We start from the raw sequence: 60,948 nt of genomic DNA, 5'->3' as shown, positions 1-60,948 counted from the left end.
TACAGACTGATGCAGCACAAGTGTATGAAGGTGTAGTGCTTATTCTTGGAGGAAGCTTGTAATACATACCTGTGTCACAAGTGTAGCTCCTCATGTTTCTGAGCCTCGAGTCTTTTCAGAAGCCATTTTTCTAGTTAACACAGCAAATGCATCAGAATCTCTCTGAACAAACAGCAGTATATGCAACAAGTAATATGTTGAAATGTTTGAGCAACCAATCTAGCATTAATTATCATGTCTTAAGTGCACATATATACTGAAGACGTTCATATAACCAGTCGTGTCCCAGAGTGGAATTTGCTTCACAGAGTGACTGATCTTGCAAAACATTTAACGAAGAACAAAAGAACAGGACATCTTTGGAATATGTAAGTAAAAGGTAATTTTTTATATTTTTTTGGCTACTTTATGATTTTGTACCCCAGTTATAGTTGGCCCATGTTCACAATCCTGAACAATGCAAAAGCCTTAGGTGAACAAAGACTTTTTTGTGAATTCCCAGCAGTTTGTGTAATTGCATGAATGAAGTGGTACCCATCTTCTTAAAAACAAGATTTTTATTTTCATGACCTGAAAAGACAATTGCAAATTTAATTTGGCAAAAAGCAATGGTGCTTGCAAACCAGTACCTTTACAGAAAATGTACCGTCATGTTGGAAGTAAAAATCATGAATAAGAAGCCTATAACAAATTAACCCATGCTAGAAATTGGTCCAAGAAGTATTTTAACAAGAGCGCATTAATAGTACAGGAAACACAAGACTTTAAACAGTTTAATAAAGAGTCCATTAAGATATACTGAATTACAATCAATATCACTTTGTGTACATTACCCTATCTCACAGCTTACAGATACATTAGAGATGTGCTACCACAAATAGTAAACACGAAGCACTGTTAATATGTCCAACACTCCCCAACTCACACCCAAACCAAACCAGGGATGATCTCAAAAGTTTTAGGTTTAAAGACAACTTTCAGTCCTTGGTGAGGACTACAGACAAGCGCACAGTGAAGAGCTTACTTTTGTTTGTTTTTTTTTATATGGGAGGTGGCTGCTTTGTGTTAAAAAAAAGAAAAAGTCCCGAATTTAATTAAGGAAAAGTTTGAGGAGGATTGGCTGCAAACAGGGAAATTTGATTTTCTTTTTCTCAGATGTCTTGTTAATGAGAAAGGTGCCTTCATACCGTGTTAAGTCTGCAAATTAAAATCTCATCAGAGCCTACAGCATTCAAGTGGATTACACCTATTAAATCTAAGTACCTGCACTTAGATTTATATCATTAGTTAAACTTGACTAAAGCCAGTTACTCTGTAATTACTGTAGTCATTCTCAGTCTATCTGATTTCTCCTTTTTTTCCAACTTATTGAGTATTGGCCACTGTACAACCTTACAAAAATAGCTCCCAATATCACAGAGAAATGGCCTTCTTCTATTTTCAACAATATTAAAGGGCTCTTAGTGAAAAGCAAAAATTATTAACCCATTTATTGTTTTTCTCATAGAGGTCACCTTGCTGTACCTATAAAAAAAATCCATGTCTTGTATTTTAGAAGAAGCCCAGTCAGAAATAAGAGTTTACACTTTCGTGGAAAAGCCGATTCTGCAACCCGTGGAGCAGCCAGGAGCGGGTTAAGATTTCCTTGTTTTCCCAGGCTCTGGGTGAGAGAAGATCCCCAGAGGGAATCTCTCGCATTTAAAGGAATAGTCAGTCCCCTTGATCCTCCAATCAAGACAAGGCGTGACGCCAAAACAATCCCACCCTGAGAACACCATTCCTCACCTTCAGGGTGTGATCTTCCTTCCTAAACCCTTGTAAATGCGGCAGCTTCCTCCTTTTTAAAAGAGCATTTCAGTGGTTATTTCGTTCTAAGTTTTGGCAAATCTGAGATGCACCTTTCTTTGCTTTAAATAGGCGTTCCAGTGGCTGAATTCCATGACATTCGCTGTCCAGATGAATGGACCCAAAGACAAGTCCTCCTGCCGTTTTTACGTCTGCATTTTTCTGTTACAGCTACTTTCAGCCTCTTCAGGGCTTTTAGTGACTTCATACTTTATCAACTTTTGAGACAATCCCTTGAGAGTACCACTGTAAAAAACAAAATGTGGTATACAAAACGATGTAGGCATAGTGTGCTTACATTCACATTGGTACAGAGTTGACATCACTGATTCGGACAACCTTGAATACATCTTACCAAGCTCCTACCTGTACATGAAGAGGAATAACACTGCTTTTTTTTTCTCATTTTTCTTTTTTTTTTTAAATAGAACTAGAATACCTAATACACATACACTTCATTGGTTTGTTTCACAAGGAGTAAATGTATCGTCATAAAACACTGAACAAATCGTCATCTACAGCAAGGCTCTCAAACTCAGCTCCTGGGTGGCCCTGTGTCGTTTTGTTTCTGTTCCAACCTGGGCAGTTGATTAAACAAACCATTTTCAAAATGCGATATTTATGGGATTTTTCCTCAGGTCCTTCACTGTGGATTGCACAAGAGGTGTTCTGTGAGAAACGTATTTCCCCGATACGTCACCTCAAGGCCTAGTTAGAGCATTAGGCCAGCTGTGTCAAGGAGAATGTGGGTTGACCACAAACCAGAAGACACCAGGCTCTCCAGAACGTCTGAGTAACCTGATCTACAATGACGTGTCTTTGTTGCTGCACTTTCAGCCAGTGATCCCACTGAGAAAGAAAAATTCAAAGCGTACACCAAAATGCTCTTCGCTGAGGGAAGTGTCTCTCAGTCCTGGTTCTGGGCTATATACTCTGTACCTGCTGCCTTGTGTTCCCAGTTAGGCCCTTAAGCATTGGGGCAAAGGGTTCTGTACCAGACCGGATTGCCCAGTTAGACTCTTTTTTTCCTGCACTCCTTGGTTTCAAATACAGCCTGAAGTGCTTTATTTCCAGTACCTTCAGCCTAGACCTTCGTTGTGGTCTCTGTTCAGCTTGATAATGAAAAAGATCCTCCCTTATTTCTGGCTAAACAGCTCTTAATGAAAGATGAACAGGCACTCCCACAGTGGGTCAGTGTTTTTTTTTTCCTTCTGATTAAGTCCAGCTGCTAATATTTCTGCCTGCTCACCTGAAAGAGGACAATCCGGAAACTGGTAAGCATAGGGTTCATGCTAATTACACTTCTTATTTAGCTTTTTAAGAGCTAAATGTAAATTTAAAAAAAAATGGCCTGAAACAGGAGTTTAAAATAAATTAGCAGTGGTCCTTAAAGGCTCAGCTGGAACAAACCCCCAGCAGACGTATTACCCCAGGACTGAGAACTACTGGCTCAGGATCTTATTTTTTAATGCAGTCGGTCCTCTTGTCAGCTGTATAGTCAAACTTTTTAAACAGTGCCTTGAAGGAAAGCATCCTTCACAAAGCCCTGAACATTAATAACTCAAGTACCAATATAGAGCACAGATCGAACAGCTCATAATGTGAATACATTTTAATGTTTGTTACATTGATCATCCAGTTAAATGTGTGGATTGTAACCTTTAGGATGGTTAATTGAATGGATTACAACTTGTTATTGCGAAGTATTGGAGGATGAGCATTAACCAATCCATCAATTTCAAACATCCATCTGTAGCATATGGCACTGCGCACATTACTGCTTCTTCCAGAACAGAGCTTAGAAATCTAATTTTTGTGAAATTCCCACCCTATTTTTCTCTCTGAAATTTCAGTGGCGTTTTTGCTTACTTGTTGATAAAATTGCACAATTATGAAAAATAGCCCCTCTCAATTGGCATCTTTGGGATCTAGAACAGATTTGACTCCACTCTGCCTGGTCTTAGGTCAGTCTGATCTGATGTAATCGTGGTCAAGAAGGGTTTCTTTAGTTTTTAGATACTGGACACCCCAATTTTAACTGAATTCACTGCAGTCCACTGGTAAATTTTTATTTTTTATTTTATTTAAATGGAACCTCGTGGGAAAACTAGAGCACAGCTTGTAGGTGTAGCATGAAATCTGAATAAGTGGAGAGTCATTTGTTTTAATGAGAAAGGCGCCATTTATTCCAAAGTGTAGTCTGCGCTACAGAATGTGCAGCACTACCAGTCCCTAACACCGAGAGACCGTGTAAGCATGGGAGCAGCTGTTACTGCTACTGGGTCATTAAACGCGCCCATTAAGTAATATTCTTCGTGAATTCGCGCGGCGCAGAAGGGAATGGCTCTGATGGTTTTGCTTTAAGTTCAACGCTAAATAAGGTCAGCACTCGGAGAGAACACGGCAGGTTTTCAAAGTGGCACCACCTACCATAGAATCGCAAAGACCTACGTAGCTACCTACCTATCAGGACAAAGATGAAATTACAACCGACATACCGCTGCTGTACAGAGGCCACAGCACAACTACACTGGTGCGCCAGCCGTCGTTCGGAAGCACGTAAACAAAAACAAAAAAGTCATGGTTCACTTGCAGATACCCACCCAACGAGACATCACTGCACCATACCACGGATCAGACGCAAGTTTGTTTTCGGATTTACACCCGCTCCCCTCCCGCCCCCCATGGACACCCCCGCCATCTAGTAGGTGGGCACCTGGTAGCTCTTGGCGTTGGCGTCCAGGTTCTCAGTGAAAGGGGGGCTCTGGTAGGTGTCCGTCGTCTCGATGCCGCTGCCAGTGGGGTAGCCGGGGTACGGCTGGACAGTGGGGGTGCCGTCGACGTGATCCGTAGCGAACAGCGACATGTCTGTGCCTAGCCGGTATCTCTGTACCGCCTTCACAGTCAGGCCAGCCTTGAACAGGATTAATAGTGTTAGCATCCCGGGACTCCAGGTAAGAGCGGCCACACAGATGTGAAGTCCTGAATGTTGTATTTGTGGGCAGCAATCGCGGAATCGCCAGAACTACCTTGCGCTAGAACGCAACCTCTCTATTTGTTTATTGTTATTCGGTAATTCTGCTACAGTTGGTTAGATTTACTAATGTTACCGTTTTCTTTCATGAACTGGCAACGGTACTATTTGGTTTAATAGTTAAACTACTTTGTTTCCCTTTTACACAATTAAAAAAAAAACAACTGACAGGCAGCAGAGCTTGGTTCCGTCAGCCCCTATTGAAGAGTGCTGTCGTCAGCTGTGCCGCGGGGAGGAACAGGGGCTTTCAAGTTTGACTCCACCCTTTTAACTTCACTGCGTGGTTATTTGTATTTCTTGTTAAGCCTCCCGCCCAGCAGTAAGAAGGTTCTGTAAAGGGGCAGTTGGTGGTGTCTGGCTACTAATGGAGTCGGCAACAATACTGTACAGTATGTCTGCCTGCAGGCTGTTATTCAGTCTTCAACGTTAATAGAAGCATTTATCAGGACTTCAGCATCTATTCCAGTGACCGTCTTCATCTGTTTTTTTTTTTGTTAGTATGCCATGCGGTTTCAAAATTGAATCAAAAGAAAACAGTTGCTTTAAAAATAGAGGGAAATGCCTGTGGCAAATAAACAGTGGTCTTCACTGAGAACTGTTCATATAATACACAGAGCATATGAAACGTGTGCCTTTAAGAAATGAATATACAAGGTATATTCTAAAATGTTTGAGAAGGCCATTTGATTATGAAACGAAAATAGATTCCTAATTAATTCTAGAATATACAATATATTAAGCCCTTCTCTTGACATCTAAAGTATTTTCATTATTTCTTTAACTGAGTACTTTCCTCATTTCTTTATTCTTACATAGAATGTAAGTCTGAGGTCTTGAGTAGGATCGATACCCTGATATGTGGTGTGGTTTGTCTTTGAAGCACCATTCCAATTACAGAAACAGAGCACATTTTCTTCATTTAATTTTTTTTTACATTGGCTTCTGTACTTGAGATGTATTTTAGGTGTCTGAAATACAATTTTTTGGTCTTTTACAGAGGCTGTTGGGAGACTAAACGATTTGTATTTAGTGCTGGGCTCTGGTGACTCCCTGATTGACGTTTCATTGGCATGACCAACATGGTTTTCTCTCAGAGGCTGATTATTTTGAGTCAGAGTCTCAGCAGACTGTTCTGCCGGACTTTCACACTGACTCTGTGTGGCTCATCTGACAGCATGGTCAGAATTATTTTGAACTATTGTACAAGCCAGCCATTCAGACTGAAACCATTGGTGCTTCAGCCTGCATTGTGTATTGAGTCACGCTGAAGCAGAAAAATGCCGAATGAACCAGATGTGAGGTGAAATGAAGTGATGTGTCCTTCAATAGCAAAGGTGGGCCACTTTCAAAGATGTTCTAGCTAAATAAAAAGAATACTACTGCCCTCGAACAAAAAAAGAAATGAAACAAAAGGATGTAATAAATTATTAGTGAATTGATTTTTTCCAAGAAAATTTCTCTTCTAAAAAATACTGCATAGTCTGCCTTAGATCAGGGTTTACCCACACAATGTTATTACACCTGATGAGTCTTGACAGGCACAGTAAAAAAACAAAAGCTAATTCTATGTACAGTACCTCTAGGTTTTACATCCAGACTAATTTAAGTGGGGTGTTGGGGTTAAGACTGCTGCATGCATCTACAACAGAGCTCATGAAATCCTGCCTAATTCATTCATAATTAGACTGATCTGCAGTCAACATACATCTGTTCTGGCTTTTGCTGTAAAGCTGTTGTTAGTTCTGAAGAGGCAAGTCAAACTAGTCATTTATAAAGATCTGCACTCAAGTTATTGGCAGTGTTAGTCCTGGCTGGTTGCCTACACTGGTGATGAAGGGGGAGGAGGAGGGAAGAGTTTCTGGGTGTCTTCCACAAAGGCAACGTGCTTAAATCTGTCCAAGCTTAGGAGACAGAGGTATCCCTGAAATACAAATAGGCAGCCAGTGTTGAGACATATTTTAATAAAAAAAACCTTGTGTACACACATAGGGACAGCAGATTGTAGATGTCTATTTATACTGCATCTTGTTGGAACGATCAGCCTACTGCTTTCTGTGACGCACAACATGTTCTTTGTCATCCCTATAATGCTTGATCTCTTTGATACCGTTTACTCCAATTACTGGCATTATATACCAGTAATATATAATACCACGACTTGTAGCTGTGAACTGCGACTGGGAAAAACACAACTGGCGTTTCTGTAAAAATCAGGTAGATAAAACAAAAAAAAAAATCTAACCAGGAAGAAAATTCAGATGCTTCCTGCATTGCTGTGTCAAGGTGAAGGGCAGAGAACATCTTAAACTAGGTCATGCTAAGTCTACATTCTTTAATCAAACATTACATTAAGCCTATGGTCTTTCTCTAACGTTGATTAATCTTAGATGACTTCCTATAGGTCTCTTTACATTTTCCAGAACGAAACCATTTTTGCCATGCAGTTAATCATTATTTTTTACTTTGATTATTTACAGTTAAAAAATGTCTTTAAAAAAACAGATTCATACGTCAAGAACTTGTTACCAGTTAACGTTTCGGTTACAATGATTAACTTTAGAGCTTTCTTAACATTAGTCTTTGTTTTTTCTTGTAACTCATCACACGGACTGACTCGGCCATGACGCACAGGTGTTGTGGAGCATTTCAAACAAGTAAGTAGAGGTGCACTGTTCGTCGCAGTAGAGATACTGTGCGAAGACAGAAGAACTAGGCAGCTGAAGAATTTGCTTTTCGCTGATTGACGATCTGTTCTTAAAAAGAACTAAAGATGTTGAACAAACTGCTGTATCACCTACGGAGGCTGGGAGTTTTGTTTTTCTATTTCTTTCCTATCAGGTCCTTTCAAGTCCATGGCTGTATTCTAAGAAAGTTTAGTAAAACTGCATAATGCAACATTATGAACAACATGATGAAGTTCAGGAGGAGTCAAATTCTAATTTCTGAGCGAATCTTTCCTAGCTGCACTCCCTCCCTCCACCCCAACTTCACCCTTTCAGCTGCCTCACTGGTTCATTCCTCACATGCGAGAGGGGGCTGGGACGGCTCCAACTTTCCACTATCGTATTTTCCGCCAGGAGAGTTAGTGCCAAAGTTTGCTGTCTCTTTATATTCATTGCCTCGTTTCTTGTAGTCAGAACTGGACCGAACCGCTGAGTTAAACATGATGGCAGCAGTGCTCGGGAGACCTCTGGTTAACAGAGAAGAATACGCACCCAGGTGAGGATGGAGAAGAATGAGAAGGCCACTGCAGCTCTCGCAGCATCCGCTCCCTGGTTGAGAGGAAGCTCTTTGGGAGAAGTGCGTTGCCACTGGTTGGCCAGGAAGCAGAACCCCACGAACCACAGGAACGTCCAAAAACCTGACGGGGAAGCAAGCTGATCAAAATGCACAAGACTCCGTTTGCAAACTATTGACTTTCCCATGGAGATCTGCCTAAACCAGTAAGTGGTTCTGCATTCAAAGAATCTGTACTGTAGGTATGTTTGTCAAAAACTGTGCATGCATACCTGTGTGCCAATTCTGCGGACCACCACCCTGTGCAAAATGTATTATGAATGGTAAAAATAATAGTGACAGCCTTGTTTCAGCATAATCAATGCTCTAAATCAATCAACTCATATTGGGGCAGAAGCATTAGTAAAATAAAACAAAAAATAGAGACCTCTGTTTTAAAAAAGGATGCTTGGGCTGCTGTAGTAGCACATGTTTAATCACCTGTCAATGCATTAATACAAATCTGGGCTGGAGCATGTCCCCTCCTGATCAATACTCCTACCTCCTATGGTTTTTAACAACATCAAGCCAGTGGTGTCTCTCTTTACCACACAATTTGTCAAAAGCATGACTTTCCACAAAACATCTGTAATGTTGCTAATACCATGCATTTTAAATGCCAAAATAAATACTGCAGTAACAACAACTAAATAACAAGTAGAAACAAATGTGATCACTCAGCACAGCCTAAGATTAAAGGGTCTTTGAACAGCTTTACAACACAGCATACTTATGTTATCTATACTAATAAAATGAACAAGTTTTGTAAATATCTTGAAATGCTTTCTGTTTTAATCGGAGATGTTCTATGCAGGGACTATGAATTCAGATTTTCTGATGTGAACCATTTACGTGCAGAAAAAATGAGTTGTGTTTGCAAGTGTCTGTATTTATCACCTACTGGTAGATTTCTCATTTGTCTGCAACACTGACTATATGGGAACTTCACTCTAAGCTGGAATTCTGGAAAATGTACAGTATATAGCATGACAAAGGAGGAAATAATACAGTATAATCTGTCTGAATCAAGGGTATTTAGAACATAATCCTGTTTTGTTGCTCTTGATAAAAGAGTCATGGTTAACTGATGTGTGCTGCTTTGTTTTCCTATCTTCATTTTTAAAGCACAACGTGATCATGCTTTGTGACTCACAAAAGTCTTTGTAAATACTAATATTTTGTTATCATGTACCCCCCCCAATTTTAGTACTGCAATTAATCTTCTGGCACCTGTTCAATATTAAAATCTGTAAGCGAAAAATCTATTTGCACAAGAGATATTTTTTGTAATTAAAAGTTGCAGTGATAGTAGAGGAAGGAGCTATCCAAGCAACTCAACCCGGATTCCATCACGGAAGGCACAGGTTCAGCACATGGGTTGAACCCTGTAGTTTAGGCATCTCTATGTCATTAGGAAACTATGATGCATAGTTTACAGAGTGATGCTGCTGTGTAGGGCACTGTAGGGCACTGTGGGATGTGTAGCATACCACAGACTGAGCAGCTGAACTCCAGTTGACAGAGGAGAGTATTTTGAAAGTCTCTTTTCTTGCTACTGCAAGGGTGTGGGTAGCAAGCTAGTTAATTAACAGTTTGGCGAATACCAAATCAGGAGGGCGTAAGTAGAAAAAAAAAGAGAGAATACAGTTACAGTGGCTGTATACATGTAAACATAAACAGAGGCCTCAAGTTTTTCTTTACGAACTGCAACTAAAAGATGATTTAGTATGAAAGTCTTGTGTGTGTGGATTCCGTATTTTTAATCAACATTATAGATTAAGAAGCAAAGACTTGTGAAACTTTAAATATTGTTTGTATAAATTCAACATTCAATACTGTGAATTTTTAAATGTATGATACCAAACATAGGAGCCTTCCACGGCCGAAACGTTGTGTTCTCTTTCTTCTTTTTTTCAGCATGGAATAAACCTATTACTTGTTGCTTTGCAGCCTACGCATGCTGACGCAGCTACCCACCTGAACTACATCAAATGCTATAGTTTGTTAAGTGTGTGACTGAGGATTTCTCTCTTGAGCGTACCCACAAATTTGCTTTTCGGGGGGTGCTCATTTCCCATCTGGATACGAGGCGCCGCAGATGCATCCAGCTCAGCTGAATTTCAAGACCCTCTTTTCTACACAGTTTCGCACGGCAGCGCCTGTTACCTGAAAACCCCATCTCCAGGAGGACGGCCCGCTTCCGGTCCTTCACACTGCTGATCTGAGGGAAATAAATGTCCAAGACGAAGAAGAAGATGCTGGCGAAAAATGCCATGACCCCGATGGTAATCCCATAGCTACAGGCGTCGTCGTTCTTGTTGAAAATACAGTACAGTTTCTCGCTGCCGCTGTTGATGTAGCCCTCGTTCACTATGGAAGCAAACACCACAATGGAGAAAATCTGCAGGGAAAGAAAAGGATTGGTGCTCAGTGCCAGAAAGAATGAGGTTTCAATTGAACACTACAATCTTTTAATTAATAATAATAATAATAATAATAATAACTTACACTTATATAGCACTTTTCTGGACACTCCACTCAAAGCGCTTTACAGGTAATGGGGACTCCCCTCCACAACCACCAATGTGCAGCCCCACCTGGATGATGCGACGGCAGCCATAGTGCGCCAGTACGCTCCCCACACACCAGCTATCAGTGGGGAGGGGAGCAGAGTAATGAAGCCAGTTCATAGATGGGGATTATTAGGAGGCCATGATCGGTAAGGGCCAGTGGGAAATTTGGCCAGGACGCTGGGGTTACACCCCTACTCTTTTCGAGAAACGCCCTGGGATTTTTAATGACCACAGAGTCAGGACCTCGGTTTTACGTCTCATCCGAAGGACGGCGCCTGTTTACAGTATAGTGTCCCCGTCACTATACTGGGGCATTAGGACCCACACAGACTGCAGGGTGAGCGCCCCCTGCTGGCCCCACTAACACCTCTTACAGCAGCAACCTTAGTTTTTCCCAGGAGGTCTCCCATCCAGCTACTGACCAGGCTCCCACCTGCTGAGCTTCAGTGGGCTGCCAGTGGTGAGCTGCAATTCCAAAAATAAGTCCAACCATTGCCAGCCTTTCCCTACGCGTTGATGAGGCTGATCTCGTCTCTGTGCTGCACTGTACCATGCAAGTGTGGAATGTCTGACCTCATCTTCCCCTTTGACTAAATGTGAAGCTGAAGCTGATGTTGTCTTCATCTGTTTCCTTCACTGAAACCGTTTTGTTTGTTCTTGGTGTTCCGTTCGCTGAAAAGCGACGAGAAGTTTGCACTCCTTCCAGAACACTTTATGTTGGTATTCATTTTTCCTCTTTAGGGTAAGAGGAGTTCTAAAATGAACATCAAAGAACAAGAAGGCTGGAATTGGTGATATGCGTGAGCTCATCTAGGTCAATGCTAACTGCCTGCTCCTTAGGTCAAGAAATACATGCTGACAGGCACAGACTGTTACACACACACACATCAGTTCAGTGGATCAAGGCACTGGTATAATATCTACAATGTAACACCATATGTTTCCCTGCTAATGAACAGGTGCTCTTAATCCTTAGTGCTTTTCTCGAGGTTTTGCTCTTCTGAATGTGTAGGAGTTTCCCTGTTACTTAAAGTTTGTGCAAAGGAACAAACAGAGGTTAATGAGGAACAAGTAAAGGTTTCATTCCTGCTGAAAATGGAAGAAAAGAAACACAACGTTTCGGCTCCGGAGAAGGCTCCACAGGCGAAACGTTGTGTTTCTTTTCTTCCATTTTCAGCAGGAATGAAACCTTTACTTGTTCCTTTGCGGCCTACGCATGCTGATGCAGCTCCCTGCTTGAACTCCTAACAGAGGTTAACTGCACACTGGAAAAACAGAAGGGAAAAAAAAACACAGCATTTTTGGCTAGGGAGGCTTCTTCAAGTGTCAAATTGTTTGCACGCATACAGATAAGTGTGGGCTTTCCCTTTGGATTGTATTTGCACTGTTTTCCCAAAACCTTTATTTTTCTCTGAGTCATAATATTTCACAGGTTTACCTATCCATTATTCTGGCAGAATAAGGCCATTTTACTTCCACATGGCCTGACATATCTACCTCGCTTTCTCTCTCTTTGGAGGCTGGATCTCTGCCTCGAAATTCCTAAAGTGATTGAGTAACAGGAAGACTTTAAAACGTTTTAATTCACACCAGGCCATGAACGGTTTCGGAATGATGGTTACCGAAATGCCAGCTGCAGATTAAGACCATTTAGAATCTTTGTGACAAATCTGGAAAACCTAAGCAAGCCTAATCAACGAGCTCTGGGAAAGACGGTGCTTTGTTTGTAGTGCGTGTGTAAATATTTGCTTAAAACATCAAAAGGGATGTTAATTGGTTTTGCCTTCTCTGGCCTGCCATGCTCCCTGTTTGTACAAATAAGATTATCTGTTAAGACAGTTGCAAAATTAATAGAAATCTCAGAGCACCAACAAATCTGACATTTTTTCTTGAAATGTCACATAGTTGATTCTTATCTTATATAACACCTTGAATCGACACAGTTAAAATTCTTCCATGTTCTAAAACTGACATTTGTGATATCTGAAATCCCCATTAGTTGAAATGACAGTTTGGGGATCTAAAGCAAAGTATTTTTTTTTTCTTAAGGGCTCACAACTGAACTACATAAGACAGGGTCAGATTTAAAAGGAGTTTACACTGGGATGTAGTCATTTGCTTTAATTTATAGCATCAGTTGGAACTCCGGTAAGATCAAAAGTGCTATCATCAGTCTGTATGATGGAGGACAAATATTGAAGAGTTACCAGACAAATACTCAACTATTTTTAAATACTTTAACAGGATGATTTTGTAGTCTGCAACGAGCAAATTAAAGAACTGTAACAAATTGATGATCGGTGCAAATCTCGATATTGGATTTATGAATTCTATAGCACTGATGGAGACAAAACATTGGAACAATTGACAACTGAACTCAAGACCTGTAGCTTCTCCACTAATTGACAATTATACCTAATGGTTGCAGTGTATTTGCCAGTGATATCTTAGCTTGGCCTAATCCAAGCCTAGATCCGAGTACCCTCATGTTATTCCCAACTGACTGAGTGGATTCAAGTTTTCTTTTAACTCGGGCTTTAGTTCCAGTTAAGTGCATGAATGTTTTCAGACTGGGGGATTCTAGTGTTGATGTGTGAGCTCCATCTCACACCAACATGCTGCCTGTCTTAAGCAATTAGCAGGAGATCTACAGGACTAGAGCAATGGGCTCTCCTGACCACTGCTCTTGGCTGAGCTTTATCCTGTCTTCTGTTTGGTGAAGTAAAAGGTGCATCTCCAGGGCCAGACGTGCCACAGATCTTAATGATTACAGCTACGGGGCACGTACACTCTGATCTGTAGAGGGCCTAAACACATTAGATGATAAAAGAACTTCTGTGGGCTGATTAATTGTATGTTAATCCAGTAAATGGTTTACATTAGGTACAGTACATCAAAAAGGGCACTTGGGAAAATGCTTGCATTTACACAATACAGAAAAAAAATTGAGTTAAAACATTCTGGTAATATGTAACCAAAAATAAGGAAAAATCATGACCATTACCTCCTGAATTATTGATTGAGTTTAAATTAAAAGGGCATTCATTCAAGTATGCTTCTAGAACATCTTACTGGTGTTCAGGTTGATGGCATGAATTGTACAGAAGCATTAGGAAGCTGAAAGGAAATGAAACAACAGGCCACAACTTATTGCATTTGGGAACAGTATAATCAAATATTTTTATTAGTATGGCAATCTGAAATTGCCAGCTGTCTTTATGCGTTAAAGTCCAACCTTCCCGTCATTCATCTACTACCACTAAGAGGAAAGTGGTAAAAACTGAGAACAGGAGGCACTTTTTACACAAAGGGTGGTGGGAGTGGGGAACACTCAGCAGTGTCGTTGAAGCCAGTATCTTTGTATCAATTGACTATTTACTAACATATCATCTAGATGGGCCCAATGGCCTGCTCTTGCTTTTAATGTATTTATACATGGGGGTCTTCATGTCATTCAATTTTGGTGTAAAAAGACAACAGTTAATGTGGAAGCAGTATGCTACCGGATTATTAGACATAATACAAAAGGCAATTACGACTTTTGTTTCAAATTACGTAATTGGTGATACATTGTAAAATTTCCTTTAATCTTCCCAATGCTGATATATAATGTTTACCATCAAACAATACCAGTATGTAAGCAGGCACAGCTGAATATATTTAAATTTGGTAATTCAGTTAGTTGGTTTATATGTGGAGCTCAACTTAAGCTTGGCTGACCCAGCGAAGACACCCCAGAGATGGCATTTTTACAGCGATGACATATACTGTTATCACTGGTTTAATTTGATTTCGTTTTTTTCTTTTACTTGTAGTAAATTAAAACTGGGGGGGGGGAAAGTCACAAAAGGAGATCCGGGAAATGCTGTCTGAAGATGGCATCAAACAGGAAAGGTGCTATTTATAGGCGTGGAACTCCGTCAAATGACGTGACTGAGCTGGCATCTCGGTCGCCATGGAAACAGCAGGAAAGGCTGCGGCGATCAGAATGGTTTCCTGCAAAGATGGCGGGGGGGGGCAGATGAATGATCAGATCAGCAAAGTGCTTCATCAAGCTGTTCCATCTCACGCAAATCCTGGCACAACTCTCAGAGCCAAAGACTCAAAGAGGAAGAGGAACTAAGGCTGGGAATAAGAAATGTGTACCGTTACAAATCTTGTCCATTCCAGTCATATAACTGGGCCTTTGCGGTAGGAAACCCCTGTCTGGATGGAAGAATCCTACAACCCACTGAAGGCCCTGCAGGAGCCTCATTTGCTACCAGCTGCCCTGGGGGACAATTTGCATAATGATCAAAGTGACACAACGAGAGACGGGTTGTGCAGCTGTCTGCAATAAAACCTTTGTCAAATCCCCAGCCTGACTAGACGGCTGGACGTATGACTGGATGGCTTGCTCCCAGTTATTTCTCGCACCTCTGCCCCAGGAGAGGCCAGCTCTGCAATCTGCAAGCCTCCCGTCTTAAACCTGACCCTCCCGAACACTGCAGTGGAATTCCATTCCACATTATCTAGGTATTCGAAGCGTAAAAGTCATTCTGTCTTGTGCTATGGAACAATACAAAGTATCTCAGCTATTCTGATCACCCACATGGTCTGAGTGCTCGCCGCTATCTTCTACTAGCAATATCCAAAGGGCACCGTGTGCCCATTCCCACAGGGACTAAATGCCAATGAGTCTGTGCTCTTGGGGAAGACTGTTAGGCATGCCTTTATATTTCCAACATTACTATAATCAAGACTGTATTTCTGTTCTGAAGGCTTTCAGACCGCCAGTGGGAACAATATTCCTGGGGAATATCCAGGTGAATGGTTGGTCTACTACAGCCCTAATGCACTTATGGTTTAACAAAAAAAAATCTCACAAGAAAAGGATTAAACAAAAAGGTTGCCTTTTGCTGCATATTGTATTGTGTTTGTTACTAGACACGTTAAGTAAGATATAGGCCACAGGCATACTGCAGATATATTGTGCATGAAATTCTATTATTAAATAAATCCGACCATGTGTGATAGTGCAATTGGAAGCTTTGGTCTAAACCTCCTCCTGGAGTGAAAATTGGACACACCTGGCTTGATTGCCTAATTAGTGTCCTGTGGAATGAAATTCCACAAGTGAAAATGGGCTCATTTGATTGGCCCTGTGAGCAACTGAACATTCCACAGGATTAGCAAACAGGGTATATTAGCAGTCAGGTGGCTCCAGAGGAGGTCTTTGTCTTAGCTTCTGCAGTTCAGGGAAGGGGTGTGAGGGGGTAATGTGGGCTGGGGTGAGTTTAAATAGTACAGGAGTAGTCTCACTAGATAGGCTTGGTATTGGTTGAGAAGGTTATAGAAAAGCTTGCAAGGATTTTTCTGCTTAAGGCATTATCAATGAAAGAAGGATAAAGTGGAATAAAGCTGTTTTCCTGGGTGTATATATTGTGGAAACTAGTTTTGAAACTCTAATTTGGTTTAGGTATGCTGGAAAATCTCTGAGAAGACCTGGAACTTTTAATGGGAAGATTCATGCGGAGCCTGACTGTAAATGTATAAGCCAGGTTGGGTGTCTGTGTGTCCCAGAGCAGGAAAATGAAGGAACTTTTTTCTTTTTTTTTAGTGGAGTTTTGGAGTCTTGAAGAGGAATTCACCTGTTCTGTCCCTCCTGACAATCAAACTGGAGACTTCCTCAGCAGGAGAGGAAGGGGAACTGGGGCAACTCTGCAAATATAACCCCTGAGGAATGGACTGGTCTAGGATGGTGATGGGGCCACCTACATGTGCAAGTATAGCCTGGTGACATGGTGGCTCCTGACTACATGTGGTCTGGTGAAGGTCAGATCCCAGGCTACGCTATAGCTTCTTTCAGATGCTGGCTGTTTGCTTTTAAAGTGTGCTGCATGTCAGACTTGGTCATCTCAAAAACATCTGTTAGCTGAGGCTCAAACTCTGGCCTCTTGAAAGAAATCACTGGATGAAATTAGTTCCACACTTATACAGCTGGAGGGCCCAAATGGCCTCTTGTTTACAGTATTTTGTTCTTAGGATGTGCATTTATGTAGCTTGTCCTTCTTTAAAGTTTAAAGGGGAAAATAAGGGACGTTATCCATATAAATAGCCTTTCTCTTTGTTATTGATGTAGTTGTTGCCGTCTCATTAAGGAGAGGACTAGGGTCTCCCCATACAGGATCAGGTCCTGTTGACAATGGTAGCACCTGCGTTGCCTGTTCCAGGCTCTTGAAACAAGATGCCATGCCATTTTGAAGTCAATATCTTGGCTTCTCTCAATAAGTAACTGAGATCCTTAGATCAATAAGTAACTAACTACCAAACAGGCTAGAGGGCCAAAATGGCCTCCTGTTGTCTGTAACTGTCCTTGCTCTTTCAGGCAGAGAGAGACATTGATTTTCATGACTGGTCTTCCTCAAGAGCACTGCTGAAGAGGGCAATACAGTGTTCAGCCCCAGTGTGATTATTAAAGATTCACAACAGGAATAGTCTACCCTCAGTAACTCGTGCACACTCCTTAAAAGCCCAGGGGGTGGAAAGCACTAAGCCTTTGGCTGTTAAAAGTCAAGAGACTTGGCACAAATGCATTTAACAACATTTATCATTAGGCCTGCACAGTTCAGTTTTATATCTGCCACACAAACAATTATACATGCAGGACAATGGAAAATGCATATCCTAGATGTATATTGATGTCATCCATCGCTGATGGAAAGATCAAACATGGAACCATTAAGGACAAAATTCCAATCCAAACCCCACTATTATTGGTAGAACTTTTCTCCAACTCTCCTGAGTAACTGGTCCAAGTCTCCCCAGGTTACAAGATGGCTGCATAGACCATCTTGCTCCCCAGGGGAAGGCACTAGTACACAATGCTGAACAAAATCAGACATCCAAAAAGAGGAATCTGACCGCTTGCAGGAATCCTGGCGTTGACCAAGAGGAAGGACAGTTACAGGGAGCTGATTGGGGGGGCGGGGAATGGAAGAATGGTCAATACCAGGTGTTCTGACTCGGTAAAAATCTTTCTACTAAACACCAAATCTTAATCAATTGCACATTTAGTCTCGAAGCTGATACAGAGACACAGTAGTGTCAGGATTAAACCAAAAATGCAATGAACCCAACACAAAGGAGGACAATTAAAACTGGCCCTTCAAGGGTGGAGCTGTGGCTCTGTGGCTCAGGTTGCCGGTTCAAATCCTGTGGCCAGCAGATGAATCCTACTCCGTTGGGCTCCTGAGCAAGGCCCTTAACCCCAACTGCTCCAGGGGCACCGTATAAATGGCTGACCCTGCGCTCTTACCCCAGGCTTCTTCTCTCCTGTCTGTGTGTCTCATGGAGAGCAAGTTGGGGTATGCGAAAAGACAAATTCCTAATACAAGAAACTGTATATGGCCAATAAAGTGATCTTATCTTTAACCTAGAACCACCAGTTCCTGCTTTACAGTGGCAAATTGATACCAGGTTCCTTCTTCATCACAATCTATCCCAATACGCTGAGGTGGACAGAAGAAGAATTCACTTGAGGAAGCACATCCATTTTTTTTTTCTATGGAGATGCAAGCTTGAAGATAACTGGGGAAAATGCGGACATATGTTCAAATCAGCGTCTTCCTGTTCAGAAGAGCTTACGGTGAAGGCATGGAAAGAGGAGTAAAGCCCCATACCGGTGTATCTGAACTGCTTCACCAGTGGCGGGATGAGAGGTAGGCCCGTTTTCTCCGTTGTAAAAGTTAATGACCGTGAGGTACGTTTGGACCAATTCATTTAAATCCTGGATATGGTGCCAAAATAAAGTCTGCAGATGAGGCAGGGTTTGGGAGATGCTGCTTTTAACTGTCAAACATCAGCATGGAGCAACATGCATTCATTCTGAACTCTATTAATGGGTTTAATGAGTGGTCTGAGCAGCTCCAACGACCAGGCAAATGGCATACTGTAGGTGAAACTGGGCATCTCTGACAAGTGTCCTTAGGCAGAGCAAACTGTTTAGGAAACTTGTTACCAGTTATTACTGATACCAGTTCAAGTAGGTAGCTGCGTCAGCATGCGTAGGCTGCAGAGGAATAAGTAAAGGTTTATTCCATGCTGAGGAGGGGGGAAGACACCCGAAGAAGGCTCCACAGCCGAAAACGTTGTTTCTTCTCTTTTCAGCATGGAATAAACCTTTACTTGTTCCATTACTGACAGTACTAAAAGCTGATTGAAAAACGTTTGATTTTTGCTGTAATTTGGCACTAAAACAACACTTTTGCTAGAGATGTACAATGTTGTTCATGTATGAAAATGTACCTGAATGTATAGAAATTCTAAAGTTAAAAAGAAAACTGTTATATAGTGGATAGCTTTTTCTTTGTATCATTTAGCGTTCTGAATGTATGTGTGTGGGCATGTGTTACTATCAAAGCTGTAACAATCCAAGAACATGTCTCCAGAGATGGCCAACCCTGCCAAACAGTTGAGGATGTGGAGATCCCCATGATGCGCACAAACCAGATCTTATCTTCTCTTAAATCCAAACGTGTCACAAACCGGGGGTCTTTTCTCACCCTGTTTGGAGTTCAGAGTCCTGAACAGAAATAGTCACTGTGACACTTCACTAACATGGGAATACAAGCAAGCATGTGGCGAGATGACTTTTAGGAAACAGATTGCACAGAAGTCCTGTCATTTCCCAGTACAGTTCTATTACAGCATGTTTCTAATGCACAAACAACAAAACCTATGCAAATGTGTTGGAATTGTAAACTTTAAAAGTCCTACAAGCAAACCGCCAAGTAACCTGGACATCCCTCATACGAGTCAGTTCCTTAGCTTGTTGTCTCTCACACCGTGAAATTCAGTTTGGGGGCAATTTGTGCATTTATACAAGATGCATCTCTTAGTAGAATGTTTTGTTGGGTTACAAACATGATTTTGCCTCCGTCTCTGGGCCTCAGAAGGTGCTAGCGATTTCTAATTCAATAGCCCTCATTTTTCAGCACGTGACCATAAGGAGCGAGGGAGCTGAGGAGACGGTGATATTTTGTCTCAGCACCCGCAAAACCGACACGGAATCGCCTGAAACTACTTTAGAGGTAGCTGATATGATGGCAACAACATTGATCCTTTTCCGAAAACCGCCAGGACTCTATCGGTGCGGATATTAGATTTTGACCACGTCTTATTCACTCTTCCCGTTTGCACAGCATTTATGCAAGAGTTTCTAGTGTTTGAGCAGTGCCTTAATGCTTTTATTGTGCTGTTGAGCAGCTACTTAAAAACTGAAATGTACGTACTGTGTGCACGACCACTACATAGACAAAATTCTGGTTAAGCACTTGTGATTGAAGAAAATTCAACATTTGTAAATATGTACTATAATATCTGGAGCTTTTGTAGCTTATTTCTTATAATAAAATCTTCTGTTATAGCTGGAGCTTATTGTATCCTATTAACTTAATTGCGTTTCTTAGTCCGTTTTGGGGAAATAACTTCATGGTCCCATTTTTGTTTATGTACAGTAGTTGCTGCGTGGAACAAAACGGTCACTTGGGACTCTGCAAGCCCTAAATTTTGGCAGGTGAAGACTTGCCATGCCAGGAAGAGGAGACTAGGGGGGAAGTTAGCTTGATTTGTCCTTCTCTCTGATACAAAGGTTCACTGAGCTTTCAACACATGGATGCACACCACAAAGTCTTGAATTCAAAACCCCCCTCCGCCTTTCTTTCAGCAGTGTAGAGCAAAGAGCTACTGCACCACTAAATCGGCCTCAAAGCTCGAGCAGCATGAGAATGGTATCCATCCCTGCATCACGGTTCACAGTGAAATTCTCTTTCCATTAAGTAGGTTCCATCAGCAGTCTCCTCATTGCACAGGCTGTGCACTGTATCCTTGCTCAACTCAGAACTTGATTCTGAGAAGTGGTTGTTAGTGTGTACCATGCAGTATATACATGTATTTACTGTGCTTTCAGAAATGGCAGCGTGCCCGGAACCTTTAATTCACTTCACCTAACAGACAGAAATGGCAGATGAGGCTGAAGATGATTGCTGATGACCTCCAGACTAGATATTGCTGCTTTCTTTTTTTTTCCTCCCCATTCCCATCTTTATTTGCAAAACTAAATTAATCATTTACAGTTTGTGATGTACACACAGCTGCCTTTTATTGTTACTCTTTTAATTCATGTTTAGTCTTGGACCCAGGTGATGGATATTGAATATCTAAAGTTCTGCTTTAAGAACTTGGTTTGTTTTCTGTAATTTATTAATTTCAGAAGAATACAAAAACAGTATTTGGTGCTGCAGTTAAGCTCTGATATCTGTGTATTTGTTGCTAGGCAGAAAAATTTCAGTAACAAAAAAACACTGAATCTCTAGAAATGTGCATCAATTTTCTAACTGCTTTATTCAGGGTCATGAGAGAATCGGAGCCTGTCCTGGCAGGATACATCCTGGATGGGATGCCAGTCTATCACAGGGCACACAAAGATATGTATTAACATGCCCTAGGGACCATTTTCCAGGAAGCCCCTTAACCCACCAGTAGAGCACCCAGAGGAAACCCTCCTCTAACCTGGGAAGGACATACAAACTCCACACAGACCGCAACCCAGGTCCAGAATTGAACCCAGGGCCACAGTGCTGCAAGGCAGAAATACTAACCACTATGCCAGTGTGCTGCCCTCTCTAGAAATGCATACAACAGTAAAAAGGGAACGTGGGGAAGGGAAGTGGTTGAAACAGATTTTTAGTACAAAGAGGTTGTTTTTGAATGCACTGTTTGGAAAATCCTGAGGGCTAAAATGAATTGTCTCTTTATTCATGAGGTCAGAAAGTCTTTGCATGCCGGAAATGTCTAAGATGCATTTTTGAAAGCAGTTTTGTGCATGACTTCATGAGCGTGGCTCGTGGGTTTGTGCTGTGAAATGTCTAGCAGAATCAATTGCTATTTGTCGTGTCTGTAGATGTACTCTTATGTGGCATTTGATCACTGAGGGTGATAATTAATGGATGAAATGTTTTCTCAGTAAGGATACCATATGGGGGCTGGGCTTCAAATTTTAATATTGATGGTAAATCATTCATTGAGCTGAAAGAGTCCCACTTAATAAATTTGAATATTTACAAACTTGTCTATCAAAGATGCTACAACTGCTATCGCAGGCTCTTATAGGGAGTTAGTCCTTCTGATTGTAAAAGGTTCTAATTACAAAAATGTCTAAAATCAAAGTTTCATCAATCGGATGGACAGGCAAGCACAAGACTGTTTTATTACCTTGATTAATTGAAAGGGTCATTGGTGAAAATAAACCTGCTTTGAGCTTTGAAAAACTGATAAATTATCACCTGGAATGTTGAACCAATTGAAGGATCAAATCACAGCTTTCTTGTAGTTGCTTTTATATTCTCACCGAAGAAGGACAGCATTTCAATGGTCACAAATTGGATTTAAGACCATAAATCTGTTACAATCGATCACCTTTTCATTCAGACAGCAAAAGGCAGTTTTACGTTGTAATTAAATGAGCCAATGAAAACTCTCCTGCTCAATGTCGGTAATACAAGGGCAAAAATTCCCCACTTGTCATTCTCTTTCCAGATGCACCGTGTCTTCACTGACTTTTTGGTGAAAAAGTCTCTTGCTATTTCTATTTCCATAGCAATACTCTATGTACAGTAAAGACAACTTTGAGACGGTTTTAAAACGCCTCCAACATAAAATCAAATGTCAAAGCTTGCTTCCATCGTGCGGCTTTGAAAAGAGAAGAAACATTTACTCGCCCTAAATGTCAATGTGATTAGCCACAACACAAGAATCACACTGACAAAATCCTTCATATAGCAGAACTGAGAAGGTTTTTTTTTCTCCTTTGCTCCCCTGAGAGTGTACTTTCCCGCAAGAGGCATAGGGTATAGATGTTTATACTACAGTATAGCACCTTTGAGTGTAGTGAAAGAGCATTCCTAAAAAGCTTTCATCCATTCATTCAAAGAACAAGTGACATCTGTGGCCCTCTGTTGAACAACCATGATTTGCAAACAGTTACTGTTAATGGATTTTTACTGGAGTGCAACATTCCTACGCTTAAAAGTAAATCCCTTTATTGAAACTGAAATAAAAATCAACACAATAGAAAAACATTACATGTTCTTCCTACAACAGCTCGAGAACTGCCTGAACATCTCTTCAACTCTTCTTGACCGTTCATAGAGCTCTGCACCTGTCTAAGCAACAGTACTGGGGCTCTGAGTTCTACCAGGAATATACTGAGGACAGGAATTCTTGTAACAAAGTATAAGGGGAATTCCAGACCACAGATTATAAAACCCCATTCTGACTTTGTATGCACAGAACATCACAGACTGTACCATATAAACCCAAATGTCTAGACACTGTATGACAAATGTTACATGAAAAATGATCTGGAGTCCACTAGCCTGTTGCTGGAGTCCAGTATCCTCCAAACACCCCATCCTCCACTATGTCTTTAAAATAATTTTATATGAAATATTATTTCTGTGCGTACATTATACATTAAAGCTTACACAAGCTGTATTTTGAAGTAATTTAAAAAAAGACTACAAATTAAACATCTCATAAAAACACTGCATGGGGGGGACATGTGATGATTGTATTTGTGCCCACCTGCTAGAACTATTTTTACTGCCTTAAAGCTGTCTGCTTCTCAACAGTCAGCAGGCCAAGGAGACTGTTAGCAGCAGTAGTGATGGTCAGTAAGCTGTCCTGCCTTGGTAGTTTCTACCTATAATCGTGTCATGGCAAAGAAAAGCTCAACCGGAAAGTGGTTTTCACTGGGCTGGATCACGCAAGCGAAAATGTTCACTTTCAAAGATTTCTCCCCGTTCAAACACAATTCTGATAATGTCCTATACATGCGTGTTTGATGATGCTTATGTTTTAATTGTGCTTATTCATCAAGTTTTATTTTGCCCTGGGAGTTGCTCAGTAGGCTATCTAACCACTGAGAATGCCAAGAAGACCAAGGCAAGTCTGTGGCAGTGCAACACCCAATCAAACATCGTATATACTTGGTACTTCTGCATTGACTAGCTGAGTCTTGCTCTGCTGAGGCTCATATGTTGTGTGGCAATTTCTTCTGGTCCTATGGCAAATCATCATGGTTTCAGAGCTCATGTACCAATGGGCCAGATCCTGTTTTTTTTTCTGAGTTTAACTGAGTTACTTCCAGTTTCTAAGTGCCAGATCCTGAGGCCTTTTCTTAACTGTTCGACTCAAAATAAACGTGAGCTTTTGGTACGATTTCACTTGAGTATATGTTATGCGACATTCAAATGTACCTGATTATATGCTACAGTCCTGTACTTATTCTAAAGCTGTAAGGCAGAAATGAGGTAATTGTGTGCTTGGAGACATTAATTCATTAAATGTCAAATAAAAAAAAATGAAAGGGAAATTATACTTTTATTTTACGTTTTGCTTCCTAACTATGGGTAACCCGTGTCTGTCACGTTTTAAGAAAACTATTTATAAAAAACGACCAATAAAGATCACAAACGTTTGGAAGCTTTTATTTTTACTTGATCTTGCGGCTCAGGCCAAATGAAACGCCCACTTGTACTTACTCAGGTTTAAATATAGCCTGGAATGTATTTCATCTCGCATTCATGCGAAATCATGATGTTCATGAACGTAGAACTAAAAGTCTGGCAATTTAGGACTAAAACAAATAGCAGAAGTAGCCATGCAAAAACGTTACATGCACATATGAAAGGTAAATCGTGCTGGACATCGTTGGCCACATACAGTAGTAAACCCCCAACAACAGGCGTATCGACGAGGAAGGTGATCGTTAAAACAGCCAATCAAAATTGAAGGGGATGCCGGATTTTTTTTTGTATTAATAATTGGAGATTTTGTAAAAAGCTTGAAAAAAATTAAGATCAGTAAGATACGAATTATTCTCAAATTTTTACGTTTTAGAATGTTTTCAATCCTATTTTAGGTACAGAGGCATTTGCACTTTTAATGATCGGTTTCTTCTATGAAGAAGAGCTTTAATATTTAATGGAAAATAAACTTAATAAATAAAACCCACGAAACCCACCCTAAATCGTGCGTAACAAGAAATGACCTGTGTGTACTATATTTCCAACGAGAGAAAGCGGCGGATGTCGGCGCACAGGAACGGTTTATTAACATGAAAGGTTTTAAAGCGCCTGGTGCCAACAGAACATAGCCCAGGGAACAGTTCCATTTTAATCTGACCAGCAATATTTGGTTTTATTAAAAAAAAAGACATTTTTTTCCCCAAATACAGTAGCCTTCACTAAATGAGTAAGGTTAAACAGGTGCTCAATGGAAATTGCTTTTGCTTTCAGATTTGAGGAAATGAAAGGACATCAAATACCGATCACCAGAAAATAAAAAAACCCTTCCACTGAATGAAATCAAATACTGTTGCAAATATGCACAGCTATGAAATACAACCCCTTTCTTACCCAAATTAATTTTACTTTTATTCAACTGTTAGATTTTTTTTTTAAATTAGATTGACGGATCCTAATAACGGTTATTCATATACAACTGCATATGAAAAAAAAAACCGTGAAGGCTAAAAAGCTTGCTTGTATTTCAGTAGCTAAGGTGTTTCTTTGCTCTCATTCAAGCTGCTAGATGTTAAAGGGGACATTCAAGACAATGAAACCAACGAAAGACAAAACATATAGCCCTTACCCAGGACAGTATTCTAAGGATAGTCTGTGGCTGTTTGATGAAGGCGACAGGGTCGAAAGCTCCGCCAGCTCTCCCAGCTCCAAAAGACCCCACTCCTTCCATCTTTATTCTCACTGCACCCCAGCCTTATGATGTATGGATCTCAGGCTTCGCCTTCACACAGACGGGTAGGAGCTGCAAGCACACACCCACTGGCTATCAGCGGCGTGCACAAGCCTGGCGAGTCCGCGCACAGGGGGAGAGCCTGTTTAAGCGGCGTTCCTGACTGCAGCGGGTGCAGACTCAGCCTGGGGCTCAATAGCGCTCCTAAGGTAAACAAGCGAAGCCCTCATCCCCCCCCCGGGAACTGATTACTCGATGCTTTGCTCGTAGTGCTACTGGCCGCCGGCCTTTAATTAACTCCTAGCTTTCCAAGCGCCGCCCCGATTAACCTGAACGCGCAGGCAGTCACAAGCACACGCACCGGCGGCCGCACAGGGGGGGGACGGAGGAGCGTCTGCAGTCTCGCTCGCCTCCTCCTCCTCCTCCTCCCCCGAGTCCCGGGCTGGGAAGAGCATCTCAACGAGATGTCTCCCCTCCGTCATCCGTGGACCTGCCGGTCTGGTCCATTCGTAGGCGTACCCCCTGAAGGCGATTCTCTTCGCAGCGTTTCCAGCGCCAGCTAACATAATAAACGCCGTAAACGGGAACCAGGCAATTCCCTGGGCTGCTTCGGAACTAAAAAAAATGCCTACAAGAGTATTATCGGCCTAGCAACGTGTTGTGGGGGGGGACATCCGTTAGGCTTGTAGATAAGACGAGCTGTTATTGCACGGCAGAGCTCAATATATCGTTATACATAGACCCTGACTGAATGCCCGTGAGCAGCACGTTAGTCTGATTACTAAAACCTCTGTACAGTCTGAATGCCACTGCTTCCCGATCAGGATTACAGAGAGGGGGGCATTAGGTGGAGCCTCCTGCAGTACTACCACGAGAATACTGTACATCGAAACAAGAAAAGGGCGCTGCTGTTCATCTCGCGTCTCGCAGCCTTTAGAAGCATCATACTTCAGGAGGCGATGCGTGTGCGCTCCCAGATTGGAAATGTGTGCTCAAGGCCAGTTCTCTCTCGTGTGGCTCAAGGGAAGTCTTGAAATGAGGGCTGGAAGGATGGTCATAGCGGAATTGTGAAAGACGACCATTTGCTAAGCTCAATAGGAGTTACATTAAGTATGAGGCTGAAATTTCCAGTTACTAAATATAATTAAACAATATATTTACATATATTGTGCGTGGAGGGGTCTTCATCTTTTTCGCAGGATACTGGTTATATATTGACAGAAAATTGGATCAGTCTGTGACCTGCAATGCATTCCAAGGAAATGCTTGAACGTTTATTGACTGGTCGATTGATTTTCAGACACAGGGATTCCTGCTGTTAATACTGTAGCTGCGATTGCGTGGAGGTAATGCTTCATTATATATATATATGCCATTAATTACTTAATCATTGTTCATTATTATTGCATAAAAGCATTCATTCTGTAAACACTCGGTAATTCTGTTGTGAGAAAGTGACAATAATGTTGAATGAGATGCATATTATGCGCCGTTTTTGATGCATTTGGCTTATGTATGTTCGCATGCGTAATCTATATTTCCATCTCTTCAATGCAATGTGTAGGCATCATTATTGTAACCCTATAGGGCATTTGGCCTTGCAAACATGAGAATAGATAAGCAAAGGTTTATTCCATGCTGAAAAGAGCAGAAAAGAAACACGGTGTTTCCTTTCGGCCGAAACGTTGATTCCTTTCTTCTCTTTTCAGCATGGAATAAACCTTTACTTGTTCCTTTGCAGCCTATGCATGCTGACGCAGCTACTTACTTGAGGAGAGAGATCGTGATTATAAACAAGGTTCCTATCTGAGCTGAACAGTCTGCGATATAGCAAGAATTTTAAAACTGTCCTGAAAATAAACTAAATTTAACAGGCAAATTGAGCACTAAAACATTACTAAATTAATATTGCTCCACAATTTTAATTGTGGAGCCCAACAATTCCAGAGTTCTCAATTGATGTAATAAAACTGAAGCATGTATACATTTTTATTTTTACAGTTAGGGTTTCAAATGACGGGTAGATTCGGATGAAACCTTGTTTGCTTTCAAGATCAGGTTCCCTAAATAAGACTAATTTCTTCAACGTTTGTGCAACGTTTCCAGCTCATAGGTATCAAATTTAATTCACACCTGTAGTTTAAAGTTCTGGTTTTCACGAAGGACATAAGATAACTACACCCTCTATCGGTCAATGGAACTAATACTTCTTGAGTGATTTTTTTGTTTCACAAATTATTCAAAAAGTTCATTGTGTGATTTGGTTTAAAAGTGTATTTGTAACTCTTAAAGTATTTTGCTTTAGGATTTAAGAGAGCAAAAATACAGAGGACAATGTGACATTTTATTTAGTACCTTTAAGGACAGTTAGTTTCATTAACCACATCAATGCACATTACATATTAGGTTCACATCTAAACTGTACACTTTAAATACAAAACACACAAAAATGTCAATTTTATTTTTAAATACCAAACAGTATATTTCTGAGATGAGGGTATCTGCCATGCTGTAAAAAAATTCATAGTATATTACATAGATCATAGTTCTGTTATGATGCAATGAGGACGACACAGGGAGGGAGCAAAGGGCTTGTTTTAAATTGGACAAGGATATTTGGTGCTGTGTTTCAGAATTCAACATCGTTCATCTGCAAACATAAGGTGTATGTTATAGTTGAGAAAACAAATTGCCAACACTGGTGATGTTTCTAAAGCAAAAGAGGGACTTAAGATGTGCCTGTTGTGCATTTGAGATTTTTTTGTAATTGACAGGTTTTATCAGTATAATCACTCAAATTCCATGAACAGCATATCCTCAGCCATGAAGTCTGCTTCAGTGTTCAGTCTATGATCCTGCTGCTCAATCTGCCACAGTTGTTAATGTGCTTTTAAGTTTTCCTGAAGAAGGGCGCGGCTGTAATGAAATATAAGCTCTTATACTGATTACTGAACCCATCCACCCATTTTGTACACAGTTCGTCCAATTCTGGGTAGCAGAGCCTATCCCAGCAAGCAACAGGCACTGGGCAGGATACACCCTGGATGGGACACCAGTCCATCACAGGCCACACACTCATCCACCATGACCAATTTACCTCCCAGTATCTCTTTGGACTGTGGCAGTAACCACTGATTCAATACTGAAATACTGATTCACCTACTGGGATTCTGATGCATGATGAAAATATTTCAGCCCAAATTCTTCTCCGTTATGCAAAGATTTTTTTGTTGTTGTTGTTGTTCAGAGGAAGCTTCATCACAGAAGCTTGATAAAGGAGGGGGAATTCAGATGTTGCAGGGTGGGGCATTAGCACACCACAGCTGCTAGGGCTGATTAAGGACCCTTAAGACACACCGACTACCTCCCCGTGGGGACTGGGACGAGAGCGCAAGGTCGCGTTTTTCCTTCGTTTTATTTTGTCTTTCTTTTCGCCTGTCCCGCCGTGTACCTCCACCGGGACAAACCAGGTTGAGTTCTCTCGCGCTCCCTTTCCGCCCCCCCCAGGCCGGACCCCGTTAAGACAGGGTAAATCAGACCTGGACGCCCTCTTTTTGTGGGTTTTTTTTTTCGGTTTTCGCTAACCTCACAGCGGTGCCTCCGCCTCTTCAGAAGGGGCGTCGACTTTTACCGCCGCGGCTCCTCCCCCTCCATTGGAGACCCTTCCCTCAATGAAACTGCAGAGCTGTCGTCTACTACACACAACAGTGCTTCAAATCCACAGCCTCTTACAAAATGTCTCACATCCCTAAGATAATAATGGAAATAAAATCTCCCCCAGGTCCTGTTTAAGTCTTACCTTTTGTCAAGAGAAAATGTATAAAACATAACAGCTCCTGGGGGGATTTTATGTTCAGTGCAGAACTGTGAAGTTGGGAGTGGAACAAGGGACTTAAAATCACCTGAAAAGAAAAGAAACACAAGAACATGGCTAATACTTTGCAAACTCATACTTAAATTTATACGTCATCTATGACCAATATCAGTTTCACTACCTTGCAGTTGAAGAATGGGACTGGGTTCAAGTACAACCTGTAGTATCCGTGAAGCAGAGGTAGACTTGCACATTTCAAGTTAGTAACTCATTTTCTGAAGCGCACCTTTTGCAGGGAAGTTTATGAGCTGCCCCTGTTGGGTCATAGGGTATTTGCAACTATAAACAAAGATGGAAAATCATGTTATGTTACAGGAAGAAAGAATACTACATATATGTGTGTGTAAGTTGATCTCTTGATGTACTGTACTACCATAAGTGACTTGTGTTAAACAGAACAGAAAACCCTTCTATACGGCAGACTATTTGTCAGGAAATGGCTCTGTATCTGCAGAAACAATACCAGAAAACCAACGAAAACACAGCACAGCCATTTTGCACTTTCCACTGGTATTCACATACTTTGACATGATAAAGCTGCTGTGCTTTCTCTGGTTTTTAAGTTCTCTCAAGTATCATTGAAGATACTATTGCAGGGTGTTCCCCTGTTCTGTACAGTCACAATCCAGAACTGCTATAAGATTATAGGATTTAAAGACTTCTGTTGAGCCAAAGTAAGAGCATATTGCTATGCTACTACATTGTATGGTAAGTATTTGATCTGAAAACAAAGACACGTATTCAAATACTGGAATTACTTGTCCCAGGGATCAAAATCAGGCATTGAAGAGGTAACTGATTAGCTAAGGTTCATACGTAATTGCAGATGGTATTAGTGCTTTTTTTCCCCCCAATTAACAAGCTAGAACAATTGGTCGTTGCCTTATTTAGAGGAGAAATATTCACTCATTTGTCAAACGAATATCGCAGAGAGACGATGTCAATCGGAAACGGAGACCGTTTTTCTTTTCACAAGAGCCGGGTCAGCTCATAGGACAAAAACCGAAGGTCTCAGAGCTGAGGAAGGGAGGGGACCATCACGCGCTGGAATGCCTACTTCTGAAGGGCTGTGCACTTGCGGCAGCCTTCAGTCAAGGCTCAGGGTCTCCGTGCCCAACGGGGCTCGGTTCAGTCGCAGGATCCATCTTTCCAGCCATCTCGCCACCGTTCATCCACCTTCCCACAGTCAAACTCAGGCTTGCCCAAGCGGACGTTGATTTCGTTATGCAGGTGGCACATCCACTGAGACAGGTTGTGCCGGCTGCTCGTGTCCGGCTGATTAGATCTCAGTCTGCAATAGGAGGGAAGAATGACAGAGTAAGAATCACCCGTGTTTGTCAAAATATACCCTTGACTTAACAGTGCGAGGTGCTGCACACTTCTTAATCTCCCATCCTTGGTGCGTGTCTGATGAAATGTGTCATTCTTACAGTGCAACTTTTACATAATACCCCTGATCGTTTACATTAAGTAACACAGAGTCAATATTTTAAGTGACAAAAACAATCTAATATTTGTGTCGCAATATTACACGCCATCTTTCAAATCCTGTCTACAAACAGACGGCATCTGTTCCCAGATGTCAGCTATGCCAGGCGGAGGAGGCCATCCCGAACCTGGATCTCAAGTCCTCAGCGCACTCCTCGCAGGGGAAGAACTTGGAGAAGAGATTGACGAACTGCTTCATCTCCTGCTGCTGGCTGCTGCTGGGCGTGTCGGGGTAGTAGGCTGCCATGGTGTGAAGGAAGGACCAGGTGCTCCTGCCCAGCTCCTCCCGATCCAGGGGGCACTCCACAGGACGCTCCCTCTCCTCCTCCCCCCGGCTCTCCTGAAGAAAGACGACCGCATTAAAGGCATCATTTACATCGCCTGCCCTTTCTCCTCCTCCATTCCCTGGAGGTGTGATCAGTGCGGATTTCTTCAGTCTGAGAGTGTCAATATACCCTTCACCACACCAAGCCCATTACTGTGGATTCAGTATATGTGATAAACAGGGCAGATTGGTGGCACTGTGGCTAAGAGGTTGCCGGTTCGTATCCCGCGGCCGGCAGAGGAATCCTACTCCGATGGGCCCCTGAGCAAGGCTCTTAACCCCCAGCTGCTCCAGGGGTGCTGTATAAATGGCTGACCCTGCGCTCTGACCCCAAGCTTCTCTCCCTGTCTGTGTGTCTCATGGAGAGCAAGCTGGGGAAGCAAAAAGACAAATTCCTAATGCGAGAAATTGTATATGGCCAATAAAGTGATCTTATCTTTAACCTAGAACCACCAGTTCCTGCTTTACAGTGGCAAATTGATCATACTCTGTACAACAGCTCCACCTAGTGGGTGGGTTCCAACAGCCCCATATTAATGGCCTGGCTGCTATTCTGACTACTCATCTCAAAACCATCCACTTTCTAACCACTTTATCAATACTTTATCAGGGCTGCAGGGGAGCCAGACCCTATTCTGAGCTGAAGTGGCAGACTCAAAGGTCTATTCTCATTGTATACCACCTGCTCCTCAGAAGAATCAGCAGAATTTGTGTTAAGAACTGGACTGCAAGGACGAAAAATGCTTAAAATGATCTGGAGCTAGACTATTTTGTACCTTCCACGCGAGCAAGAAAACCTTAAACCTCAGAGTTTCCAGCTCTACATGTTGGAGGAAGACAGTGCAATTTAAAGGACAGTAATGTGCTCACGCAGAACACATCTGGTTAGGAGGTAAGGGGCTTTAGTACATCCAGTATTCACTAACCCATTTAGAGACAGCAGATATTCCAGTATGTAAACTTAATCCTGATGAAATAAAGGTAGGTAACAATATTTCAGCGTTTCAGACATAACTGCTCAAGCGTCCTAACCAAAGTTATGCACATGGGAGAAAGATTCCCTCGTGACGTTCCTAACCTGCAACACGTAAAAACTCCCGAGACCTAGAAGCAAAGGGCAAGCAGACGGCAGAAAAAAAGAAAGTCGTGAAACTTCAACATTTTCACGCGCCCCTGACAATGGGATTCAGTCTCCGTAGTGCAGAAAAATCTCAGCGACAACTCCATGTGCAAACCTGAAAACTGGTCGTGCTATTTTTATCGTAGGAAGTCCGCAATTCTGCAAAGACGCGTGAAAAGAAAACGTATTTTGCACAGAGTAAACTGTAAAGCTGATCAGTTTATCCCACAATGATACTAACACTGCAGTTAAGTAAGCAGATTTAAATAACACGATCCACGTGTATTATTAACTGACTTAAAAAAATTCTAAATCCAATGTCTTGACTCGGACAAGTGTAGCACTGAATTGAACCTCGTTTGCATCACCTGAAGCGTTGACTGTTTCCTCTGCTCTTTGATCCACGATTTAAAATCCATGCAAGCCCTGCAAGGTTTCTTTTTATGTTCACCCGTCTTTTCCGACGCTTTTTCAGAGGGGACAGCTGGAATCGCGAACGGGAAACCGGCGAGCCCGGCCACTGAAGGAGGGTCAGGCGCTCTCGGATCGCCGGTCGCAGCCATGTTCAAGGCGCAAAGGCTGCTGGGATGCGTTCTATCTTTGACATAATATGACAGACATGTCTCTTATATAACACATTATCTCTGGTCTGTACATATCCATTTAAAACAGAGACATTTCAACAAATACATTATTTTTATTTTATTTTAACTTTCCATCTTTTTATGTACATAAAATAGAATGTAACAACGTAATATTATTTGGTCATCTGAGTAAATTAAAAAAAATACTAACGCGAGCATGTTCTCTATTATTTCTCCAATATAGCTATATTTTCAAAAGATAATATATTGTGCTTTTAAAGGGGGTTCTATAACACGTTACCTGCCCTGAGAGTTGAAAGACTTTCAACTCAAAATACTCTGGAACTAAATTCTCTCGCTAGTGGGTTTGGTTGCACTCCGAACTATTCTACGGTGGCTCCCTTTTCCGGAGGGAGTAATTTTCTTGTGCATGCACTTTGTGTAGGGAAGTGTAGAAGTAATATTATTGTCTCCTTATTGACAGTTTTTCATTTATTTTCAAAATATATATTAAAAACCGTGTTTAATTATTCAGGCCGCTTTATGGCTTGCAAAATGTTGCAAATGCTAAACGTTCTTTTGTGAAATTCGAGCCTAGTTTTGCGGACAGGACACGTTGTGCGTGACACAGCTACATGTCTTTTTAATTTCCAAGTATTCTATAAAAGGACACCTCGGAGTTAAAAATGGGAATCCTCGAAAAAATATCAGACATCGAAAAAGAAATTGCACGAACCCAGAAAAACAAAGGTAAGTTAGGTGATTTATGTTAGCCTTTAATGCAGGGATAGCCATAAAAACGTGAGAAAAGATACAGACGAATACAGGCTAGCCATGCTGGCCGTTTAGTAGTTATTCGTGAATTGTTCCAGTCATTTCTCCCAGCTGTTTCCTGGAAGAATCCAGGTTATCCGTTTCAACAAGATGTCTGGGTAGCTTGTTCCATACTCCCACGACCCTTTGGGTAAAGCAGTGCCTTGTGTTCTCAGTTTTAAATGTACGTCTACGTAGTGTCCATTTGTGCTGTCTGATAAGAACATAATTAATAATTGTACATTATTAATAAGTCTTGCAGGATTGGTCCTTAATTGCTTCATGAACCAGGGTGCTGAAGAACATTGATAATTAAGGATGATCTACAGCAAAGACTTGTAATGGGATGGAAGTAACAAGTTGATAACCCCTGCTTTAGTGTTGCTTTTACAGTTTTAATGGGGGATTGGCATGACGCAGAGAAATCAACAAAAATATTATAGTAGAGGGTAATTGTGCAGCAACATCAAATGAGTTTGTTTTCTGCAACACCAGTTTCGAAACATGTTAGTTACTTTTTTTAGGATATAAGGTATAGATTTCCTTGACACTACGTTGTTGTTTTTTTGCGTTTGCAGCAACCGAGTACCATCTGGGTTTGCTGAAGGCTAAGTTGGCAAAGTACAGAGCCCAGCTGTTAGAACCTTCCAAGTCAGCTGGCGCTAAAGGCGAAGGCTTCGATGTGATGAAATCGGGCGATGCCAGGGTGGCACTGATTGGTTTCCCATCCGTGGGTAAGGTAAGGCACCTACTTTCTGCCAAAGTGCTAGTTTTTACTATGCCTATGTGAAGGAAAGGTTTATAATGCGTGTCGGAATTGGCGTACAAAGGTATTACGCCATAGGTTGTTTGGGGAACTTCCTAAACTTCTGATTGAGGCGATGTGATGTTTCTATTTCGTAGTCCACCTTCCTCAGCCTTATGACATCGACAGCGAGTGAGGCCGCCTCCTATGAATTCACGACCTTGACCTGTATCCCTGGAGTTATTGAGGTATGGTTGTCTTGCTTTCCTTCTTTGAAAAGAGTGCACATGCTTTCAGAAAAGGGGCTTTTAATTTGTTTGCCATCCAGGTCAATTCCATGGCAATATGAATCCACCAATATTTTTAGAAGTATTCTGTTTGGGTTTTTTTTCATTTGTTTTGTAAAAGGAAAAACCTCAAAAGGTTTTTTTTGCACGACACTGGTTAACAGGTGATGTGGATTTTTTCTTGCAGTATAAAGGTGCCAACATCCAGCTGTTGGATTTACCTGGGATCATTGAAGGGGCAGCACAAGGTAATTTAACTGGAAGTGATAGCTTTGTGGTGTCTTACAGTTTAGGAAGATTTTAATTAATAAGACATCTCATTCGCAACGTGATGACCCTGGTGTGTTTTCAGTGCTGAGCTAGCTTCTCAGTGAGCTGCCATTTTGCTGGGCTGTAGGTGTAACTGGTGCTAGCATGGCCTTTATCAGTGTGTGGGTGCTGGTCTTTGCAGGGAAGGGTAGAGGAAGACAAGTTATTGCTGTTGCCCGAACCGCAGATGTTGTCATAATGATGCTGGATGCCACAAAAGGGGATGTTCAGAGGTTAGTGATCTGCTTTTTAAATTTTATAAACAAGTAGAGTGCAATCAGCTTAAAGTAAACACTTCGTAATAGATTAAATTATTTATGCGTCATATGAAAAACCTCCAGTTTAGTTAAAAGCAAGTATGCTGTGTCCCTGAAAAACAGTTTATTTAAAATGTCTTCCTATGTTTAAATGCAGTCCTTGAATGTAATCTTTTATATTTTTTTTTACAGGGGGCTTCTGGAAAAGGAGTTGGAATCTGTTGGAATTAGGCTCAACATGTCAAAGCCTAATATATATTTCAAGGTATTATCTGGGGTTAACTTATTAACAGATCAGCAATAAAGCAAATGTTAGTGTAAATGAGAAATAGCCACAAAATGTTTAAAATGTATAACATGTTTGATTATAATAAGTTTAAATGAAGCCTTATATCTGAATTTTCTTGGAGCGATATTGATTTGTAATTTTTTTTTTTCAGCCCAAGAAGGGTGGAGGCATCTCCTACAACTCCACAGTCCCCCTTACCCACTGCTCTGAAAAACTAGTGCAACTTATTCTTCATGAATACAGTATCCTTTAATGTCAACCTAAAAAATCAGCTTGTTTTCGGGTTGTGATAGCGTGCTTTAATGTATCTTACCCTACCGGTGTGCTTTTTGCTCCAGAACAACAGGAACTATAAGGTACAGGGTGATTTACATGTCTTCTCTTTCAAGAGATCGTTTATAGAAACATTACACTGTTCATTAAACCTTTGCTTATCAATTTTTTTATTAATAGCGGTTGTTAGTTTATGGTCTCTTTTTAAAAGAAGATGTTTTTTTTTTATAATAGAACCAGAACAAATAGAATAAAGAATGACCATAACACCAGAGCCACCTTCAGCAATGCAGGAGTATAGACTAGGTATAGGAAAACAAAATGGTAGCCTGCGCATATTGTATCCCACTCTAGATACATTAAAACTGTGTAGTCATTTCATACAGGAGCATCAATAAGGTTTAAAATTGTTTTAGTGACATTTCGGAATGAGTATTATGACTTCCCAATGTCTGTGTTGTTTCCTCTCCTTTGGGAAAAAAACATTCACATTGCTTATAACCAATTTAGATTACCTAATATGGTGCAGTATGACAAACTGCCGTGTATAACACTGAGAAGTAACTTGTGTGTTTCATTGAAATAATCAAGATATTAAGATATCAATCTAAAAATATGAAATATGTTTATGCATGTTATAAACATTTTCTTTAAAAAACATCCTCACAGAAATCTTTAATGCAGAGGTTTTGTTTAGAGAAGACTGTACTTCAGATGAGTTCATCGATGTAATTGTGGGAAACAGAGTATATATGCCATGCTTATACGTAAGTATAAAACGGTGCTGAGTGGGTTTTTTTTATCTAAAGGGTGCAAACTGACAACAAAAAAATAAGTTGACTCTCATTTTTGGACTTTAGAGAAATTTCTTGTAAAAAAGTGTAGACCTTTGTTTTTGCAGGTGTACAATAAAATTGACCAAATCTCGATGGAAGAGGTAGACCGTTTGGCCAAACGACCCAATAGCGTGGTCATTAGGTAAATATCCTGTGGCCATTTTTCTTGTTTCAGAAAAGAACAGTGGCATTGTTGCCCTTTTTCATGTTTGCTGATAAGCCAATGTTTTTTTTCAGCTGTGGGATGAAGCTTAATCTAGATTACCTTCTTGAGACACTTTGGGAGTACCTGGCCCTCATCTGCATCTACACTAAGAAAAGAGGAGGTATTCTTAGCTCACTAAAACATCTGTTCAGTAGACACAGAAGTTAACAGTGAATGTCCTAACTATTTTGTCCACTGCAATAACTAATTTTGATTCTCTTACTGTGGTGGTTTTAGAAGGCATCAGTGTTTTCAGGCAATTATATAGGCTTCCCTTTCTCTACTAAAAATGTACTTTTTATATAATACGTTTATTCTGCCATGTTGAAGACTAAGAAGAAGATAAAATAGCCCGTTGCTCATTTAGATGACGAAACAGCATAGTTTTGTTGTATAAAATGTCGTTAGTGACCTATTCTTCATCAGAGATCGGGTTACTTAATGAATTGTCGGACGCTTCATTTTAAAAAAAAATTATAATTGCGGATTATTTTGTTGCAGACACCCGATTTTTGTTGTAGCCAATTGTGTGTTTTTAACGTATTGGCTTACAGCTATAAACCTGGCTACAACACACAGGGGAGAGGGGGGAAACATAGGCAGACTCCCCTGACTCTGCCCACCTACAGTCCCTCTCCCTTTTTACCACTTCGCACACAGCACTGCCCCAGCACTGCAGGAGGCTGAGCTCTGAATGGAGGAGAAATATACCCCTTGGACTGCAGGGGTCTCTCAAAGCCCTTATCTGACTAATCCCACCCCAGGGGGCTTTACCAGCTGTGCCTTGTTGCTTTTGGAATCCTGGACACAGTTTTCTAGGGAAAACCCAGTCTCGGCCTGTGCTTGGGTGGAACATCTTGAGGTTTCCGGTTTTAAAGAAAGCGTGGACTCTTTTGTTTGCCATGCTTGGAGAGTTTTTGTTTTGGCTGCTTCGTCCATTAAAACACCAGCAAATAAATTCCTAGATTTTCTTGTGTCCTCTTTCACAGTATGTGTGAAGTTTATATCCTTGTGAATTTTTACAGTGCAGCTTTAATGACATGTATTCCTGTGTCATTATACGTATCTATAATCAAAAGAAAAACCTGTCGGTGAATAGAGCTAGTGCTGGTGATGATGTAATCACCGTTGAACCTTTTTTGGCGTGGGTGCAGTCCGATATTAACCTTTCTCATGATTAAAAACCAAATCCATTCATGTGTTGTTTCTAGAGAGGCCAGATTTCACAGATGCAATTATCATGAGGAGAGGAGCTAGTGTCGAACATGTGGTAAGCAGATATTTCAAGTCTTTTTCCTTCTGCCTTGATGCATTTAAAATAAAAGTAAACAGTTTTATTTTTCCTTCAAGGAAAGCACAGGACCAAGGAGTAGTGTTTTCTGTTCTCACTGTTTGTTTTTTTGTTGTCACAAGTCCCTGGAAACGTGATTCCTTTTCCCAGTCAAAACTGAAAAACAACCGCTGTTTGCCAGAGAAAACAAGCTGCGTTTCACTTCACACTTCAGCCACTGTGTATTTTCCCAAATGAGTCTCTTGGGTATAGTTTACAGCCCTTATAGCTCAGTTTTCGGTGCCACAGTTTACCAGCTGATATATAATCTGGTTGTGCGTTTTTTAACCTGTTGTCGAGCAAGCTATCCAGGGAATATTCATTTTCAACTTAATGGAGATGTTTGTGGTGTATATTTACAACTACATTGTTTAAGATAATTGTGGTTAATAATAAAACGTTCTGTTTCCAGGGGACAATGGCTAATTATTGTTAAAGTGGGATGTAGTGAAGAGACAGTAGCTGATAATTGCCTCTTAATGGATGGTTTGTCACTGTGAAATAAACCTGGAAAAAGCAAAACCCTGAGCACAAAGTAGTATTTTGTGCCATCTCCCGGGTAGAATGAAGAATAATAGTCCTTTCAGTAGTGATCTGGCAAAATCATTGTGCGCCGACATAGTCTGTAGGTGGCCAGCGCTGTGGATTTCAAGCTGGTGTCCAGTACAGTTTAAAAGGTTTAATTCAGGGTTTCATATGAGCTCATGTGACTGGACTTATTGAAGAACTGAAATTGTTCTTGGGGTTAAGTAGCTCAATGAGTATATGTGCTTGCCTGAGTGCTTGTTGAGCTCTGTGATTGTGGGTTCAAGCCCGAGTCTTATCACTGGTTGTCTTGAGACAGAGATTCCCCAAACGGTAGCACACAATTGGCTGAACAACCCCAAGGGTAGGCTGCGATTAGTTGGCCAGGGTTGTCTCAGCTCTCAGCAGCACAGAGACCCCTGCAGCCTGCTGAGTTCTTGAGGGCTTGCAGCACTGTAGGGGAGTGGTGCATCTATCCTCATTGCAGAGCTGAGCCCTCGGTACAGGGCTATGCTGCCTGTGACGTGTCATGAATTGTCGGACGCTTAATTTAAAAGAAAATTATAATTGCGGATTATTTTGTTGCAGACACCCGATTTTTGTTGTAGCCTATTTTGCGTGTTTTTAACATATTGGCTTACAGCTATAAATCTGGCTACAACACACAGGGGAGAGGGGGGAAACGTAGGCAGACTCCCCTGACTCTGCCCACCTACACTCCCTCTCCCTTTTTACCACTTCGCACACAGCACTGCCCCAGCACTGCAGGAGGCTGAGCTCTGTCAAGGTCAAAGGTGTGGGTGTCAGAGGAGCATTTCTGGCCTTCAATACTCTCTCCTGTGGGACTTTGTAGAGATCGCAATTGAGAGCCGAGATAGACGGCTTTTTCAGAAGGAGTTGTTTTAACAGAACTTATTAGAGATTCTAATTTTCTAAAAAAGATTTTAAAAAATATGCATAACTTGAAGAGTACAGTTTAATTCCTTTTCTTATCTTTCAGTGCCATCGGATTCATAGAACACTAGCTAGCCAGTTCAAGTATGCGCTGGTGTGGGTAAGTATGTCAGCTTTGTAGGCACATTGATTCACGCCTGCTTTTTCAATAAGAAGTGGAGTAGCTGTTCGTCTTGATAATGTGAATGTTTTTTCTTCATGTCTTTAGGGAACAAGCACAAAGTACAGCCCTCAGAGAGTTGGGCTCACACATGTCATGGAACATGAAGATGTCATCCAGATTGTAAAGAAATAAAATATAACAGCCTGTGTTTTGAGCAATAACCATGTGGCCAGATGCAGCATAAAGAAACCTTGAAAAAATTATCCTTGGGACACTTCAGTGTCAGGAAATAAAGATGTGCATCTATTTACAGCATTTATAGAAAACCTACCTAGCAGGTTCTTATTTTGTGTAACCGTTAAAGATCATATACAATCATGCTCTCCGCAGAACAGGTCCTCCTTAGATCTTCAGTCAGGTGGTTCCAGTAATGTTATCTATGCTTATGCATCAAATGCAAATAAAACTCAAAAAGAACGTCGCCATGAAAAATGTTCACATCTTTTTAACTGCAGTTACTGAATTTTGCAGCTGTTTTTACTGGATGTAATGTCTGATTATTGACCTGGCAAGACATCTGGAACATGGAAGAATAAAAGATCAAATTTCTGCTTTGCTCAGTTCATGAAGTTCTGCTCACATTAACCCGCCTCTGTACATGGGAGCTGGCAGACATTCCTAAATTCACACTGGGGGAGGTCAGCAAGTCTAGAGCATGAGCTCTCCTTCTGTCAGGTGGGAGATTCAGGTGTCAACATGAACAAATACGGGCACAGCTGGCAACCAGACTAGAGGTGGCCAATGGGAATCCAGACCAGCTTCCCCAGGCCCCTTATGTTACCCCTTTGTCAGGTCAGGAGAGGTGTGGTAAAGGCAGCAAAGGACAAAGGGATCTTCTGCTTGCATTTTCCAGTCATTTGCGGTTGCGATCTTAAGAGGCAGCTCAACTTTCCAGAGGAAATAGTCAGCATTAGACTTAGGCCAGACACTGTCCTTTGGTCTAGAGGCACAAAGCCCTCATTGAATTGACAGTGCCCTGGGGGAAGAGGATCACACCCCTGTATTAGTTTATTGGAAATGCTCCTCTACACTACACTATAATTCTGATTACACTAACGGGATATCTCTCAATAGTGTACTGTGAGTTTGTGGCTTTTCTGAGAGGGGATGTGTGAACACTTTGGAGGAAGATGTCCATGGCCCTTTTCCCATCCCCAGACTTTTCCAAATGATAGAAGCAGGAAGAGCAGTTAAATAACAATGGGTTGTGCCTAAGAAGGCGAGGCCAGGAGGAAACAAAGATGGGGCCATATTTTGAGGGGAAGGAGGGATTTACAGAAATGGAGGGATGAAAATGAAAACTCACAGGTGATGAAGTTGTTTGAGTACATGAGGCAAAACCAAAACCATAAGTGGAAACCAATAAAATGTTATTTTGAATTCTACTGGCAATTCAAAAAAGTCACCCTGCTAGTTTAGTTAAATGCCTATTTCCCAAACAGGAGGCTGTTCAATAGAAAAGAGACAGTTTTAAGAAATCGTCAGCCAGTACAGGGCAGCAAAAATATTGGAAGCTAAATTCTATGTCTGAAAAGTAATGCCTCAATCTACTTTGTGAATTGAAATTGCAACACTCCCATCAATCAATTAAATATATAGGACTTACCAAATCATGATTTTATAATGGATCTGCAGCACTGACTCTCTTTTGCGATACATCAACTGAGAACACCATTCCAATCATAGCAGGCATTGACAACTGTTCTGATGCAGGAAGAGAAATAATATTGGGTGGTAAAGTGATTTAAGATTTAAATTTACAAGCCTTTATAGGTAAAAAGGAATATATTTTCCATACTCAAATCATTATCTTTCCTGTGATTATTGTACACCACTCATTTACAATGGTTCCCCAACGCTTTTTACTGTACAGTCTGTGTGTAAAGCGTATAACACTATACAGAATTTTGATGACTTTTTAACTTCATGAAAATGAATTAGCATCTCTCTCTAAGAGAGGACAATTATGAGTTCTAAAGCTCCTGAATACCTGTCGCACACTGCTTCCACTAGTTCAATGTCCGTAGTCTGATATTAACAGACAACATGTTTACCACCTGCACTCTTTGCACTTGACTACAGTACCTTTCTTATCAAATGGTATATTAAATAATAGCCTCTCTAATAATAATAAAAAGAGCGACATGAAACTCCATTGACTTTACTGAACATATAATGTAGTGACACCTAATGGTAAAAGGAACTAAAGGGAGACTCTGCCCAGACACCAGTTTAGATATAAAACATTTAGATGAAATTAATCGTTCATGCATTTTTTTTTAAAGAAAGCTGTCTTTAGAATCATTTGAGACATTTTGACATTCTTAACTTATTATTGCAACTATATAGTTGCTACTAAAATCTAGTTTTGACATGGGCTATTTCGATATCGGAGATTTATTTGGATATTAAGAAAATCTCGTAGCGTTAGTGAAGTAATTGGAAATTATATTTAACCCATTGATCGAAGTCCGGTAAAAGGAGACGATTCCGATAGTAGACCACCAGTCGGCAGTGGTGATACACGAGTCTATGAAAGGCTGTTTTGTAGCGCAAGAGTGAGGGTTTGGTGCGGTATTAAACACCCGGATCATGTGACTGGGGTCTAAACTCTCTTGTAGCCGAATGAGAGGATCTAGAGCCAATCAGATCACTGGGATTGAGGTCAGCAATGTCACGATTGGTTAGTAGAGAGTTACTTCTGATTGACAGTAAATGTCCCCAATTAAACGCGAGACTTGGTCCAGTTTGGCCAATAAACTCCGAGATTCGTGAGGAAGGCGGGAATTTTGAGACTGTTGTTGTTCCTCCGCACTTTAAAAAACAGGAAGGATTTATTTTTTTTTAGCAAGAAGAAATATTTAATCGTCTTCGCCTTTAATTGATAAAAATCTAAGGCGGCCTTTTCTGCTGTAGCTGCTAAGTGTTGTTAGTCTGAACACATGACTTCACGGCGCTACGGCACACTAGCTGTGGACATTTTATTTCTGTTTCAGATACGTTATACCAAGATGATGGTGATGATAGTGATATTGTTAGAAAACTCATAGCTGTGAATCCTTCGTCTTCTGTTGCTGGAGAAACAAGATTGAAGCTGAAAAGCTTTCCAAAGGCTGAACATCTAAGCTGTGAAGATCATGAGGACCAGCTGGACAGTCTGTGACTCCGCCCACTTCACAACCTCGAGGAAGGAGGTAGGCAGGACAAGAGCTCATCTTTAACTGAAGCTTTGAGAATTGAGTGTATAGTTTACTTTATTTTTTTTCATGTTGTGTATTATGTTGTGTCTTTTACCTGCCTGCAAAGCAAATGTCCCATCTAGGACAATAAAGGAAATAAGTAGTGTCCTGTCTTGGGCCCAGTAGGGTGAGTGTCTCTGCAGGGGAGTCCAGTTCTGGTCCTGGAGAGCCAGTTGGTGTGTCTGCAGCAGGGGTGTCCAGTCTTGGTCCCAGTAGGTTGAGTGTTTCTGCAGGGGAGTCCAGTTCTGGTCCTGGAGAGCCAGTTGGTGTGTCTGCAGCAGGGGTGTCCAGTCTTGGTCCCAGTAGGTTGAGTGTTTCTGCAGGGGTGTCCAGTTCTGGTCCTGGAGAGCCAGTCGGTGTGTCTGCAGCAGGGGTGTCCAGTCTTGGTCCTGGAGGGGTCAGTGTGTCTGTAGATGAGGTCTCTTTAAATCAGCAGCACCTGAAGAGCTGGGTAAAGGTGTTTGATCTAACTGGATCAAACAGTAACCTGGTTTAGCTCCAGTCTTTCTCTCTCTGTTGCTCTGTACTGTTTATGTGACAGATCTAGAAGACCAAAAGAGATTACATGTTGACCAGTGTGTTGAAAATGTAGTCATTACATTATTAATACTTATTTTTGCAAGTCCAGCATTAGATAAAGAGAGAATACAGATGCTGGTTTAATCTTTATTTAAAAAGTTATTGCCTAAGCATCATCATTTAAACATTATTTGTTCCTGACAGCTCTGTGAATATTTCTGGACAGATATAATGGTCTGAATATCTATTAAATACATATTGCTTTATATATATATACCTGTACAGATACTCTGTCTCAAGCGTATCACTGTATTTTATGTTTGTATTGTCTCCAACTGTTCATTCTTATCATTGCTAATGTGATGTGGAATATTGTTGTAAGTTGTTGTTTTGGAAAGATGATCTCTGTTGTAGTAAACTGTGTTGTGCTCTTTGATCCCTCTGATTTGCTCCTACACTGCTGTGGGTATTTTCTCAGGGACGGCTTCTGGAGAATCTGTACCCAGCCTCAGGAATGGACAGTGACATCAGCTGACTGCTCCTTCACTCCTTTCTAATTATTTATTAAACTAATGTACTATTTTTCTACATAATAAAACACTATTGATCAGACTCATAGAGACTTATGTTTCAACCCATGTGTGTGCGATATTTATCAGTTTGTGAACACCTCTCCCATGCACTTTACTACTTTATTTGGACTTTATTTCCTGTGGCTGTGGAGGAATCTATTTTTCATATTGATGAGATTTCTCCATTGATCAAATCCAAGAGACTCGGGGGAACTTCTGCCTTTTGAGAAGTGAGGTTATCATGGGGAACAGTGGAAAAGTAAAGCCTGATTGTCCACATTTATAATTCAAGTTAATTCCAGTCTACCAGCAAACGTAGAGCTGCTCAGTACAAACAGATGGAGTCATACGAACTCATAACAGCGTTTGCAGTGAGGCCGAGTTCTGTGCAATATGCAGGACCGACGACCCCACTGAACAGTGTGCAGCATCACAGCACCTACAGCTCACAGTAGGATTCAGTGCAGCTAAAAGTACTTGTAATATTCAGTTACATCATATATGAAATTGAAAAGTTTTAAATTTACTACACCGATGCTGCAGATCTGTAGTGGCTCCTGCTCCCAGGCAGCAGAGCTGTCTCTCCCTTTATCTGCCAGGAGGAAGGAATCAGTTTTAATGCTTTCAGGATTGACAGCGCTTAATCTTTTTCCTGGGAGCGCTGTGGTTCATCATGAAAGACACTGGCCTGTAGTCAGTAAGGATCCAGGTTCAAATCCATCTGTCCCTATAAACTACAGCCCATTTTATAAAATACCGAAAAAGTAGATGAGAAATGCTTAGGAGTTACAAACTTCTAAAAGAGGAGGACTTTTCAAATGTTTGTTTTGGCAAATGATATTTGTTTGAACAAATATTTCCAGCGAGTCATGCCGGATTTAGCAGGAAATATAGCTCAATCGGCTAAACCCCTGACTTTCCTGCATCTCTACCCCTGTGAGCCGGGTTCGAGTCCCGCATGTCTCTGCAGTTATTTTTCCTCTCGGGCTCAGCGCGTCCTCTCGTGATCTGGGCTTACACCCTCCTCTTCAAGGCGCTGATTGGATAATACTGAACCCCGCCCCTAAAACCGTCACGCCCCCTAGTTACCATGGTAACTAAAAGCGTTCTCTCAGGAGCGTGGAGCGTCATCCTTCCCATACCGAGGGGCGAGTGTCCTCAGGCCCGCAGAGGTCGGGGACAGAGGCTGTAGGCTAGGCCGCAGTCCCCTGGCTCCCACCTCCCCTGACCGGGACAACGCCAGTGCCCGGAGGCTGTAGCGCTGCGAGCCCCGTGGTGGGACCGTTTAAAAGGGGGGGGACCCGCTTCACGGTTCTCTACACCCCAGTACCCCCCCACCCAAACCCTGTCAGAATAATCAATCCAATTAACACATTCACAGCAGTTTATTACAGCAGAAGGAAATAGAGCATAAGAAACAATTACAATATACAGCGGTGTTATTACACCGATATCCAGAGTCTCATCTCCGTCCCCGGTGTCTTAATTAGCTACCTTCATCGTCCTTTTCGCGCTCAGCAGGACTCAGGTTATAAATACGGGGCGGTTCTGTGCAGGCCGGCGTCCCGGCCAGAGGATGGCGGTGGTGGGGAAGGCCGGCTGATACCTCGCTGCTCTCCTGGTACAGGTGCTTTGCTCGGTTGCTGGAAAAAAAAATGCATTTGTTCTTACATGTTTTGCGAAAACCAGCCACGATTTCTACGATGGATTGGTTTTTAAGCCAAATTTAAATCTCATTATAAACTTCACAGCAGGACAAGAGCAGAAGGTGTTTCGAGAGCAAGGTAAGCGGTTTCTCCCTCTTCTCCTACCGGGGGTCTCAGTCTTCACAGCGGGTCTCACACGGCTGGGTGCAGTTTCCTGCGGTCTGGTACCGGTAAGGCACGAGTTTGCCCCCAGTTGAAGCTCAACAAAGCGGTTGGTGCGACTTCCAGCAAACCGCTTCGGGAGAAGGAAAACCCAGCCGAGCCTGCAACTTCACCGTGAGAAGATACAAGTCAAACGGAACCACAGGGCCCGGTACCGATTTGAAAATCCGCCATCCCAGTACAAGTGATGAAGCGCCTGTGAAAGTGGTTTTCTGTCCTGAGCTGACCGGGGCTCTAGGAAGAAGAGACTCGGACTCACCTGTGAATCCGCCGCGGAGCTCCGGTCACTCGCTACACGGGTCTGCAGGTGGTGAAGGACCCGACTGCTGCCGGTTAAAGTCCAGAGACTCACCAAGATACAGCAGAAGCCTGGAATACAAAAAAGCATATCGTGCAGGTAGAACTAGCAGTGTAAATAAAGTTGTAAATACAGTTTTAATACCACGTTCCTCTTCGCAGAGTCCAAGCCACAAAACGTAGCCCACCCAGTAGCTCCGACAAAGCAAGTTTCGATATTTTTACGTTCAAACCCCGTTTTATTACGTCTTCCACCCGGTTCGAGAAACACCGACAGGCTTAGCCCAGAATCCCGCAGCTCCAGTTAAACGGTAAATTTGAGAAACTTTCCTTGCTTCCAAACTCGCTATTTAAAGGCTTTGAAGCGACCCGGTCCCAGAAGCGCTATAAATGAGCGAATTGAAGTCTAATTGCAGACCGACAGCACCTGCCTTCTCAATCACACTCGGCCAATAGGGGCAGCGGATCCCGGAGCTGCTCGTCTCTGCTGTTAAACAGCCGCGTTTTCAAACAGCCAGTCCGCACAAATCCCACTGCAGTCGAGACAATTGAGATTCCAAACATCTAACAGGGACAATTAAGTTCAAAGTAAAACCTTATTTGGGGGGGGGAAGGTTTTAGTCGGACGTACCTAGTTTTCAGCTTTTCCAGTCCACTCCACTGCCGTAATCTGACACAACCAGATCCTTATTTGCCGCTGATCCTACTACAATTATTAATTTAACAGCGCTGGGTGTCGCTACACTGTAATGCAGTAAATTGGAGAGGCTGCAAGTAGCTCCGATTCCAGTATTAAGGTCCCACCTTCACACTGCAATGCCCGGAGACAGGGAACACACTGACTTTACTCCGCCAGCTAAGTGAAGTTGTCCCCCCTATCAGCAGCACAAACGATGAACAGCTTTCGTCAGTGCTGAGGTTCGGTGCGGTTTTCGTTTCCTGGACGTAACGCCTTTTGTCTTGTCTTTGTGACGTCACTCTGCCCCCCTATAGCGGCTCAGGAGAACCGAACCGGTCTGATTCGTTTGTGCCGTTGAAAGTAGCTTCCCAGCTGCTCTTGTTCCCGAGATATAACATTAGCAAACAATTGCGTGTTCTTGAAGTCTTGAGCACGTTTTTAATACTCCGTAGCTGTGTTAATATACATTTTCTTTAATCTGAAGAACTAATCAGTTTCTCACTGTGTCTGATCTTATATTTGTTGATGGAAGAAGGATTGGTTTTCCAATGATTTCGGATTGTATTTCTAAACTCTCAACAGTGCTGATGATCACAGCCCTTTCCCCTGAGTCCCTGAGCTGGGAGGATCATGAGGACCACCTGGACACTCAACACAGTCTGCTGCTGCTTACATCGTTAAGAGGGAGTTATGAGGCAGGGTTTTCTCTTTCAGGGGATTAAAAATAGTACATTCCTAATTTCTAGAACACATGTTGATATGAAAAAGACTGGATTGTTAGGAAAACAATACAATGATCACTTTATCACCTGATACACATTCTCCGTTTCAGTAACATACTGTAGCTCTGCACCTGGAGTAACAAATATTGAACCTTGAATCTCTTTACATCTCTTGAACTAATGTCAAAGAATCAGTAGTAGTCAGAATCATAGTTCAGTGTTTCATGGTTCATGCTATGGGGAAAAAAAGGAACATAAACTGGCTTAGTAAGCAAATTAAGAATGGTTTTCTTTATGAAATGTCTTTTTCGGAGTAAAATTCCAGTTTCTTCCTTGTGTCTATGGGTAGAATACAGATCTCTTGGAGAACGGAATAGAGATTAATGTTGATTTACATTGACATATGTTTGTCCTACAGTAGTGAACAGTATATATTGTTTTGAGGAAGAGCTTTTGAGTTGGATTCTGTTTAATATACATTGAAAGTTAATTTCTTGAATTGTAAAAACGGTTATAATACTCGGTCAAATGTTTGAAGACTGCCTGCGTGCTTCTTCCTGGCAGAATATATCTCTTACTCTTTAAATGTTGAATGCTTCAATTCTTGAGTCTGTCCTCAAAATGCCTACTTCAATGTAGAATGGTGTTCAGAGATGTAGATGTATTACAAGGCGGATTGTGGAGGTGGGTGTTACAGCACAACATAGGCTCATTATTAACCACAAAATGCTCTTTCAAAGGAGAGTCTGATTTGCTCACAGAGTGCTGTGATCATTTTTCACAAGTGGAGTTCAGCCACACGAAATCACACTAACCACCTCTGACTTGTTTGGATTCTCTCAATTTCTTGTTAATTGCCAAGTGCTTTGTATAGAAATATTTAATGGGAGACTCTTGTCCTTCCCACGTTTACAGTTCTCAGGAGTCAAGCTGCAATCAGGACTGGAGATGCTCTTCCAGATCCTTGTTATCAGCAGCACCAGTTTGGCTACGAGTGATATTTACTAGGAGGTTGCTGCGATATTAAGATTATACTATATCAAATTTATTGTACAAGTTCATTGTGCTACCAAGCAGTTGCTTGCTCGCAGACCGCTTCCCTTCGTATACGTACAGGCAACAGCTGTAGTTATATAGTCACATTGCAGGAATGAGGTTCATACAGCAGCTATCAGAGGGAGAATAAGCACCCTAAATTAATGTTCAACAGGCACCCTGGAAAGTCTACAGGGGTAAAGGAAACACGTATAGGCTCAAGAAACGAGAGGATTATCATGCGTGGAGTCTCGCTCGTTGTAGAAATGACCCCAATGTAGGTATCTAAATCCAACTGAAATCCACACAGCCTTTAAGAAACAATCCAAGGACATTCTCGTTTATTGGGGGGGGGAAAAAAACAATTGAACAAGAAACGGTATAATCGTAACCACCTGTTATTATCCAGTATTGAACATCGCTCGGGCGGCCCTCAGTCTGGAGCCCCGGGAGAGGAAACGCTCCTGTCAGGACAGCCGGCCGGAGAGACGGTGGGTCCCGGACCGCGAGGTGAGTCCGGCTGCTCTCCGGGATCAACTGCTGCTGGAACAGGGGAGAAAAAGCGTTTCGCATTTGTATACTTAGTCAGAAGTTTTGGCCTCTAGCCTATGCCTGTACAAAGATGACACCTCTTTTTGAAGGCAAAAATAAGCGGTTGGTTCGAAGGGAGGTGTAGCAAGAGGCTCGATAAGCAGAGTGCAGACAAGGTGGCTTCTCTCACCTTCGAGCTGACCGCTCATCTCTCCAGTTTCGCGCTACACGGGGGCTCTGCGCTTCGGCGTTCAGACGCTTGTAGAGGACAGGAAGACTGGGCACCTGGAGAGGAGAAACTGGATTAAATAAGAGACCTGCCGAAACACGACCAACAAAACTGACCAGGTATTCAAAATAAGTAGCAATGTTAAACCGTAACAAAAACGATACGTTGCATTTCGCCCGTTTAGAGGTAAGAAACTGATTGCTTAAGTTATAATTCAACGTTTTTTTTGAAAGCTCGAAGACATTTTCTAAAATCACGTCTAAGATCTAGTGGTCACGACAAAGTCATTTTCTTAATGACTCTGAAGTTCAACTTCCTCTCCTTTAGTTTTTAAACTGTTCCTCTCCTAATGCAAAGAAACCTTGTCCGGAGTTCTGCTACTCAAATTAAACGAAAATATCCCGGATTTTTTTTCCTCCAGCTGTAAAGCCGCTCTTTAAAAGACAAAGAGATAATACAGCCGCCAGAACCATTTTTAAAAGAGACCAGCTGAGGGCTGATACAAGATTGATCAAACCTGGCTTCTGATTTTTAATTACCTAGAAATGTGTAAAACACGGACTGGATCCTGGAGTTGGCCGTCTCCGCTTTGACAACACAGTCTTTCAGACCCAATTAATTTGGACATGAATCCAGATCCATACTTTCAACTGGGCCGCTGATGAATTCACCTTATTGAAACTTTGATTGAACATTTACGATTTGTTTTCAGTGCAAACGAATATGCTTTATTCATCTCCAGGAATTCGGGTCATAAATAGTAAAAGGTTAGAAATTAGCGTCAACCCTGCTCCAGGTTTCAGAGTTCCAGTTTGTGAAGTTTGGATTAAGCAGTAAGAATTATACTGTTAGTGTTTGATACTCAATCTCACCTGTGATTATTGTATATCACTCATTTACAATGGTTCCCCAACGCTTTTTACTGTACGGTCTGTGTGTAAAGCGTATAACACTATACAGAATTTTGATGACTTTTTTAACTTCTTGAAAATGAATTGGCATCTCTCTCTAAGAGAGGACAATTATGAGTTCTAAAGCTCCTGAATACCTGTCGCACACTGCTTCCACTAGTTCAAGGCCAGCAGTCTGATATTCACAGACAACATTTTTACCACCTGCACTCTTTGCACTTGACTACAGTACCTTTCTTATCAAATGGTATATTAAATAATAGCATCTCTAATAATAATAATAATAATAGCTACGTGAAACCCTATTGACTACAAAACGAGTTATCACATCCTTATCACTATTCGGTCATCATTGCAAAAAAACAGTTCACATTCTATTTACATGCATTGCTTTTGATTTTGTAATCTTTTATCTGAATGACTAAACTTCTATGTGGAACCTTGTCAAACGCCCGTGGGAATAAATATCGATATACCGCATAACGTAGTGACACCTACTGGTATAAAGCAACTAAAGAGAGACTCTGCCCAGACAGCAGCTTGGGTATAAAACATTTAGATGATATTAATCGTTCATGCATTTTTTTAAAAAAGCTGTCTTTAGAATCATTTGAGACATTTTGTTTAAAAAAAACACTAACAATTTAGTTAACACGTAACAAACAGGCTCCTCCAACTCTACTGCAAGTTTTGATACTTTATTTTTCACTGCCATTCGAAAAGTGAAACAAGTCATGTCCAGTCCCACAAAAAGACTACAAAAACGCATTACTAAGGCGTCTCGGAAGCATTAATGGTTGAAAAGCAGGCAAGCAGGGGGAACTGTCGTCTCGGAACTGTGATTTAGACTCAATAAGAGAGTTAGGTGCCCGGTGTGGCGTGTAGCCGGCCTGGTGGCTCCGCGGGCTAAACCATCGGACACTTCTAAAGTTCAGAAAGTAGATCGACCCGCAGAGAATCTCTTGAGTAGAAGTCGAGCCCCGAGCCTCCCCGTCAGTCTGAGATCTAAGCCCCGGGTGTAGCTCTCGTGCTGTCGGGGTGAGTTTGTGGAGGTGGCTGTTCTCTACCACGCTGGCCGTTTTGGGGGGTTCCATTTTCGGGGCCCTCCAAAACAGGGACAAATGGGGGGTTTAAGTCCTTTATAAATGCACAGTTCGGAATTCAATTCTAAAAAGCAGCCCCTTATACCACTGTGACACCTTCAGGACAGGTGTGGCGCTAGCAGTGAACGAGAGGTGCAGTCCTAACTAGGAGCGACAGGGGTCTCTCTCCAGCACGTTTCTCTTGATTCTAGAGATCAACCGGCCGCAAGCTGAACGTTCCCGACGAACAGCCAGGGCGATGTCACTGTATTCGGTTGTCTGAAAGTCCTCAGCCGTTATATACATTATATACGATTTGGTGAGTTAAGGCTTTTTTTATCTTCAGTACCGTCAGTGTTGAGCCCTTGTAACAGAGTGCACAGCTGTCATTCAGGAGCCGGGCCCGCCTCCAGAGTGACCTTCCTCAGCGGACACGCCCCGTCCACCTGTTCCACAGGTGCGCCCGGCAAGATGGCGGCGGGGCGAGTTTCTGCGGCTTGAGGTGCGTTTGCGTTTTATTTCTAATTTTCTTATTTTAAATGCAAAACATCAAATCTCACTTTGAGGAAAGTTAGACAAAACTGTATTGTTGTTGCTAGTTTTGTTCATTATATTTGTTTCGGTTTAATTTGCGTTTAGGAAGCCGAAATAAGTCTTTTGTCCGTTGGAGCGAGCGCTCGAAGTTTTAAAAGTCGGTATTTAGTGTTCTTATACTATCTTTCATTTAAGTGTGTTTTTTTAAGATGTGGTATCTCTTGGTCAGTTTCCTTTAACGATAAAAGGCTGAAGTTTACCTTCAAACATTTGCTTTATAAAGCCAGCAGCTGTGTAATCCCTGCTTTTCGGATTCGGGCTATAAAAACGCTTTCCGCTCCGAAATGATAAAATATTGTCAAGTTGATAGTTACTTATTCGTTTACTAAACTAAAGTTTGTTTTATTTTTCCAGGTGACAGAAGGATTTCAAGAACGGGACTCCAGTTTTGAATAAGTGTGTTTTCCAAGGTAAATTCTATTCCTACCGTCCGCTATCTGCGAATTCTCATGAAATTACCCGTTGGTATCTTCCTGAATTTGAGCGTGTTTGTATATTTCTTTATTCGTGCAGCTTATTTAAAAAGTAAAAAGATTCGATTCTGCAAGTTTGATATCTTGTTAACTTGATCCTTTTTCTTTTGCCTTCAGTTGCAACTTTTATCAATTGCCTTTGTTTCTCTTTAATTTGTGTTTTAGGACGCCGAAAAGAGTCTCCTGTCCGTTGGAGCGTGCTCTCGAAGTTTTAAAAGTCTGTATTCAGCGTTCTTATACTACCTTTCATGTAAGTATGTTTTTTAAAAGATATGGTATCTCTAACTCTGTTTCCTTAAACGAAAAAAAAGGCTGTAATTTATCTTCAAACATTTGCTGTATGAAGTCAGTAGCTGTGTAATCTCTGCTTTTCGGATTCGGGCTATAATAACGCTTACCGCTAAGAAATGATCAAATGTTGTAAAGATGAAATTGACTAATTCGTAAGTTTTTCTTTATTTCTCCAGGGGACAAAGGGATTTCAAGAACGGACGTTCACTGATGAAAGTGTATTTTCCAAGGTAAGTTCAATTGCTACCTTCTGCTACATTATTTGTGTAACTGGATAAAACAACACGTATTTCCTAGCATTTTAACACAAGAACAGTTTTATACTAACTCGATAACTGATTTTCGTTTCATTGTCATTTTGTGGAGTAAACTCTAAGGCGCTGGTTCTTTTTTATAATACCTTCATTCAGTTTTTGCATTCATTGGGTAAAGAAGGATAATACCAACACATTTTATCGATGGTTTTCAAAGCGGAGTTTATTCGAATAGTATACACGCTTTGTTACCTGGTCTTGTATTTACAAGTAGCATTGAATTTCTATGTGACCGAAAGTATTTTCTAAATATTGGAGTAGTGGTGATTTCACATGTTTTATTGTTCAATTTGAGTATTTTTACATTTCTCTATTCTGGCAAGGTATTTAAGAAGTTAAAAGACTTCAGAACTTCAAGTGAATCGTTTCTACAAATCCGATATCCTGTTAACTTGATCCTTTTTCTTTTGCTTTCAGTTCTGCGGCTCCTGGTTCTCTGCGCCCCGACGATCTCCTTCCCAGCTCCACTCCAGCAACTCGACGAGCGCGCTTTTTCTGACATTTGATTTTTGTTACCAGTGGCTTGATCTGTAATGTCCCGATCCAGTGCTGTATTTTATTCTTGACCTGCACGTTTTCTGTTGACTGCCGCTATTGTATGTGCTGTGAATTCTGCAATAAAAACTCTTGATTTCATTGTCTGCATTGTCCTGCATTTTTGAAGGTGCGAAGGGTTGTCTTGCAGTGTGCGCCAGCACATGGCGACACCCTATCGCACTTGTTTGACTTGGAAAAGTGCGAAGACTCCCGCCTTTTTAGATAGTCTCTGGGGGGGAAAGGGTCCCTAGGAGGGAGCGTGGGTATAGCCCCAGGGGGAGGAGAACTGAGGATAGCTCTAGCCAAGCCCCCTCACTCCCAGCGGGAGGGGAAGGCAGGCTGGAGATGGCCTCGGCCCGAGAGAGAGGAGGCACCCAGGGCGGACTCAGCCTATCAGTCACAGCTTTCTAAGTCCACACCCCAGGAGACCTGCCTCTCTGCAGGGACCAAAGCCACCACCAGCCTGCCTTCCCCTCCCGCCGGGAGTGAGGGGGCTTGGCTAGAGCTGCGGTCAATCAGCCAGCCCCCGCCTACCCCTCTCCAATGAGGGGGGGTGGGCGAGGCTCGGCTTGATTGCTACCACACCCCGAAGAAGACCCCAGATACTAAGTTTTTTGGCGGGAAAATCTGGACACGCTTAAAAAGGGGGTAGCCTTTGACCTTTTCAAGTCAAAAAGCGATAGGGCGTCCCCTTGCGGCCACAAACTGTTAGCAAAATCTCTCCGCCAAAAAACTCACCAACATCGGGGTTTTTCAGGGCCAAGGGGGAACAGAACTCTGCACAAGAAATGAGAGCACAAAATCAAGGTTCAATCAACAATTTATTGAGCGAAAATTGCATACAAAACGAAGCATTACAGTCCGTCGGATGCACAAGCTTCCAAGTGAAAATTAACATGCATTTCACTTACAAAGTGTCAAAGCACGGCAACATTAACGTTAAATACTGTTACAAGTCAACAGAGTAAGAAAACATTTGCAAGCAACTACCTGTTAAAACAGAAACATACAGCACGTTACTGTTTCTCCGAGGCTTCTGTCGAGGCAGCGACCGGAATGAAGACGAACTTCGTTGCAATTCCTGTAAAACAACAGAAATCAGTATTAGCTTTCGGTTACAAGCAGGATGTCGAAATTATACTAGCTAGTTCGATCGAGTTTCCGAACTGATTCACACGTTCAAAAGATACAGTAGCAATAAAGCGATTAGCCTGGTGCGACAGAGTGTTCCTGTTCAACAAGGTATAGAAGCAGTTGCATTTAAAATGTGAATACCTAAACACAATACAGCTACAGTGTGGCGGTTAGAGAAAAGCACATTCTTTTTTACTGAAACAAGTGTGTAAACGCACGAATAATTAATCCATATTTTAATAGGGTCCGTTATCTTAATTGTTGTGATGCATTTTCCAAACTTAAACGGCTTCTAATGAATCTGTATTATGCGCATTAAAAAAAGCGACAGTGATCGCCGTTTTAGCAGAAAAGGATTGCTCTAAATAGCAGGCCTACGGTGTTGTCGGGTCAAAACCATTTCTGTCCTGGTGAAATCTTGTGTCGCCTAGTTTGAGTCTTCTTCTGACAACAACTGTAGTGTACTTCAATACGATACGTGTGAACGAATAAAAAGGTTTATACTTACATAGATAATTTCAGCAGCTGAGCCAAGCATGTCCTGCCCGAAGACACCAAACTGGAAACACAAGAACACAAGTATTCAGATCATTTAACGATACTTTAAACTACGATTAAAGTCTACTTAGTAGAAAAATACATTTTCACCAGGGCAGAGAGCATAGAATATATCCCGATATGATAGGTGTAATGAAATGAATACAATGTTTGTACTTGCTTTTATTCTTCCATTAAGTGCGAGTCATGGCCAGCCCAAAGACACTAAACTGAAAACTCAAAAACAACACAATTTACAGACCACTGAAACTAAAAAGCATTAGTTGCAAAGGGAATGTTATACCAAGAGTATAAGAACAATCTCTAGACACACTCTGGAAAATAATGGGGGAAAAAAACACTTTAAATTCTAGGTAGGCTACTGTTTGTTTGGATAAATGCGCACGCTTGGTTTTGTGAACAAAGTTCACCAAGTGTTTGATAAAGATTAAAACACGGATAAGCGACGTTTTCATTCGGCTATAACAGTGTTTTTCTTCGATGTGAAAGGAATACACGCGTTGTCTGTGTACACAAGTGGCTTTTTAAAAATTAGTGAAGCGTTGCAAACTAAAAAAAATAAAACTTGCCGGTAAAATGCTATTTAGCTCCCGAGGAAAATACGTATTTTAGCCTTTTCATCTGCGACGTTAAGACAACATAATTACATGAATTTAAATTGAATACAAATTCAAATAAAGCAAAAAGAAAAAAGAATCATAAAAGACGCGGAACAAACTCACCCAGCTCCCCTCTCTCTCGCAGAACCCGGCGGACAGGGGAGCGGGGCGTGGCCTCCGAGGGATGTCATTCGAGTGGGCGTGGTTACCGACTGACGACGCAGGTAGCTTTTTTTTTTCCTCGGTTTATGAAATCGAGCATGTTTTCAGAAGCCCCCTGTGAGTTACAAGTGAGTTACAAAATCCTTTTTTTTCCCCATGGCCATCACGGTAATCCCAGATAATACATTTAATCCTCGTTAGTATTTGAGGTAATCCTTATTAGTCATTTCTAGTGTGCACTACTTTTTTCCAGTGTGCTCCTTTTTCAAGTGTGTGCTTTTGTGAAGGTGAAAAGTCTGTTCACTTTTTCTAGTGGGTGCTGTTTTTTCGTATTCGCTCCCATTTCCTAGTTTGCATTTCATTTTTCAAGTGTGCGCTGCTTTTTGAAGTGCGCGCTCCTTTTTCTAACGCGCATTCCCTTTATCTAGTGCGTATCCCCTTTATTCCAGCGAGAGTCTATTTCTCTGCTGTGGGTTCCCCTTTTCTATCATGCGCTCCTGTTTATAGTGTGCTCTCCTTTTTCAAGTGTGTTTCTTTTTCAAGTTTATGTTCCCTTTTTCGAGTGAGCGTCCATTTAACTAGTGTGTGGTTATTCCCTTATTTAGTGCGTGCTCTCTTTTTCAAGTGTGCACTCCTTTCACTAGTGTGTTCCTTTTTGTAGTGTGCGCTCCATTTTAAAGTGTGCGTTCTTTTTTCGAATGATCCTTCTTCAGGTGCGCTCTCTTTTCCCCGGTGTGCGTTCCCTCCTCTTAGTGTACGCTCCTTTTTCTAGTGTGCACTCCTTTTTGAGGTGCGTGCTCTGTATTTCTAGTGTGTGTACCCTTTTTCTAGAGAGCAGAGGAGTGGCTGCGGTTTAAGAAACTCTAATCAGGGGAGAGACATGAGAGGGACAGTCTGAGAGGAGACTGTGGAGAAGATTATCGAATGAATCCTGGGAAGGATCGGGTGAGAGCAGCTATTCCGAAGGGAATTATCCAGTGGGAAAGATGGGATTATTTCCATAGAGAGCAGCCCGTTGATCGTGAGGACAGGGCTGCGCGGTCAGTCCGCTGTGAATAAAGGTGAGAGAGAGTTAGAGTTCCCACACCTGCCAGAATCACAACGGGTCCCAATCCTACTGGGAGAGGGAGGAGGGAACTCAGTTGAACTGGCAGCCCAGTATGTGATCTCCTGTCACAAGCCTGAGGAACAGTGAGTCTGTCTCCCAATAATGCTCCCTCTGTCTACAGTATATGTAAATATTTTATAATATGTCTTTGTTGTAAATGTCTGTAATATGTCTGTACTGTATTTTATTTTACTTTTATTCTTTTGTTTTGTTTCATGTGAATTTCATTATTTTATTTGCTTTGGCAACACTGATTGTACCCATCGGTCATGCTAATAAAGCACCTTGAATTGAATTGAATTGAATTGTTAGAGCTCCATGGAGAGATGCTGTTAGATAGCAGGGGGTGCTGGACACTGGAAGGTTTTTACCATGAGTGTGTGGAATCGCAGCCCGAGAGTGAGGTGCTGGAGATTTTGTGTCATGAGTGGGTTGAGTCTGAGTGTAAGAGTGAGACTCTGAGTTGCGTGAGACCCAGTCCGATGGTGCCGGGAGATGATGTGAGCAGCTGGAGGCAGGCCAGAAAGTCCGAGAGCTGGCTGGTCACGAGAGGACGCGTGGCTACAGTGAGGGAGCAAGGGGCTCCATGAACAAAAACGTCACAGTAAAACAGGGTGAACTACTTTGACACAGACCAAGGGAAATGTGAAAGGATGTCACGGGGAAGTGTTTCTAAAAGTTCTTTACACAAAGGGTTGTGGGAGACTGGCACAGGAGTTCCAGTCATTTTGTTGAAACCAACAGCCGGTCGTCTTTTGATCAATGGCTGCATGGGATTATCGAATCAAACTGATGCCAGCAACCAAAAGGGTGCATCATGGATTAAATACTGCCCTTTCATTTGAAATTGCTCATGTTGTTGTAACTTTTTAAATGAACTGAATCAGCTGCATGACTAATAAGAAGTACAAAAGCAGTAAACTGAGTGTATGATAAACGTTTACAAAAGAAAAATCTTGTTGCAACATTAAAATAAACTGTTATAGAACAGTAAGTGTCCTCCTAAGAACTTTAGACCCCACAACTAAATTTCTAAATACTTTAATTCACATCCTTTTGGTCCTAATACTAATGGTCCTAATACTGGTCCTAAATGTGATGGCCATGGGGAAAAAAAGGATTTTGTAACTCACTTGCAACTCACAGGGGGCTTCTGAAAACATGCTCGATTTCATAAGCCGAGAAAAAAAAAGCTACCTGCATCGTCAGTCGGTAACCACGCCCACTCGAATGACATCCCTCGGAGGCCACGCCCCGCTCCCCTGTCCGCCGGGTTCTGCGAGAGAGAGGGGAGCTGGGTGAGTTTGTTCCGCGTCTTTTATGATTCTTTTTTCTTTATTTGAATTTATATTCAATTTAAATTCATGTAATTATGTTGTCTTAACGTCGCAGATGAAAAGGCTAAAATACGTATTTTCCTCGGGAGCTAAATAGCATTTTACCGGCAAGTTTTATTTTTTTTAGTTTGCAACGCTTCACTAATTTTTAAAAAGCCACTTGTGTACACAGACAACGCGTGTATTCCTTTCACATCGAAGAAAAACACTGTTATAGCCGAATGAAAACGTCGCTTATCCGTGTTTTAATCTTTATCAAACACTTGGTGAACTTTGTTCACAAAACCAAGCGTGCGCATTTATCCAAACAAACAGTAGCCTACCTAGAATTTAAAGTGTTTTTTTCCCCCATTATTTTCCAGAGTGTGTCTAGAGATTGTTCTTATACTCTTGGTATAACATTCCCTTTGCAACTAATGCTTTTTAGTTTCAGTGGTCTGTAAATTGTGTTGTTTTTGAGTTTTCAGTTTAGTGTCTTTGGGCTGGCCATGACTCGCACTTAATGGAAGAATAAAAGCAAGTACAAACATTGTATTCATTTCATTACACCTATCATATCGGGATATATTCTATGCTCTCTGCCCTGGTGAAAATGTATTTTTCTACTAAGTAGACTTTAATCGTAGTTTAAAGTATCGTTAAATGATCTGAATACTTGTGTTCTTGTGTTTCCAGTTTGGTGTCTTCGGGCAGGACATGCTTGGCTCAGCTGCTGAAATTATCTATGTAAGTATAAACCTTTTTATTCGTTCACACGTATCGTATTGAAGTACACTACAGTTGTTGTCAGAAGAAGACTCAAACTAGGCGACACAAGATTTCACCAGGACAGAAATGGTTTTGACCCGACAACACCGTAGGCCTGCTATTTAGAGCAATCCTTTTCTGCTAAAACGGCGATCACTGTCGCTTTTTTTAATGCGCATAATACAGATTCATTAGAAGCCGTTTAAGTTTGGAAAATGCATCACAACAATTAAGATAACGGACCCTATTAAAATATGGATTAATTATTCGTGCGTTTACACACTTGTTTCAGTAAAAAAGAATGTGCTTTTCTCTAACCGCCACACTGTAGCTGTATTGTGTTTAGGTATTCACATTTTAAATGCAACTGCTTCTATACCTTGTTGAACAGGAACACTCTGTCGCACCAGGCTAATCGCTTTATTGCTACTGTATCTTTTGAACGTGTGAATCAGTTCGGAAACTCGATCGAACTAGCTAGTATAATTTCGACATCCTGCTTGTAACCGAAAGCTAATACTGATTTCTGTTGTTTTACAGGAATTGCAACGAAGTTCGTCTTCATTCCGGTCGCTGCCTCGACAGAAGCCTCGGAGAAACAGTAACGTGCTGTATGTTTCTGTTTTAACAGGTAGTTGCTTGCAAATGTTTTCTTACTCTGTTGACTTGTAACAGTATTTAACGTTAATGTTGCCGTGCTTTGACACTTTGTAAGTGAAATGCATGTTAATTTTCACTTGGAAGCTTGTGCATCCGACGGACTGTAATGCTTCGTTTTGTATGCAATTTTCGCTCAATAAATTGTTGATTGAACCTTGATTTTGTGCTCTCATTTCTTGTGCAGAGTTCTGTTCCCCCTTGGCCCTGAAAAACCCCGATGTTGGTGAGTTTTTTGGCGGAGAGATTTTGCTAACAGTTTGTGGCCGCAAGGGGACGCCCTATCGCTTTTTGACTTGAAAAGGTCAAAGGCTACCCCCTTTTTAAGCGTGTCCAGATTTTCCCGCCAAAAAACTTAGTATCTGGGGTCTTCTTCGGGGTGTGGTAGCAATCAAGCCGAGCCTCGCCCACCCCCCCTCATTGGAGAGGGGTAGGCGGGGGCTGGCTGATTGACCGCAGCTCTAGCCAAGCCCCCTCACTCCCGGCGGGAGGGGAAGGCAGGCTGGTGGTGGCTTTGGTCCCTGCAGAGAGGCAGGTCTCCTGGGGTGTGGACTTAGAAAGCTGTGACTGATAGGCTGAGTCCGCCCTGGGTGCCTCCTCTCTCTCGGGCCGAGGCCATCTCCAGCCTGCCTTCCCCTCCCGCTGGGAGTGAGGGGGCTTGGCTAGAGCTATCCTCAGTTCTCCTCCCCCTGGGGCTATACCCACGCTCCCTCCTAGGGACCCTTTCCCCCCCAGAGACTATCTAAAAAGGCGGGAGTCTTCGCACTTTTCCAAGTCAAACAAGTGCGATAGGGTGTCGCCATGTGCTGGCGCACACTGCAAGACAACCCTTCGCACCTTCAAAAATGCAGG

At 41.8% G+C, this 60,948-nt stretch overlaps 3 protein-coding genes across 5 annotated transcripts; 1 reads left to right on the top strand and 2 right to left on the bottom strand.

Annotated features, from left to right (window-relative positions):
• Positions 1 to 539: 539 nt before the first annotated feature.
• syngr3a (synaptogyrin 3a) lies at positions 540 to 25,909 on the bottom strand. The gene is made up of 4 exons (XM_088936325.1): positions 25,423 to 25,909; positions 10,322 to 10,556; positions 8,095 to 8,240; positions 540 to 4,759 (listed from the first exon to the last, which is right to left on the bottom strand). The coding sequence occupies exons 1-4, from the start codon at positions 25,522 to 25,524 to the stop codon at positions 4,547 to 4,549; spliced, it is 696 nt and encodes a 231-aa protein (XP_088792451.1). The 5' UTR covers positions 25,525 to 25,909; the 3' UTR covers positions 540 to 4,546.
• Positions 25,910 to 27,847: 1,938 nt separating this feature from the next.
• On the bottom strand, positions 27,848 to 32,980 carry gfer (growth factor, augmenter of liver regeneration (ERV1 homolog, S. cerevisiae)). Of its 3 annotated transcripts, none has more exons than XR_016094455.1 (4): positions 32,700 to 32,980; positions 31,015 to 31,226; positions 29,520 to 30,689; positions 27,848 to 29,426 (listed from the first exon to the last, which is right to left on the bottom strand). XR_016094455.1 is itself a non-coding variant. In XM_088936995.1 (3 exons), exons 1-3 carry the CDS (start codon positions 32,892 to 32,894, stop codon positions 30,527 to 30,529), a joined length of 570 nt encoding a protein of 189 aa, XP_088793121.1. In that variant the 5' UTR covers positions 32,895 to 32,980; the 3' UTR covers positions 27,848 to 30,526. The 3 variants fall into 3 exon arrangements, 1 of the variants encoding a protein (XP_088793121.1); XR_016094454.1 differs by having other exon boundaries at positions 27,848 to 29,677; positions 30,456 to 30,689; XM_088936995.1 differs by having other exon boundaries at positions 27,848 to 30,689.
• Positions 32,981 to 33,300: 320 nt separating this feature from the next.
• drg2 (developmentally regulated GTP binding protein 2) lies at positions 33,301 to 40,450 on the top strand. The gene is made up of 13 exons (XM_088936619.1): positions 33,301 to 33,665; positions 34,307 to 34,467; positions 34,632 to 34,721; positions 34,948 to 35,008; positions 35,212 to 35,302; positions 35,519 to 35,591; positions 35,767 to 35,857; positions 36,558 to 36,655; positions 36,790 to 36,866; positions 36,962 to 37,050; positions 38,141 to 38,199; positions 39,785 to 39,838; positions 39,947 to 40,450. The coding sequence occupies exons 1-13, from the start codon at positions 33,602 to 33,604 to the stop codon at positions 40,031 to 40,033; spliced, it is 1,095 nt and encodes a 364-aa protein (XP_088792745.1). The 5' UTR covers positions 33,301 to 33,601; the 3' UTR covers positions 40,034 to 40,450.
• Positions 40,451 to 60,948: the final 20,498 nt, after the last annotated feature.

The sequence above is a fragment of the Atractosteus spatula genome, chromosome 18 (assembly GCF_055471065.1).
Source record: "Atractosteus spatula isolate fAtrSpa1 chromosome 18, fAtrSpa1.hap1, whole genome shotgun sequence".
NCBI lineage: Eukaryota > Metazoa > Chordata > Actinopteri > Semionotiformes > Lepisosteidae > Atractosteus > Atractosteus spatula.
Note: the sequence above shows the minus strand (reverse complement) of the source record. Positions and strands in the feature narration are given on the sequence as shown.

What these genes read in the sequence shown, in the direction of transcription:
- syngr3a (XM_088936325.1), bottom strand. Translation starts at nt 25,524, where the DNA reads ATGGAAGGAGTGGGGTCTTTTGGAGCTGGGAGAGCTGGCGGAGCTTTC. An exon ending in TCCTTAGAATACTGTCCTGG is followed by an intron (nt 10,557 to 25,422) that starts GTAAGGGCTATA and finishes CTTTCCCTGCAG; the next exon opens with ATTTTCTCCATTGTGGTGTT. An exon ending in CCTGGAGATGGGGTTTTCAG is followed by an intron (nt 8,241 to 10,321) that starts GTAACAGGCGCT and finishes CTTCCCCGTCAG; the next exon opens with GTTTTTGGACGTTCCTGTGG.
- gfer (XM_088936995.1), bottom strand. Translation starts at nt 32,894, where the DNA reads ATGGCTGCGACCGGCGATCCGAGAGCGCCTGACCCTCCTTCAGTGGCC. An exon ending in GGAAACAGTCAACGCTTCAG is followed by an intron (nt 31,227 to 32,699) that starts GTGATGCAAACG and finishes GTCTTTCTTCAG; the next exon opens with GAGAGCCGGGGGGAGGAGGA. An exon ending in GCTGAGGACTTGAGATCCAG is followed by an intron (nt 30,690 to 31,014) that starts GTTCGGGATGGC and finishes CTCCTATTGCAG; the next exon opens with ACTGAGATCTAATCAGCCGG.
- drg2 (XM_088936619.1), top strand. Translation starts at nt 33,602, where the DNA reads ATGGGAATCCTCGAAAAAATATCAGACATCGAAAAAGAAATTGCACGA. An exon ending in ACAAAAGGGGATGTTCAGAG is followed by an intron (nt 35,303 to 35,518) that starts GTTAGTGATCTG and finishes TTTTTTTTACAG; the next exon opens with GGGGCTTCTGGAAAAGGAGT. An exon ending in CTACACTAAGAAAAGAGGAG is followed by an intron (nt 37,051 to 38,140) that starts GTATTCTTAGCT and finishes TGTTGTTTCTAG; the next exon opens with AGAGGCCAGATTTCACAGAT.